The following is a 60,948-nucleotide window of genomic DNA, read 5'->3' on the forward strand; positions in this document are numbered from 1 at the left end:
TTCATCATTAAAGAATTTTATGCAAGTAGTCTTTTTATTGTATTATTAAAGCCATTCTTTAATGCAATAGGTAAGAGCTCTATTGCACTGAGAACCTGCCATGGCATTAGAGGAATGTGCCTTTTTTGGGAATGATGCAAGTAGGGCATGCCAGAGAAACACAATACAGCCCAACTTCACAGTAGGCTTTCCACACAATGGAACACTTCTAATGGAATAACTTAGAATATACCCCAAAGTCAATCTCCTCTTAAAAGAAAGAAGATCATATAATCATTCATTTTGCAGCTAGATTGCAGTTTGGCAGTGCAGTCTGTGGAAGGATTGCTAAAGCAGGACAGAAAACAAAGAGGAAATTCTTAGTGCAGCTTCCCATGCATTGACTCTGTGCCATATTAAGTGCCTAATACAGTTCTTAAATGTGCCTGGACAGCTTGGATGGTAGATTCTGGTACTAAACAAATAGCAAATGATTGTACTTAAAATGCCTGAAACTGCACCAGCTTAGACATAAAGTTCAGCAAGCAATGTATTTAGACAGTAAGGAGGATGTCACAGGCATTTTATTTGTTTAATACCCAGCAGGAAAAAAAAATGTATTTTCAAGTCTAGCCTTTATAGGTAACTTCTCACACTATTACTGCAGTGTTTGAGCACCTCACAGCTTTTATGATCTCTCGTCCTCGAGACAGGGAAAGGCACCTTGGAAGCAGATAAACTGAAACGGAGGGGCTGTATCTGCTCAGCTGTGTGAGCTCTCAACCAACAGACACGGGCACTGAGAGGACTTCCTGAGTTGTTTCTATGAAAGGGCAACAAATTTGCAGAATTGTGAGGCTCTAAATGTTCAATTTGCATTAGGTGTAGAAGTTGTTTGCATGTGAGGATGATCTTACACAGAGGAGACATACATGCAAGTAGAGGTATTTTAGTGCCAGTATACAGAAAACTTCTGATACAAATTTCGGACCTGTGCAGCAACAATAAGACATCAATTCTTTGCTTTCTTTTAAAACTCTTCAAGAATTTTGACAAACTAAAGCTCAGCTCCTCCCTATCCAGCATAAATTAAGCTAAACCATAAAGGCTAAGCTTATTTCATAAGACATCAAAATGCAGAAACATGACTCAGCTGCGCCTGAAGAAAACAAAGGCAAGAGCCTGGGGGTTTTGTCGGCCTCTGCCAAACACTGCTGACTATTCCATAAAGATTAGGTCTTTCGTTACAGAAATATCCCACAGGATCAAATATTTGTCATTTTATAACATGTAGACTTATAGCAATCTTAAAAATCTAAACAATCCACAGTATTCATGTAAACAGCTTTTTATATGAGTAACTGCTTGCAGAATGTCTAGGGAAACATTTTGTATTTTCACTGAAAATATTGAAAAACAGCCACTCATCACATACCCCAGATTTATCACTATTTGATAGTCAAGTTTTACAGCAGTTTCCTAGGTTTCCTTTTTCTTGTTATACAGTTTTCTACTCTTAAAAAAGATAAGCAAGCTCAGACTGGTTCCTGGTGGGGTGAATCCTTCTAGAAGTCACTTTTTCCCACTGCCAGGTCATTCCTGGCCTGGAAAACAACATAGAAGATCCGATTCATCTCTTGCATGTGGGGTCCAGAAGTGGGTCCAGCTGACAGGAAGGACAGATGTAGCCCTCAGCAGCCTCTTCTCCAGCGTGAAGGTCAAAAATTATGGCCCTGCTGGTCAGCTGGACCCTTCCTTCCCCAGTTCTCTTCCCCACCTATGATGCCATTTGGGGTACAGCCCTCGCCCTTGCTAACTCTGAACTGTGTCCGGGTGTTCTCTCGGGAGCACCAGTCAGTGTAGGCTAAGGCCAGGCTGGGGAACATGCCTAACATGCTAGCACTAAAAAGGCAGGGGCAGGCACCAGGCCGTGTCCCCCTGTTCAGCTGACCAGTATGGGTGGGTGGACATGGCTTGAGCCTTGGGAGCTTGACTCCATGTGACTGCAGAGCTCCAGCTGGGCCAGGTTTGGTGAAGTATTAAGCAGAGCTGCCTCCCTTCAAGGAGAAAAGGTCTCAGGCCATTCCCATGGTGTTACTGACCAACCGTGGGTCCACTAGTGAATGGGGTGGGTACCCTGCTTACGAAAAACACGGACAAAGCAGAGCTGCTGAATGCTGCCTTTGCTTCTGTGTTTGTCAGGGGCAGCCCTCTAGAATCCCAGGCCCTAGGGACACACAAAGAGAGCCAGAGAGAGGAAGGTTTGCCCTGGGTAGAGGAAGAGTGGGTCAGAGAGCATCTAGGGAGCCTTGACACCCACAAATCCATGGGCCCTGATGGGATGCACCCCAGAGTGTTGCGGGAACTGGCAGATGTCCTAGCCGAGCCGCTCGCCATCATCTTTCAAAGGTCCTGGAGAACGGGGGAGGTGCCGGAGGACTGGAAGAAAGCCAACATCACTCCAGTCTTCAAAAAAGGCAAGAAGGAGGACCCGAGTAACTACAGACCGGTGAGCCTCACCTCCATCCCCGGGAAAGTGATGGAGCAGCTCATCCTGGCTGCTCTCTCCAGACACATGGAGGAGAAGAAGGTGCTCAGGAGTAGCCAGCATGGATTCACCAAGGGGAAATCCTGCTTGACTAACCTGATCACCTTCTACGAAGGAATATCTAGCTGGATAGATGAGGGCAGAGTGGTGGATGCCATCTATCTGGATTTGAGCAAGGCTTTTGACACTGTCCCTCACAGCATCCTCCTGGGCAAGCTCCGAAGGTGTGGGATAGATGAGTGGACGGGGAGGTGGATTAGGAATTGGCTCGATGGCAGGGTGCAGAGAGTGGTTGTCAATGGTGCGGAGTCCAGCTGGAGGCCTGTACTTAGTGGTGTCCCCCAGGGGTCAGTTCTCGGTCCGGTCCTGTTCAACTTATTCATTAACGACCTGGATGAAGGGCTGGAGTGCTCCCTCAGCAAGTTTGCCGACGATACCAAACTGGAAGGAGTAGCTGATAGCCCTGAGGGCTGTGCTGCCATCCAGAGGGACCTGGACAGACTGGAGGACTGGGCGGTGAGAAACCTCATGAGGTTCAACAGGGGCAAGTGCAGGGTCCTGCACTTGGGGAGGAATAACCCTGGACACCAGTACAGATTAGGCGTGGACCTGCTGGAGAGCAGTCCCGCAGAGAGGGACCTGGGTGTCATGGTGGACAACAAGTTGACCATGAGGCAGCAGTGTGCCCTGGTGGCCAAGAAGGCCAACGGGATCCTGGGGTGCATTAAGAAGAGCGTCTCCAGCAGGTCGAGGGAAGTGATCATCCCCCTCTACTCAGCCCTGGTGAGGCCACATCTGGAGTACTGCATCCAGTTCTGGGCTCTCCAGTACAAGAGGGATGTGGAGCTGCTGGAGAGAGTCCAGCGCAGGGCTACCAGGATGATCAGAGGCCTGGAACATCTGCCCTGTGAGCAAAGGCTGAGAGAGCTGGGTCTGTTCAGCCTGGAGAAGAGGAGGCTGAGGGGGGACCTGATCAGCGTGTATAAATACCTCAAGGGAGGCAGTGAGGAGGAGGGGGGTGGCCTCTTTTCAGTGGTGGACAGTGATAGGACTTGAGGAAATGGCTTCAAACTGAAGCATCGGAAGTTCCACAGGAACTTAAGGAAGCATTTCTTCACTGTGAGGGTGACAAAGCGCTGGAACAGGCTGCCCAGAGAGGTTGTGGAGTCTCCTTCTCTGGAGATCTTTAAAACCCAAAACTTGGACGCAGCCCTGTGCCACGTGCTCTAGGTGACCCTGCGTGTGCAGCAGGGTTGGACTTGACCTCTGAGGTCCCTTCCAACCTTGGGCATTCTATGAAAGGTAGATCTTGTTTCTGTAAGGGTCTTTTGCTATGCTAGCAGGGTAATCTTGGATGATGGCTAACTATACCCCTCTAAAACGGTCATTTCCAGAAGGACTTAAAGCAGAGTATGCTCTACCTTCTCCCTCTGTCCCCTCCTTCTGCCTTGCTCAGATGGCTGCCATGGAGGCTTGCTGTAGGAAACTGGCTCAGTGCCATAAAAACACACAGTTCCAATTCTCTATAAGAATATTTTTGAATACATAATTATGGATACGCAAGGTTTATTCATTTTACAAGCAACAGAATGTAATTTTTACAGGGTACTTCTTTTATACGAAAATTGTACACCACTTTGGAAATGAGCAAGGAGCTCCCCCAAACCAGAGATCCTATAGAACAGTCCACACATTAACGTTCAACAGTAAACCTATTAAGTCTTTTCTTACTTTGCAAAGCTCCCAGTTACTGACTAAAAATTTTACTATGCTATGTTTTTACAGTGAGTGTCCTTCAAAGGGGATGGTGGCTGGAAGCAGTAATATATTACATGAACAGGAGCAAAACATGAAGGAGAGGGGCTCCATAAATCTCAGAAAATTTAAAGCCACTGTGAAAGCAACACACCAGAGGACATCTAAAATATTTCCTTGGTCTGCAGAGAGGAAAAAAATACTTAGTGGGGTTTCTGCTAGCACTTAACAACACTGAAATGCTTGCGTCAGACAGATTGTCATTCAACACACAACAGCATGGGCTACACCCAGGCTGGGTAGGGCTGAACTGTGTGGCAAGCTCTCACTTTTGAGGCTGATGGGGGTTTAATTGCGTTGTCATGTAGAAGGAGAGACAGCCTGACCCTCCTCCAGCTGCTGGGCACATCTGAGACTATCATGCTGCATTTGGAGGACTCTCCACATTAAATAATGTGAGAGATCTGGATGAGAGGAGAGAGGGCAAGGATGACTATATACAACATTGGTTGGCATGCTCAGCAAGAGCCATAGCAGAGGCACAGGGCTAAGCCACATATTACTGCTTTAGCGTCCATCCAAGCGGCTACACGGATAGCTGGACCTGGAAAATCTTGGCACAACACTGTGGTCAGCTTACAATATTTCAGTTAATTGTAATTAAGAGAGTTGACCTAGTCTGCCAAATTGAAGTGTAATACCACAGTTCACCTGTGGTATCGTTCTAATGCCCTTGTTTGCTGCCAGTTATTCTTTTCTCTGAATCCTGCCCAATCGTTAGGTGCACAGTCTCTACACAGCCTGGCTAAGCATGCTGCAGCCAGTGCCCAAGAGCCAGGACCCAATAGGAATGGTCTCCCCCACTACATTTTCATTAGGGTAACAGTTCAGTGTGGAAAACATTCTCCTGAAAAACTATCAGTCTGGATTTGAACCTTCTCCAAGTAGAGAAGGAAACCAAACCTGTGATTTCTCTTTCATAATGAGATCTTCCATGCAGGTGCCTGGGTTCTTAAGAGCTATGACGTCAGGCATTACAACTTAGCTCTCTTCACGGAATTATACTTAAGTGACTTGCTTACAGTAACCTGAGATACTATTTGGCAAAAAACCTGAGCCAGATTCCAGAGTCCAAAGTGTGAATGCCAATCTCCCCATTTGCTCTTCTTGCTAATCTGCTATAATTTGTCATGCAGTATATACCAAAGGAGCATGTAATTTCTGTTCAGTTCTATTTCTCACTCATTAATTTTACAGAAAGTATGAAGAACCTGTCTAATTAAAACTCAGTGCTTTGCAATAGGAATAATAGCTTCAGGATGTTCCCCTAGAAGCTGTCACACTTGAAATTCTCTTTTTTACCAGTGAAAGTCATGTTATTTTCTGGCCTTTGTCTTATCTAGTGTAACTGTAGGTGACATAATCTTGGCTCTTTCCTATTACCACACACACATACACACACGCACACAAAAAGGCTAGTAAAGCAACAAAAATACGTTTTGTAAGATGTAAGGATGTGGACAGAGTATTTACTGCATCCTGAAGCAGCTGAAGTAATTACTATAAAAAAAATCAGAAATAAAAGGTACTAAGTAAGTAACTACTTAGCTAGATAATAAATATTTAGCAAAGTGATTCAAGAGCAAAAGGTCCATTTAAATATTCACAGTTTAAGTGAATTGAGTATTTAATTAAATAGTCTAAGACTGTGCTACTATGTTAAAAAAATACAGATGGTCAATGCTTTCTCTAAAGATAGGGAAGTCCCTGAAGTGCTGTAAATGTCAGCCATAGAGAGGTTATTAAGCAAGACAATGAAATATTTCAGCAGAGAAAATCTAAATAAATCAAATGTCAGAGGGATAACGCGAAAAGAAACAAAGTAATTTTTATCATAAGACTGATTTTTCAGTAAATATCACGAGCAGATGAAGCAGGGAGGCATTTTGGCGTGATCAGGCACTGCCATTTGTCATGATTGCCAGAAGTCATCGTCAACATGGCGCTTCACTCTCCTTGCTCACGAGCGACAGTTGCTTCCAGGCATTCCAAGGGGTTTGAAGCTGGTCAGATAACTAACCAGTGGGCACTCTCTTGCAAAGCCTGGTCACCAGCTAAGGAGCCTCAGCACACCCTTAAGAAAATCGCTATCAACCCCAGCCCAGACAGCATGTTTTTTCCAGGGCAGCAAAGTCACAATAAAATAGATATTTATGCATTTGATAATTATATCTGTGTTATGTAAACATGGTGAAGTGAAAAATGTATGAAATTCAAGTACATAAGTATTGATATATATGATAGCTAAGCAGGGCACAGTGACATGAGATTCACGTAAATGTGCAAATCTTGACAAAAAAGGATGTTGTATAAATCATAAAATATCAGCTAAGATTGTAGCTGATGACTGATTGTAGCTGGTTGTTAGCTGTGACTACTTGTGGAACAATCTTCTGATGTTTCTTTCTTAACCTGCTTTATTCTGCCAAGCAGCCACTAGGCTCTTGCTGAGAAGTTTTGCTCTCGCTGAGCCCAAGGAGCCCTAACTTTGACACGACTGTTTACCCCCTTGCAGACCTCTGCACATCTAAGCATCTGGAGGCATCTGTAGTCTATTGTAGGCTCAGGTGCAAGGTCGCACAAAGACCTGTGAGGCTGAAAGCCCAGAACAAACAAGCCAGCAAACTCCAGCTCGTGCCCTTCCCCAGCTGCCACAGTCCTCTTGTTTGGGCATTGACGTTGTCTTATGTGCTCATGGACTTGGTTTTCAGATATCATCGACAGACGTCATGCAGTTGCTTTCTAGGTCCTTTCATGGTGCTACCAAATATTTATGTGTCTTTGAAGCACTTACAGATTTTCTCTGAAACATTTTATTTAAATGGATTTAAATACTTAATATACGACTTTCATGGAATGAACAGTAATGGTTTCCAAACTTCCTTACTTAGGCATCTGCAGGAGTGCTTTAAGTGTCCCCAGTTGTTGCCGGTTAAGCCTGAACTGCACAGATTGCTAGCAGCAAGAGTGTAAGCTTTTCCTCCTGCCTCTGAAACTTCAGACATAACTCTTAGGTGTATACAGTTCTACTTGACCTCTTCTTTCTTCTAAATGATATTGAAACTATTATCTCTGCCTCTGTCTCTCTTTCCCTATTGTTCCTTTCTGCTCAAGCTCTCTTTTTTCCTGACAGTTCAATTTTCTGAGTTCCTTGGGTATCACTGTAATCTTTCTTCTAGAATTGTCTTCAAAGGTCATAAGGTCCTTTCTTACAGATTCTTCCTGCTCAAGTAGAAATTCCTTAGACTTGTTTGATTAATATGGCTTGCATTAGTTTATAGCAATATTGTCAAAATGAGTGAAAATTTGTGTTAAATGACTCAAGGGCCTGTGCTTCAGACTCTTTATTAGGCTAAGTGACGGAGCCATAAGAGATACCATCAGTCTCCACGTTGCTCACCACATGATGCTATCTTAATCTCATATATACCCACATAATTTACATATATCCACAAAGCTTCTTTTGCATTTTCATTCTGCTTTATCTAGAGGTCCCAAAGCATTTTGCATAATTTCACCAGTTTTGTGCCAGTGTATTTCTGGGAAGCAGACAAACCCATGTGCCCACGGCGAGGCTGATCAACCCAGGCTCCCGCGAGTGCGAGCGGAGTAGCTCTCAATAGATTCACACCAGATGTCATACACGCTCTGCTCGGAGGAACGCACTGCCAGCTGCATCTTGCAATTCCTTTAATGAGGGGGAACATGCATCCTTCTTTGGCTGCATGGAAGGACATGCCAGCAAGCTGGCTCCGCGGCTGGCCAGCATCTCTGACGGGTAAACTCAGCAGTGGGAAGACTGCTGATAGAGGCTGGCAAGGAAAACATTTCCTCTCTGGCACTGTTGAGCTTTCTCATAATATTTTGAGACAAAGTATGAGTCTTATTGTGTTGTTTGTGCAGCTAGAGACAGACTTTCTTTGCTTTATGCTTTCACTCTGACCTGTACAAAATTTGCTGGGACCTTGTGTAACTTCCAGGAATCATATAATGAAAGCAGGTTAGTCAGGAATAACAGTTGCAAGACCCAAGTTCAACTATGTGGATTATCAGAATATGAAAATCTGATATAAAAAAATTGGCCTGGGCTTTTTTTGACCTCTTTATCTAGAATTTATTTAAACCTCTGAGAAATTGTTAACCTTGATACTAGCCATTTCCCCAGATTTATCTTCTTAGTTAAATCTTGTAAAATCTGGACAGTACCTCTAAGGCATCCTAGCAAGAACTTGAAATACTACAGCAGTGAAGAAAACACAAAATACTTTTTTGACTTACTGATGCTGAAATGCAGCAACCAACTCTAACAGATTTTCAAAAAATTAATTTCTGTCTCAGGCAAGGAAGTGTTATGTTACTTCAAGCAGTGGCAGACTAAAAAATCTGCATGTCTGGCTAAGATCTGCTTCCTCCTTTCTTCCTCCAGTCACTATCCTACATTTTGTTTTGATGGAGGAAAAAAAAAGTAAAAATTAATTAAAAGAGACACTAAAGCAGAGAGAATATTTTAGGCATATGATCCTCTGAGTTCACCCCATCAACATCCTCTTAGGTTACAGTTAATCAGGTAATATTTGTTTTATTTTCCCTTTAACAGTAAGTTATTTCCAAACTTGGGAACTCCATCTGTATTCATTTGCACAATGACTGAGCAAATGCAATTAGTCTGCAGTCAGCCACATAATGGTCTCCTTCTACAACCACTGGGTATTTTTAGCCCATGGATTCTCTTATTTGTCTGTTATGCCTTTTTTTCTTTTCTTAGCTTACCTCCAAATGGCTTTTTCCTTCACTTCCATTGAATGTCAGTGAAAAAAAAAATATGCATTTTCACATTTCTGTTGTGGTCATTTATGACTACAGGTGGTTGACGAATGAGAACATTTTTTCAGGATTTTGGGGATTCATTTTTTGGGGAAAAATGCTCTTTATTTCTTCTCAGATTCTTAAATTTGAAAAATGCTCTTATTTCTTCTCAGATTCTTACATTTGAATTTCTTTCTAGATCTGTGCAGTCTGTCTTCTATCTAGACTATATTAAATTGGTTTACCTTATTATTTCAGAGATATAAGACCACTGCAGAAGAAAAAATCTCCATCTTGTCCTATTGAGAAAGGAGCTCTATCTCCTTTTCCCACACAGATTTTCACTGAACCACTGATCTCACAGCAGGAAGCGTGATGATATTTTTCAAGCCCAAATTGCAGATCTTCTACACATTGAACAGAGCAGGGATAAACATGACTTTGTGCGTGCTCCTCTTTGCCTAGGAGATGGAAACCTAGCAGCCTTTTCTGACTTTACTTCAAGCCGTGAAAAACAAAGAGGTGTTGCTGAATCTTTCTTCATCTTTCACAGTGCTAAACATGACATACTTGAAATTCTCCGAATTTGTCAACTGGTTTCTTCCCCAGGTGAAACACTACATACACTTCTCTCCCTCCATTACTGCTCTTGGCTTTCCTTAATACATTCGTTGAATAGACTCCTTTCAGGCTTTGAATTCTTTCCTTATTCTTCTTTTTGGAGTCTGATGTTATGCTGTATATCTATAATGCGTATTTTTTTTTCTTTTTTTTTTTCCCAAAGACACCAGAATTTCTTCCAAATTCCACTAGATTTTCTCTTAATTCTAGTTTCTTTTTCCAAGTACTCCTCTGAATACAAAGATGAATCTTTAAGTTGTGTGCTTCACAATGGAGTACTGCATCAGTTTTCTCTCTGAAATGGACAGTGTAAATACTTCAAGGCTTTTTTAGAAAGAAGTTGCCCTAGTTATGTTTAAACCAGATTTTAAGCCAACATAATTTAAATAAAGTAAATTCCTGTATAGACATTCTTACTTGGTATAAGATACGCAAGATATTCATTGCCCTGAACTAAATATATAATTTTAAGCCGGAATAGCAGAGTCTATATTATTTATTTAAAACCACCCACGTAAATAGGCCAGTGCAATTTTCTCGTGGAGAATAGGCTTTGATCTATACACAGTAGGATAAAAGAAGTATATACAGTCCCCTAAGCCTTTTCTCCCCTCTGTTCTGTCATCTTTTCCATACTTCTTTCACCAATAGCAAGTACAGTTTTCAAGTTGTTCCCAAAACAGAAACTTACATAAACTGCATTGCAGCTTCTGTGGACCCTAATGATCTGCAAAAATTTTCATGTGCTTACATTTCCTATTTACTGATTCCTATTTCCCCTTTTTTCCACACTGTCTCTGTAGATTGCACTGACTCTAGAGCAATTTTGAACATTTATTCTACAGTATCTACCTTCAAAGCTGTAACCAAGCTTCCAGTTGGTACAAATACCAGGAGTATCTTCAGAATATAGGTTTTTTTTCAGACACTTTCCTACCTTTTAGTCAAAAAAAAATCTTTAAAAAGGAATATTCTGACAGTGAATAAGAAATTGAAATGGATTTCTACCTTTAGATTTGCCTAAGTTATATTCAGAGGCAGGATATGCGGAAGAAGTCACTGAAATACAACAAGCCTGAATCTTTCATTACCTTAGAGAATAGAGAAGCTTAGCAGCAGTGATTTCATCTCTAAGTCCAAAATCTTCAGCTGGAAATACTTTTCTTGCTTCATTTTTAACAAGCTCAAAAAATCTTTTCTCCCTTCATCTCACTTCTTTCCCCAGCAAAACAAATTATTCTGGTTTCTCAGCCTCTTTTCCCCGGTTCCCTCAATTGGCACCCTCTGCTCAGGCTCATGTGTATGAAAAACCTCTCCACACCTGACTGCTGTTATGGTTTCCCATTATGCATAGGCAGATTTGCTGTAGTTGCTGCTGCTCCTCCATCCCTTTGATATCAGATTAGGGAGGCTACGTTAATTATTCATTCCGCTGGGCTATGAGCACCCTGTGTTCAATAGCTGGTTGGCTCTTAGACTCAGTAGAGACATTCGTTTTAGCTATCCTGGAGAGGCCAAAAGAGAAAGAAAATCTTAGCAAATGCCTAAAACAGATTAGTTTCCCACTGCTTCTCACTCTGCTATGCACCTTTTGTTCTATGCAAGTTGCCACTTAAAAAATCCTTTTATTAAGTGTGAGGAGCACAGTGAGGCCCAAACAAATACAGTTCTTAGGCTAAATACTCTTGCTCTGCTTTTCTGCTGCGTCCATGCTTAACAGTGAGCACCGGAAAATATTTCTTCCACTTAGACTCCTATCATACCAGCTTCATAATAGAAAAATGCATTGGGCTGCTGAGCATTGCAAGAATATTGGAGTATACTGGTTCAAAGGATAGCTGCACTTGTGAAAATAAGTCATTAGCCATTCACCACAGAATCAATCCAGTTTAAAGTAAAACTTTTCATTCAATCCAGTTTGAAGCAAAAAGGAAGAAAAGCATTTGTATGCAGAATTCAAAATACAGGGTTGCAATTTTTTCTAAAGTCAGCTCACAAAATGGAAAAGAGAAAACACATGCAGGTCTCTAGTCATTATTCATGTTAGCTGTAAGTTTTCTCTTACTCATTACGATACAGCTAAAGAGATTGTTATCATATCCTCTTGACTGAGAATCCAGGTTTTAAATAACCCTGGGCTGGGTTTCTTAGGTTGCATTTATGGAAGAGAATCTTGGCTCAGGGACAAATGTTACCCTTTCTACAACATACTGTGAAAAGATTCTTTAAGGATGCCCTCAAAATCAAACTTCTCCTCCGACAAAGCTTTGAACCTGCACTTCTTAAGCAGATACTTTGCATCTTCTTGTGGAATATTGTCACAGAACGAGTGGTGGAAGGGGTGAGTGACAAATGCACTTCACTCGTATGAAAGAAATAATAACAGGATTTATTAATATGGACAATGATTTCATGAGATTCTATGGCAAGGTCACTTATTATTCACTGCATGGAGGCTCAAGATAATACACAATTATCTTGGGATACCCTCCCGTTGGGTCACGAGGTTCAGATTGGACCCCCTTGCTTTCCAGGCTCCTTCTGAGAGGAGTCTGGGTGCGGCTGGATCCAATCCTAGTCCCGGACCTGGTCAACGGTTTATGACTAAGGGTTCTTGTGCACAGTTACAAAGTAAAGTTAAAGAGAGCGCGCTATGTTCACTTACCACAAATCTGTTGTGGGAAGGGGGATCTGTCAACCTCGAGGAGTATCCTTGAGAGGTGTCCCTGCTCAAGGGGAGATCCTGCTGTGCAGGCCGCAGCCGTGTCAGGAGAGCTCAAGGGGCTCTCGGGCTGTCCGCATATTTATAGGATAAGATGATTGACTTATAGTCATTCTTTCATTTCAGAGGCCCATTGGCTAGTGCACTAGCCTTACCGCCCCTTTGGGATGCAGCCTTCAGGAACGTTATGTTGAGTCTAAGTGGCAGAAGAAATCAGGATGGTGGTGCCTACCAGGATTAGATAAATCGCTGGTGGTTAGCAACTGAACAGGGCTGCATGTAAGGTACAGGCCAGGCTGAGCTGGGAAAGGAGTGTATCCGTCACAAATATTAACCAACCCCATCTCTGAAAATACAGGTTTCTCTCTGACAACCAGACATAGTCCTCTCCATGGCTGCACTAGAGCTTGGTCCCCCTTGAGTGGGGGAGACAGCAGAGGTGCCCAGGTGAGACAAGGGTGTGTGGGGACAGGCTACAGAGAACTCTCCAACATATGGAAAGGAAACACTTGTGGCCTCTGAGAGGTTTTCTGTTGCGGATTTTTGTGTGTTTCTTTCTTTCTCTAAAGGCTAGGAAGCAGTGAGATGTGAGAAGTGCCCATGGGACTAAACAAAAGCTGGATTGCTTTAATATATATTTCATGCATTGAGGGTGAGCTAGATGCTGCAGAACTGTCTTCTGGGATTGTCTCCAGCGGGCAAACGGGATTCTGTGAACAGAGACACACAAAACAACAGGTATTTAACCATTATATCGGAAAGAACTGTGCCGGGTAAAGAAACAGGGCATTTCCTCCCTAATAATCTGGTGATAGAAGGGTTTTCATCAGATGTTCAGAGTTTGTAGCAGTATGGAGGGGAAGCTAATCTTCTGGAAAGATAATATTTGGAACAGGAATAAATGGAGCAATTTTCATTGCCACATTGGGAAAAGATCACAAGAGAATAGAGAAATCAGAGCTAACACCAGAGGGAAGAAAAGGCAGCTCATTTAGGGTTATTTTAACTTATGCCTGAATTTAGACAAGGATTAACTGGTGGCCTGGCGATAGCAGGTAATTATAGAAAAGCTGACAGATCAGTTTCAAACAACGGGTCTGCATTAGCAAGTAGTCTATAGCAAGTAGGAAAGAATAGTGAAATGTTAAGGATTTTTTTTTCCCAGATTCATTACATTGTTCATCTTCAATGCAGGGCAGTGTGGCTTGTTTCGTTGGTTGGTTGGTTTGGTTTTGGGGGGTTTGTTTGTTTTTGGCAATTTATAAAAGTTGCACACTACTGTGCCAAATGCAACTTTGGAAATTAAGGCAAAGTCTGTGCCTGGGAAAAGGTGAGTAGGACAGCAAGCAGATGAAAAGGGCAAGGAAGGCAGAGGTCTAAGGTATTTTGCATAGCAGAACTTTCCCCAGTTCATCTTTATCAAATTAAGCATCGCTCTGTTTAAGCATCACCATCACAGACAGTATTTCTAGCAGATTTTTCCTTACAGGGGAATCAGAAGTCCAGCCAAGAATTCAAAATCAGTTAGGGGCTAGGAAGAACTGGTCTATTAAAAGATAATAAATGAGGCACCTACAGGGCAGATGATGGGCCCCTTTACTCCTCTAGGACAGATATCGACAAAAGGATGTGATGAATTCAGAATGATCCATTCAACTTCCCCCACCTTATCCTTGAAGACTGTCAATAAATGATGGTTGGTGACCCTCAATTAGTTCTTTGAGACACTTTTGCCTTGACCAAGCACTATCAATCATTCTTTCCTGTGGCCTTGGAGCATGGCTTGCAAATTGTGACATCAAATTGGTATTTCAGCTATAGCCAGCTCACCATCATGATTTCAATTTGCAGGGATTCAAGATCCTGGGACAATATTTCTCCAAGAAAGCTATGTCAATAAGTTGCTCAGTGGCCAGTACAGCCCTCTGTAATTCAAAAAAAAAAAAAAAAATGCAATGTAGGCAGGGAAATGGTAAGTGGAATGTCTGTGGTAAACTATTATTCTGAGGACTTTGCTGGAAAGAGGGATAAGGAAGAAGAGTCGTCATAGCAGACTGTAGTAGCTTGGAGCTGGGAAGTTTCTCTGGTCACATAAGAGAACAGAGGGTTTCTCTGTAGGAACTGCTGCCGTGGGAAGGTAAATAAGCCAGGTTCCCCTATAGAAGCAATCCAGGCTGCCACAGGAGGAGGGGTTGGAAATCAGAAAGGCAAAGGAGGGCAAGAGGAATCATTCAAACAACTGCAAGCATTGCTGGGGGACAGATTTTCCATGCAGAATGTACTTGCACAAAGGCACTGTGCAGAAATTGCTGCCAAATTAGGAAGTCATATGCAAGAGACTCCTCTGCTAGTGAGCAGCATGATTTGCCATAACTCATTAAGCTGGCAAGGAGCTTGTGCTGCGTGCTGATAGTACAACACCTTATTCCAAACTGTAGACATAGCAGGCTCGAGTAAAGGTTTATGAGACAATTTATCTCAGTTTCAGGATGACAAGCTTGGGAAGTGAGCTCCCTCTGCCAGTGCAGAGCTTAGGGCAATGCCTTCACAACGGTGGATCCTGAATATGGATTAAGTCAAGGGATGATGACTTATTTTGCACCAGAGACTTTTGCAGGGAGGGGGCTATAAAAGGGTATTCTAAGGAGCTTTAAGCTCTGAGGAAAGATAAATCTAGAGAAAAGATAACCTCTGAAATGCTTATAGGCAGATGTCCTCAGCAGGCAAGGCCTGGCAACACGCACCAGACAGGACCATTTAGCCACCACTGCTTTGACTATCGTCTTGATGGATTGTACAGACCTGCTGTCAGAGTCCCAGTACACGCGAGTGGATTAAAGACCTAGATTTCACAGATTTCTAGATTTCTTTGAAACATGGGGATACAGTATAGGACCAGACTTAGAGGTGATCATTGAACATTACTCTTTATTCTAGATGGACCTTTGCTTTCACACAGGACTATTAGTTATGCAGTTTGCCATCCATACTGAAGTGTAGGTCAGTGTTCTTGGAGTGTTATGGAAGTGGTTCCAAATATGAAGCTTCAAACTGGTCTATCCATACCTGCTGTAAATGCCACGCATACATGTCTATGTGTCTTAAAATTTTTAATATATAAAAGCCTGTATATATATATAGTAACATGCAAAAAATTCTGCAAGGCTGAATGGAGACTCCATGCAGTATTTCATCTTGGAGGAAGATTGGCATCATCTTCTTCACCCTATCACTGCGCTAATCCAAGAAGAGCCTGGCTCCATCTGCTCTGCATTCTCCCCACTACATAAATGAAGACAACAGTAAGATTTTCATTAGCCTTCTCTTTTTAAGGTTGAACAAATCCATCTCTCTTGGTATCCCATTGTACATCATGTCACATGTTGGTGGCCCTCCACTGAACTCAGTCCAGCATGCCAATGTCTTTCTTGAACTGGGAAGTTCAAAACTGGGCAGTGTTATCAGCTGAGGTCTCACAAGGATGGAAGGCATTGAAAAAATCACATCCCTCAACCTGCTGGCTACATTTTTACTAACAAAGGTGAGCCTGTATTTGGCTTTCTGCATTTAAAGGGCATGCTGTGACTCATGTCTACTGGAACCCATGTGTCCTTTTCTGACAACCTGTTTTATAGCCAGTCATCCTCCAGCCTGTACAGTTGTATGGAGTTGTTCCACCCCAAGTACAAGACTTTACATATACTTTGCTGAACTGCGTAAGGTTTTTGTCAGCCCATTTCCCAGCTTGTCAAGGTCCCTCTGGATAGCAGCCCTGCCTTCTGGCACATTGAGCATTCTCCACAATTTGGTATGTGGCAGTCCAGCCAATTTTCACTCACCTTATTGCCAGCTTATCCAGTCTGCATTTTACCAGTCTGCCTACAAAGAGACAATGTCAAAGACAGATGTTATGGTCCAGGTAAACAACATCCACTGATCTTCCTTTGTCCCTGTCATAGAAGATATCCAAGTGGTTCAGGCAGGATTAGACCTTGGCAAATCCTTGCTTCATGTGCTTGTCCTTCATGTGCTTGGAAAGAACTTCCAGGAGAAATTTCTCCCTAGCTGCTACAGGTACTACAGAGCTGCTGGTCCTGGCCCAGACCTTCCTTCTTGCCCCTTTTGAAGACTAGGGAATCATTTATATTTGCCAGTCTTCAGAAAGCTACCCCTGAAGGGGGTCTGAGGATGCTACCCCATGAAGGATGATAGACTGAGACCTTGCAATGACAGCAGCAAGCTCCCTCAGCACTGTTGGATGCACCCCATCCAGTCTCAGAAGTCCATCTGGCTTAAGTGATTGCCTCACTCTATTTTCTTTTACCATGGGTAATGCTTTGGTATCCCAGCCTTGGGTCATAGTACATCTAAGGGAAGAACTTACCAGTAAAAACAGAGGTAAAAAGTACATTGGCTTTGTCCACATCCCTTGTTACAAGGTCCCATTCCAAGGGTCTTCTTGTGCCCTTCCTATTCCAAGCTGGATTTCTATCCTTAGCTAAAGCTAAGCTTTAGCTTTACTAACGCCATTCCTGTACATGCTAGAATGTATTATAGTGTATAAGGCTTTAACTAGATCCATAAGCAGCCATGCATAATAAAACACAACAAAAATACTACAACACTGCAGGTTGAGGTAGAAAATTTGTTCTATTTATAGAGTGATAAATGCTCAAAACAAGAAAATTATTGAACATAAAACTAGACTTCCATGAAAAAATATATGGGAGTTGTAATATAATCAATTAAAATAAATTAATTTAAATTATGTAGTTCAGACAAATGGGAAAAAAAAAAAGCTAAACAAATGAAATCCATGTGCAAAGAAAAATCAAATGAAGATGCATATTTTAAAAATGTCTTGTAACCTTTAGTTCTAAGCAAACATGGATTTTGAAAATAAACTCATTACTGACATAATTCTGAAACACATCTGAAGAACAAAATAATCTTTCTACCATTGTTCAAATGCAGCAGTTTCCTACAGAGAGGTCATAAGACTACCCAACAGTAAAGCATTCTGATAGTTTTCTTTCTTTTTATGTAAGAAGAAACAGGATTAGAGAGATAACAGGAGAAAGAATGTGTTAGCCTTATACCCTTGAGCTGTGATGAAATGCTAGTCTACTTGCATTTAATTATGTTCAGTTTATAACAAAGCATTCGGCAGAAAACATCAATGAGAATGTTGACATATTCAGATTTCTTCTAATAAGAAATGAGGAATAATTACCATTGCAAAGCTGGAATCTAGAATTGGACTGGAAAAGGCTTTTTTGCTATGTACTAATTAGTATCAGCTACAAGAAAAAAACAGTGCTTTTAATAGGGAATTGTTAGCAAGATTTACAACTGAGCTATGCATTAAGATCAGCTGAACACACAACATATACTTCCCTGCTGTCTATTACCCAATGTTCTCTGGAAGAAAAAAAAAAAAATAAAGCTTATAGGAAAGACCTGCGACAGATTTGGCTCAATCTTAACAGAAATCTTAGCTCAACTACTACACATCTAAAACGAAGGGTCTTCTATGAGCCAAAGTGTTTTTCAGGGCAGTAGTACTGATTATTTCTTGGATGAATTTAAAGAAGAGTGAGATAAACCATTGAGAGGTGTCGGCACTGTGAGAAACTGAATACCAGCTTGCCTTGGGTCTTACCAGTGGCCATTTGTGTCCAAGCTGTGGGACAGTCACCTTGATAAATACAAAGAGGTGCTGACCTATGACAAGCATGTATCAATGACAGCATTTCAGCATCTGCTGCAGTCAGACTCTACACTCTTAAGTGGTCATAGAGGTTGTAGCGAGGTGGAGGTTCTCTTTTCCAAAATAACTATAGGACAAGAGAAAATAGCCTCAAGTTGCATCAGAGGAAGTTCAGGTTGGATATTAGGAAAAAAAATCTGCATGCAAAGAGTGGTGAAGGATGGGAAGAAGCTGCCCAGGGAAGTGGCAGAGTCACCAATCCTGGCAATGCTCAAGAAACATACAGATGAGGTGCATAGGGACAAATACCTCAGGGGAGAATGTAAAGAGGATGAGGCCAAGTTTTTCTCAGTAGTAGCCAGTAACAGGACAAGACGTAACTGGTACAAATTAAAACACAGAAGTTCCATCTCCATGTGAGGAGGAACTTCTCCACTGTGAGGGTGACAGAGCCCTGGCACAGGCTGCCCAGGGAGGTTGTGGAGTCTCCTTTGGAGATCTTCCAAACCCGCCTGGATGCCGCCCTGTGCCCCGTGCTCTGGATGACCCTGCAGCAGGGTTGGACTAGATGATCTCTAGAGGTCCCTTCCAACCTCAACCACTCTGTGATTCTGTGACGGTTTAGCGGGCAGGGTGGGGACGGGTTTGCAGTTGGACTTGATGATCTTGAAGGCCTTTTCCATTCATGATGATTCTGTGATTCTATGATTCCTAGGAGCCAGGTGCAACAGCCTGCAGTCAGGTGTGTATCCAACTCACTTTGAAGCAGAGAAATATATCTATAAACAGAAAGAACATGAAGATACTGAAGTCAATGAAATTCAACACAAATTCAGCATTTGACCCTAAAAATGGAGGATGGACTCTAAGCAACTATCATTTCTGTTAACGAGGGCTTCAAGGCTTGTAGCCAGCACAATTCTCAGCTCCCATCACAACCACAAAAAGCATTCTGTTCTTAACTGTATAAGGCAATAAAAACCACAACGCCCTCCCTCCAAATCCAGTGCAAATGGAAACAACAGCAATTTACCCCTTGGAAACCAAAATTCATGCAGCAATGAGCTGGGGACAACAAAGAAAGGAAAAAGTGAGGAACCTGAAGGTTCCAGCGATACAATGAGGTAAGAGACAACAGATAGCCATGGGTCAGCTGAAATTGCGGAGAACATGGGATAGCAATATGGCTACGTATACAGATGATGCAGCTGTAGTGGAGCCCAGGGGGTTGGCAGGATACCCATGCAAAGCTACGGAGAAAGGATTTTCACGTGTGCTGACCATGGGCACTGTAATGCATGTGTTGTAGGTCTGGCACATCCTCCCCAAAGTAACCACGTGTCTGGCAGAGGCTGTGTAGATTTTTATCTGACATTTTCTGATGCAATGCAATGACTTCTGATTATTTATTCTGGAGCTCACCTTGCTTCTATCAACACTTTCCTGGACTATTGGGATATATGGAAAATGTTTGACAGCTTTTGATTTTTCTTTCTCCAAAAAAAAAAAAAAACAAAAAACCAAACCAAACAAACAAAAAAGAAAAACCCCTGCTTGTTGCATTCTGTCCTTTTTAGAGGATGGTGCAATCGTGCAATCCCCAGTTGCATCTAGGGCTATCTCAGACTATGTGAGGTTTTTAAAATCTGTCAGCATGAACTTCTGTGCCTTTCCTTCAAACCTCAACTCCAAAAAGAATTCATATAACAAAGGAATGAGATGTGACCCCAGACTGTGTTATCATCATTAAAAGGAAAAAAAAAAGAGAGTGAGAGAAAGGGGAGATATATATCTGCACTCATAACTCCTTTCTAAAATGTACCACTATACACTGCTGTATTATAGTTTACCAAAAGAGAGAACAGGATGGAAAATAGAGAAAAATAAAACTTACAAGACCCAAAGGTGAATGTAAAACTGAATTCTCTTGGGCATCTTGCCCGCATCTCACAGTGGCAATCAAGACTCCTATTTCCATGGGAACTGACGCTGACATCTGATTCAAAAAGAGAAAAACAAGAGGCTGTGCACACTTGTGCTTGTGTGAGAAGAAGCCTTGCCATCCACAGAGCTAGAGAAACAACTCCCGCTAACTTGGCAGCAGTAATACACCCATTATCCACAATGATAACATGTCCATTTTCCATAAAAACTCTGAGACTGGTGAGATTTAATGGAGAGAGAACAGGGCCTCAGGAGGCCTGCATTCTGTTTTCAGCTCTGCTGCTAGTCTGAAGTTGGGCTTTGGCAACTCTCTTCTGGGAACTTCTCTCTCTGAACTTCTGTTTACCCACTGTAAGGCAGGCATAAGGAAAATGACTGTCTTTATGCAGGATTTTGAGATCTCTGGGTGAAACAACTCCAAAGGATGGCTTTCACTTCCCGGGAACTCTAGGCATCTCTTTCTTCTCATCCAACATCCTTTTCCTTCTTTTCTTTTTTTCCTCTTTCATCTCTTTCATTTTTCTTTTCTTTTTTTCTCCCTTCCTTCCTTTCTCTTTCCTTTTTCTTCCGTGTCTTCTTCTCTATCTCCCTCCTTCCTTCCTTCCAACCTGTAAATTATCGTATCAATCTTGCACATCAGAATACTTGTGTATTATTATTATAATGATTGTGAGCAGTGTTCTAAGATAGAGCTGCTGTTAAACTACAGTGATTTGATGAAAGAACACCTAGCGATATATTGCAACTGTCTCTGGAAATTTAAAAAAGGTTCACTTGCTTTGTTTTGCTTTTAATATATAGCAATAGAAACATTTATAAACATTTTAATGAAAACCACTATAGTTTAACTGGTCATGAGGCCATACTGTAGAGTGGTTTATAGTGGTTTCTCCCATGAAGTCAATATCAAGTTCTTCTTGAGCCTTTTGGCACATAACCTGTAACTATTACTGAAATAAAAGTAACCTAGTACAAATTATGCCACTCTAGCATTTATTGCATCAAAAGCTTAATAATAAAGTAATTTAAAAAGCTAAAATAATATTGTAAACCGAAGCGAAAAGTAAAAAGCAAACAATTATGTTATTGCAAGATAAATGTTTACTAAAATATTCTGTGATTCTGTGATTCTGTAAAACATTAAATGCTATGTAAAATGTACATACAGAATAATTTTTCAATTGCTAGAATCCTCCTGAATTTGATTCACAGCCCAGCATTAATCCATCATCCTTAGAAATAATTATTGTGTTGATTTTATGTTTGGTAATAGTCCATATATATGGACTTTATGAAGATCGAACATAAGAGTGATAAAATTGCAACATTTCCACACGAACACAGCATTCCACCTTCCTGATTGGATAGACCTGTTGTACTCCTGACTTTTTAGTAGAAATATTTCCAAGGAAATTTAACAGGGCACAGATAAAAAAGAGTTTGAGTTTTATAGTTAGATTATGACTCAGTTCAACAACTTCTAACAAACAATTTTGTATGTTTGCTTCTGTGGGAATCTGTTCTGGCTCTAAAAGAAAATGAATGCATGCTTTTTTTTTTAACATAAACTGCTTTTCTAGATCTGTATGCAACGTAAGAATCACCTTTTTGGCTGGCAGTCCACAAAAACTCTAAAAACTTCCTAGCAAATCATAGTATTAAAAATTGAAATTTTTATTTAAATTTGGAATTAATATTAAAAAAAATCTTAACCATGCTTATGAGTAGATGGAACTGAAATTACTCTTATCTGGCATTTGATAAGTGTTGTATATTTTGATGGCAATAGAAAAGCAAGAACTTCACCATCTCATGTATGTACTAGACTGCAAAGCCCTTGTTTCAATTAGTGGGTAATGACACATGCAGGTTAATACTCCTTTATTAATGAGTGTGATAATCTCGTGTATGTAACAGAGGATAACTGTTTCCTAGGTCCAAGCATGGTTTGTAATAAAAGATCTACAGTTGTGGAATTCATTTAAAAAAAAGGCTACAAACCATCATAGAATGAAGTATCAGATCAAATTCAAAAAAGAGCCCTTTGATTTGGCTCTTTTTCTAGTTCAGAACCTATCATGTTAAAATCTGTCCTAAAAATATTAAAAAGGATTAGGAGTACATGGAGAACAGATATTTTGCCTCAATGGCTGAACAAAAGAGAAAACTCGTTAAGTTTCTCATTTAGTGTCTAAAAACAGCTAAATCTTAAACTATCTTGCTGAAACAAAACAGTTCAACGTTCCAAACAACTATTTTCAGGTGAAACTGTGGCCGATGAACACCAAAATCAACCAGTAGTTTGCTTGACTATACACACACAAAATCTTGGCAAAAATGTCTGTTCACTGAAAGAGTCTAGACACCCCTATAGCTAAAGATGAAGCGATTTATCATGCTGTTCAGGATTTACAACATACGTATGTTTGTGTGCGCTTCAGATTATGACTGAAATTGTGAGGTTTACATCCAAGTGTTCAGCTGCCTTTCAAGTTGAGTGACCCTAGACTATATTATCTAAATGTCCTCCTGACTTGAATCCCAAAAAGGCTCTTCTATGTGCTTGAATATTTTCGGAAAGAACGCGGAGCTTTGCTCAGGCCTCAGGAGAAAGCATCAAAAAATTGTAGCCATCTGTTAAGTATTGTGGAGTGTTTTCAAAAGAGACAGAAATGGTCCAAATCATAGTTCAACAGACTTGCAAATTTTTAAAATAGATTGCTTACTGAACTGACTTTAAACTAAAGGCACAAAAATACGAAGTGCAAAAATAGGAACCTAGTATTATTGTCACAAGTGTAGTCAAAAGGGCCAACTGACACTGAAAATACTTATGTATACTTATGCAAAAATACTTTCCTATGTAGTCTCTTAACCTTTTTTTTAACCTATCCTTTAAGATCTGTGCAGAGCTATTCCTTTTTATTTATTTATTTATTTTGAAGTGGGATGGAACAGGGAAAGCTGGGTTTTAGTGGTTTTTCTTTTGTTCCTCACTCTCCCTCACTATTCCCACAGAAGGAGGTTATTTCTGCTTGCTATTCTAGCTAAAACTACTAGTAGTTGGACAGTCTTCTTTCTGGGTCAGGCTGGATAATGTCCTAGACGCTCTGGATGTCTATTCTGAGCTCTTAACCTGTTAACTAACTGAAGAGGGATCATTCACAAAGATACTCTCATTCTAAAATATCCACTGGTCTTCAGAACAAGATAAAATACGAAACAGAAAACTTCTAGAGAGTCTAATTAAAATACTATTCCCCCGCAGTGCTTCTCCATTTCAGCACCCTGTTTTGTCCCACAGTCATTTGGTAGCTTTCCAGCTACTTGTCTTTTGTAGAAAAATTGCACACCTCTGAGAAATCCGTGTCAGCACCAGGTGCGCCTGACTTGGCAAAGCAAGTTACTTATCTGCCAATTGGTGCAAAAGTTCTGTTTTTTTTCTCTAAAACGTCCTATAGTTTCTATCACTCCAGCATCGCTGCCAGAAAGAGCAGCAATGCTGGAAATGACGGAGTGACTGACAACTCTTTTTAATGTCTGTCATCTACCTCTGCATTCCTTGCACACACACGCAGTCGAGAAGGGCACTTGTGCTAATATTATGGCTAAGCTTCTAGTACAAGGAATGCCTCAGATCGGCAAAGGAAAGTTTTAATAAAACTTTGTTTTATTTATAAAAAAAAAGTAGAATTTCAAAGAACTATGACACAGGCAACCTTTATAGTATTTACTCATTGAACTTTTATTTTGCAAATTTACATTTTTAACAAATGTTTATTTTACCTTTATTTTAAAAATATTTTTGAGATTTGTTTTTGTCTCTTTTTTTATTTTTAGCCTCTTGCAGCATTTTAAAACCAGTAACTGAATGAATAACTGAAAAAGGGAATTCTATCCTATAGTACCATACTGACACTCACATAACTCTTTTGCAAGGACAGAAACAACATTTGCACAGGCCCCTGTCGCTCGAGGAGATGTGCAATTATCCATCCTGACAAGCAGGGTGAGATTTACGAATCTTCCAGCTCTGGAAGGCAGCAAAGCACCTTCCCTCTGCCTTTCACAGGCCACGTCCCTTACGCATGTCCTCCTGCCTGATCCACCTTCATCCCAGTCTCGTTCCTATCCAACAAGAGCTGCTCGCCGCTTTGTGGCTTGGTGTGCACTTCCACAATTTTTCATTCAGTCTCTCAGGTGCCTCGTAACCAACTCTTTGTCCTTTCTCCCTGTCCACCAAGTCCTCCAGCACCTTGGTGACTCCTGTTTTCATCACTCATCTCCTGACCAGTTTCTGCTCTTCCCGCATTTGAATTATTTGCCGAGGGATCCCCACTTCCAATTCTGACATAGAGTGGCATTTGCAGGAAATATCCTCTTTAATCCATGTATTTCTGAAACATAGTAGGGCAGATGCCATGTTCAGCAGCAAAGCCACAACAAACCCATACAGCATTTTCACTAAGGGTGGCATTAAATTCACATAGCATTTGGCCAGCTCTCATAAGAACAAAAGCACAACTTTAATGCAACTTGTCCTCACATGGGCCTCTAAATATCAAATCTCTGAGCCTAAGTATGAAGATATTAGTGATTCTTGGAGAAAAAAAAAAAAAAAAGCTGTTTTTAATACCATATTTTCTCTAATTTCTAGAATAATAGAGTAGCTATTTTAGATTTTAAAAAGATGTAATAACAGCAAAAATTTATACTGATCGAGACACCACTGAGAATTCCAGATGAAACGTATTTCAGAAGACCACGGATGACTGAAAACAGAAGCCTCCGATTCAAATCAAAGGGAAAACAGAGGAGGAAGATCTAAAATCTCGATTTAGGAGATAATCCTGTCCCAGAAAAGTTTATAATCTGAAGGCAGCTAGGCAGAGCCTGGGCAGGGAGCTGGAGCAAGTTGGTTTAGGTTACGCAGAAGGTGACAGAGCTGAGTATCCACGCTGGGCCTCTGGAACGTCTCCCGCACATGCAGGAAACCGGGACAGCCCAGTGGCAAATCCCAAGAACCTGGTCACGGCATTTTCCTACCACGTGCCCATGAAATCTGTTAAGGATGCTGTGCAGTGATTACATTGTGATCTGCCACCAGTGATATGTATTTATCTGCCATATATGTTTTTACAATGGAATTTTCATGACCGTGACCAAGGCTCGGCACAAGTGCCCGGCGCAGGAGGCACCGCACGTCTCCGCTCTGGGAATTTCTTTATGACCCCCCTACACGTAAGTGTTTGGTGGGTTCAATTCGCAAGCCACTGGGCAACCACTTTGGGGCAGGTGGGTCAAACAAAAGGTGGGGCAGCACGTGAGGACGGCGCTTTGTCCTGACGTTGCAGACATTTGGCTCGATCCGTTCCCATGTGTTTTTCCACACCTAAGGAAGCATGGGGAGGTTTCCTTCCCCGTGGCCGGTATGGGCTCGTTGTGAAGGCCACGCCAGGCCAGGCAAGGCGAGGCGCACGGAGCGCCCACTGACACCCGCGGGCTGCCGCTGGAGCCAAAAACGCCCAAGAAGCGGCGCGCGCCGCCCCCAGCGCGATTCGTAACAGCCGCCTGCCGCAGGCAGGAAGCAAAACAAAACATAAAATAGTTATAAAAAAAAAGCATTAAGTAACAGGAATTGGCGCTGCTCGGGGGAAGCGGGTGCTCCCGTTGCGCCGCGCAGCAATGGCGGCAGCAGCGCTGCCCGCCCCGCCGCGCGTCACGGGCGGGCGCGTCGTGGCGGGCGGGCGGCCACGTTGGCAGGGCGGGCCGGGGCCGGGGCCGGGGCGGCACCGGCGACGAGAACAGCGAGGCGGGCGGGCGGGCGGCAGCGGGCTGGGCTGGGCCGGGACAGGACAGGACAGGACAGGACAGGGGAGCGCGGCTCCGTGTGTCCCGCAGAGCAGCGCTGGGCGCGCGGACATGTCCTCGCCGCCCAAAGAGAAAGCGGAGACGCGCGCCGGGCACCCGCCTGCCGGTACTGCCGCCGCGCCGGAGGGAGGGAGGGAAGGAGGCAGGGAGGGAAAGGAGGAAGGAAGGAGGGATGGGGCGGCGGAGCCGAGCGCGGGCCCGGCGCGGCCTGTGCCTCCCTCCGCGGCCCCGGGCAGCGGCCCCGGCGCGGGGCGGGCGCCTCGTCCCGTCCCGGTCCCGTCCCGCTGCGCTCCCGCAGGGAGCCCCCGCCCGCCCGTCGCCTCCCTCCGGGAGCGGCTCCCCAAGGAGCCCGCCGGGAAGCGGCGAGGCTCGTGGTTCACAGCGGAGGTTATTTTGAAATGGGTGGCGCTTGGTGAATAGTTCTGTGCAGCAGACTCGGAAAGCGGCTTTTGGACCCTCTTCCAGGTGTGCTTTTCACTCCCTCAGTGGTGCCGAGGCTGCCCTGTCCCTGGGGTGTGGGGATGGCCCCAGGACCCCTTCCCCTGCTGGCCCCTGGCTGACGTGAGCTGGCTCCTGGATCTGACTCCAGGTGCTTTTCCAAGCACCAGGTGTTCTCGCAGCCTGAGGCCTTGAGAGCGGCTCCTCCGAAGGCCCCAGTGGGTGCCAGTTTTCCTGCAAAGAAGTTGCTGACGTATTGGATCAGTTGAGCAAATACCCTAGAAACAAGTAATGCACAGCACAAAATCATAACGTGAGTGCCAATTTCCCTGTCGTCAGGGTATTTCAGGGTGTTTTTCCCTACTCTTTTTAAGACGTGAAGCCCCAGCTGGGTGGAAGAGCTTGTTGAGCTGCGTGTGCTCTTCATGAGGATCCCCCAGTAAATCCGATGCAGGAGGAGTCAGTTTGGGAAGAGGATGGCGATGGGAGCGGCCGGGGAGAGCGGCACTGGCACGTTGCGTCACCGTGAGGAAGCGGTGACTGACGGCCGTTCAGATTCGGAGGCCGCAGCTTGGGTTTAGTCCGCCCTTCCAAGCCGCTCTTGATCCTTGGAGAGTAATAAAGTAAAGCCCGTTTGGCTTCTTGGCAAGTGAGCAAGTTTGCAAGCAAGTTTTAATAAAAGGAAAATCGGGCATTGTTTAAAAAAAGAAAAAAAAATCATAGTTACGTGTGCCTGTAATGAGGACGTGAATCAGCCCACTGAGTACGAACTGCATACATAAAAGTATAGGGAAAACTTAGATTATCTAAAATCGAATTAAATCAGAACTGGAAAAATCCATTGTTTTTCATATGCACTGTTGGCCCTAACCTTACTAACCACGTGCCGTCCATTTGCTTCACCTGTGCATTGATCTTTCACAGAGAAAAAGACCAGAAAAACACTTGAAAAGAGAAAGGATAGAGAAAGGATAATGAAATGGAAAGAAACCTCAAGACCTCAGACTGCTAACAGGGTACCTGAAGTGTGTTTGAACTCCTTTCTGAAACTTAATAGGGCTTAAGTTGTAGCCCTTTTAAATATCCATCTGTTGGTAGGATCAGTGCCTCTGTAACACGTTGCTGAGTAGGCTTGTGCAGCTGGCAGTCACTCTGGAGGCCTGCACCTTAGTTAGAGGTGTAACTAAGTTTTCAGGTACTGGTTTCTTCTAATATTCTTCTAATACATACAGTGAATGCATAAAGAAAGGCTGTTGTGTCAACAGTATATTTATGAAGATAGAATCTATATAGATAGACAACATCTATCTAGATAGCATCTGTCTATTTAAAAGCAGAAGAATCATGGAAATAATTATGCACCTTTTTATTATTTAAAAACAAAACAAAATAAAGTATACAGCCGTGAGCCAAGATTGTGCTGGGGGTTAATATTCAGTACTATGCTCAAAAGGAAACGTGCAAAGTGCTTAAAATCTGGCGTTTGCCGTTGCTTTGTGAGTCACTGTGAACAGCAAATTATTTAATTTGCACTTTAAGGTTGCCCAGAAAGCACCGCCTCGGGCCACGAGGTTGCCTGGACTGAGCTGAGCTTGTGGAGGGGGGATATTTCTGCAGGTACCTGGTGCTTCGGATTCCTGTGCCTTCAGATGATGGGTTTGCAAGGGTGCACATTGCTCTCCTTAAGTTGGTGTAACTTTGCAAGGGTGGCAGAGATGCCCCTCAGCCGTGCTCGCTGGATGCAGAATTTCTGTTTTGCCCAGAGATATAAACTGTCATTTGCTGGATGCCTCTCTTGATCTCCCAGGTATGCACAGTACCTGTAGTAACCCTTATGTTACTACGTAAGTATGTAGTAACTCAGTTATGTGCCAGTATTCTTTTGTATAGTATTCCGCAATGGTATTAGTGGAAAAATCAAGACATTGGTGATCATAACGTTTACTGCCTTGGTCACTGGCTGCTATGTCATTTTGTTGTCTGTTTTTTATCATTAATTTTACATATAGATCCTTAAATTTTAGCAGGATGATTTTGTTGGTGATAAATTATGTATCATCAGGCAGCTGCTTTGTAAAGGGGGAGGGATTTTTAGACCCATAGGGTTGATGTTAAATTGGTAGCCACATTCTGTGGTTTTCTATCAGGTGGTGAAGAGCTTTAGCATGGAAGTACAGGAATATTGTCCAGAAGTGCTGCTTCCACGAAACGTAATCTGAATGGGAAGTAACATGAGCTGGTTGTGCAATGACACTGAATGAATTTCTAAATTAATGTAAATAGAACTGATGAAGATGAAGGAGGTAAAAACAGCTCCTGTGAGTAAGGGTTTTAGGATTTGGTTTTCCAGGTTCATGCTGTCTCATCAGGTGGATTTAATAGAAATTACTACTGTAAATCTGCAGTTTTTGAGTTTTGTTGGCAAGGCTCAGGGACATATTAATCACTTTGATTAACTAAGTTAAACTAAGTTTTTAGAGCAGCAGTTTTCCGAAAGGAAAGATTTGGGGAAAACATAAATGAAGACTTTATTTCTTTGTGATTTAAGCTCTCTGACCTTCCCTTTCCCACGTGCGGCACCGCTCACTTCTTAAGTACTGTAGTTTTCATCCTGGGCAGATTATCCCAGACGGATGGATGGGAGCGCGTGGAGCGGTGTGAAACCCAAGCGCGGGTGGCTGTCGGCACTGTCGGCACTGCTCCCCGCCACGCTCGTGGCTCACGGGGGAGATGCTCCCGTCTGGTGCCCCTGCTCTGCCCTGTGCTCACCTGTGGCAGGGCTAAAAGCAACCAGGAGCCAAGAACACGACGAGGGAAAGCAGGTCAAGAACAACCTGCCTGCAGATCTCTGCTCTGTTGCTGCAGGTGTAGAGTCCTGGTGTGGTTCCCGCTTTGCCCCATGTAGTGGGGGATAAGCAAGGAATTTCCATGGATTTGCTGTCGCTTCTCGCTCCGTGTTTCAAAGGGATGCCTTTCTGATTGCATCGTGTCCAAAACTAAATCCTGGCAAGGATTTGAAATGTGGTACATGCTTGTGTTTGGCAAAATAAAAAGTAATGTGATGCGAATAAGTTTTCCTGAAGTTTGGTTTTTATTAGCTATTTATGAAGTACTTTTCTTCATCAGTAGTATTGTTTTTATTGCTCTACATTTTAACTTGAAATTAAGAAAGTGAAGTTTTTTAACCCTTCCTGTATTATAGGAGTATTTAACATAGCAGTTTGTGGCCTTTTGCATGATTTTAGGCATCTTTTTTTCCTTCTCTTGATTGCAGCAAGTTAATAGGGGTGAGAGTTTATTAGAGTTCCAGTAGTATTGGAAGCAAACAGTAAAATGAGCCACTAGTGCTCAGAGGACATGAAGTGTCAGAGAAGGGGAGGCATGGTCAGATTTGCCACTTTCAAATGGTTTTGACCAGTTTTCAGAAATATGATTATTAAACTGTTCTGCAAAGCCTGGGGGAAGATGGGGAAGGTCATCCTTCAAACTTTCCTAAGATTTTCCCTGCTACTACTCCTACTGTTAAACTGATTTGGATTTCACTTAAGTGTTGTTGGGGGTTTTGAGTTATTTTTTGGTTTTCTCATTTGCTGCAGTGAAAGCTGGCGGGATGCGGATTGTGCAGAAACACCCCCACAATTCTGAGGCCAAAGAAGAAAAAGATAAGGATGACCAAGACTGGGAAACCAGCAGGTGAGCGTTCTGGTTTGGTGGGTATGTTACAGCTAATTTCCATCACCTTGAATATTATTGCTAAGTTGTTTTCCTTGCAGGAATCAAGCCAACAGTACAGTTGGTTTTGTGTGATAAACTTCATTTATGCAAGTTATGTGTCCCTTTCAGAGAACTGGGGGATTCAGGAATTTTTATATGTCATTTTGGGTTGTGGAGAGTTACAAAGACCATGGATATTCGGGCACAAACATGAAGCTGTTCATCTGTGTGTCAGTTCGTCTTGTTGCGGGCGGGTTGATTTCTTTTGTGTGGCACATACCCCTTTCCTGTTGACCTATTTGGCAATGTGGCATGAAAAGACAAGTCAAAATATGTGCTATTAGTACAAGCCCCTTCATTTTAGGTGGGAAATTACCACTTTCAGTGGAGAAGGGTGCCAAGACAGCCCCTTGTGCCTTACCTTGCGGTTCATCTGCTTAAAGCTGCTGAGTACCAAGTGGGGGGAAATGAAAGCAGGGAAATTCAGTGGACTGCAGCATGTTTCTGTTCATACAGGGGCACGGGTTTTGTGCTGCTTTCCTTGACTAGTTGTTTTCTTTGTAGCCGAGACTAAATTTACCTAAAATCTTTCTGCCCTGGCATACTGCATTGTTTTGCCATTGCTATTAGCTCAAGGCAAAAACAAAACAATCCCCACAAAACTGAAGAGCTGTTTTTGTGCTTTACTGTGTACGCTGACTTGGGTGATGCTTGTTTTGGATTTGAAACAATAGTAAGAAGTTGGCATTGTGAAATGGCTGTGGGAATAGAAACAAACTAAGAACTTTTAATAAGTAAATGACAACCAAACAGAAGTAACACATTTATGAGAATGAAAACATGGCTATAGTTCATATATCCACATGAAAGGCTGGAAAACTGAACTTAATGCCTTTTTTTCTGCAAGCCATTTGGTCATCTTCTATTTCCATTCAGTGGAGCCTAATTTGGAGCAGAGTTTGTAGTGGAGTCAAGTTTTGACCAAAGTAAGGAATCACATCCTGTAGCTAATTTAAGCTTTATATATAATATATATATGTATATCTGTGTGTGTGCTTGTATGTCTATATACTGTACTTTTGCAGATGGTACTTGAGGAGCTGTAGATTTGAGCAAGAGGCCATTTGCCCATAGGCAGAGTTGAGTCAACTCCAGAGGACATGGTATATGAAGTTTTCATTGCTTATCACCATTAAATTACATGTTTGCAGAGTGTCAGCCAGCTCCATGGTGAAAGATGGAGTCTCTCTGCTCCACGTCATCTATGGTAAACAGTATTTCTGATGCCCATGGGGAGAGGTTTCCATGTGTTTATCAGGAGACAGAGAAGAGCTCTTGCCTTGAGCTCTGGTTCCTGCTGTATCCATGTGCTTTCCGGTCACTGCCTGCTGTTGGTTTATGTCCCTTTACTAAGCAGATAAGGGGACATCTGTTTTTTAACTTTCTACTTTTACATTTTTAGCCGTGGCTATTTAAAGATAGGCTTTTAAGGTAATGTTCTTGATATGATGCAATCTCTATTCCATGTTACGTTCAAAGTCAAAGAAATCAAACAGACTGTTCAGGGAATTCTTGTCAGGTGATATTGGCAGCTGATAGTGTCTTAAGAGAAAATAATGAAGCAGGGAAGAGTAGTTTCTGTATAATGAGAGGGTGGGATGACCTGGAGGTTAATTTAATCTTATTATAGGCTTAGCTGAGAATAAATTAGTGATGGCAAAATTTGGCATTGGCAGGGAATTGTGGCACAAGATTCCGTGCTCTCCTGGAGTTCTCTGGGAAGGTTTCAGGTCTTTCTAAGACCTTGCTTCAGTGTGGCAACTAAATAGCAGCCCAACAGGAAGGATTTTCTGCTTTTCTCAATACAATGCATGGGGCTTTGGAAGCAGTTGGCATTGCTTTTGCAGTATGCCTGGAGAACAGATCATTGGGCCCTTATTTCTAGTATTAAGGCAAATGAAGCTGATAACGATATAGACCTTTGAAGGAGATAGGTGTGTGTGTGTATGTGTGTGCCTAAAGAGAGGATATTTTAAGGTAACATTCACCAGTAGGATCTTATTTGCCATTTGTTTTTCATAGTTGTTCAGAAACTTGGAATCCAGTCTCCATGACTTACTCTGCAAAGTATTTTAATTAACAATTTTAGTAAAATTGTTATGACAACCGACCCTGAAATGGTAGGGTTAACTTGTCATAATAATGATTTGCCATCGCTTAAAACAGTAAGTGGGAAGATGATTTTATACTAATTCTATACTAATTTTAAATCTTTCCTACAAGGCAATTTTCAACCTTGAGTACTAATGGGAATAATTGTAGATCTCTGATATATAATATTGCCTAATGATATCCAAACATTCTTCTTTATGTGGAGAAGAGCTCAATAAGAGAAGAGTTGGCACCAGTTGCTGTAGATGAACTAAAAAAAAATGTGTGGTATCCAAAGACAGTGGAGTGTTGTGTTTCTTTCCATGAAGAAGGCCCTGGAGCAGGCTTTGGGAAGCTGTGACAAGCATCCAGTATTGAGAAGTTTGCTTGCTTAACCATAGCGTTCTGTATTCTTAGTTTTCCCAGAGTAAAATTTGGAATTTGGAAAGTCACCTGCACAGGCACATCCCCCGGGCTGCCTCGTTGACCAGCTTGTGCTCCTGCTCCTCCCCATCTCTGGCATGGTGCTGCTGCAGCCAACAGGTACCCAGTCTGGATCGATGGGTCTGGACTAGGAAAGAGCCTTTTGCTCTCTGCTGCCAAAAGGCAGCAGTGAAACCCAAAACGCTGGCACTGCAGAAGTGGCCATTTGGTCCCAAATTAGGCAAGCCCCTGTGCCCCCCGTAGTTCAGGTGACAGAGCTGCCCTTTTTTTAATCCTCACTCAAACTCTTTGAGAAAACTTGACTGTTTGGAGATCAATGGGGCAAATAAACGAACAACCTGTAATGAAAGTACAGCTTTGGTTGTGCACGGCAGGAGCCAAACCAGCACCTCTGAGTGACAGCAGGGGCAGGCTCAGGCTCGTGGTACACACACTCTTAGGCTCAGGGAAACCCAAACTCCTCAGAATTAGGCCTTGCCTGAATGCTGCCTAAGCAGTTTTTGGTTACAGTTTGCTGTTTATTTAACAGGGTGCCGCTCACCAAGCTGCAAGCATTTAAATGTTGCAATCAAATCAAAGGGCAGCGAGCCTGCTACAGTGAATGCCTTCACGTTAAATAGGTTTGCTGCAATGGAACAGCTCTATCGACAGCTACAGCAGACTAAATAATTAAAGTCTGGCAATAATTTAACAAATGTTTTCAGAGTTGTTTCTAGTTATCTCTATCACATGCTTCCAGTACCCAAGTCTTGGGAGTAGGAAAGGAGGAAAATTCCTCCCTGTTTGGCCCAGTGACAGGCAACAAAACCTGATAACACACGAGTTTATCAGTTTGTTTAATGCTAAATTCCTTAGGAGTATAGTGCTTGATTCAGTCAAGGAAGACTAAATTAAGCAAGGAAGAGGAAGGCGCTGTTAAAACAGGTTCCCCAGGGACCATGTAGTCTTTTCTCACATCTCCTGGGCCCCTGTAGCTCATGGTGCTTTGACTATTTTTTGCTTTGACAGTTTGGTTCTCCTCTACATGAGCTAGTAGGACATGGTTCTGTGGCAGCTTTTTCTAGTACAAAATTCATACCCTCAGCTTTAGGAGGAGCTCCGAGAGTCGCTGAGTAATCGGATAAGGGAGATTTGGGCTTAGCAGTGTAAGGAACACCGTTTGATTATGCGTTGGGGTTTGGAGATTATTGAGCTTTATAATGCCCTTGGAAAACCTCTGCTTCAACGCTGCTTTAAGCTGGCACAGATATCTTCATCCCATATATTCCTGTATTCAGGAATGATACTGAGAGAAAAGTATAATGTAAATATGACTCCCCAAGCATATTAACTTAGATATCTTCTATATCTTCTTTTTTTTTAATACCAACACAGAACATCTTGTTAAATATGTTCTCACAAGATGCTACCTCCCCTTGCATCCATTTTCCTCTCACGTACAACAAAACTTTTCTTGCTTTCTTCAACATACAGAATACAAGTGGTTAGAAACACAGCACTTCAGAGGTGGTAGTGGAAGCACTAGGCTGTTCTGCTGGAATAGCTTAAGTCGTAGTGTCTCTGTTAAGATTTATGTGTAGAACAGCTTAAGCTGAGGTATCTCTCTTAACATTTAGGTACGTTTGGAACAAGTAAAGTCTTCGAAAATAACTCAGGCAAAATGTTCATCCTCATAATTCTTAGATATTGATAACGAATGTTCTCCAGCACTGCCAGTCACTGTTCTGAGACTGTAACTTCATACTAATATTTAGAACACACGTTGATAAATTGTTGTTCATTATTCGGTTGTTGAGGGGACCATTGAGAGTACCCTGCATACGTGCCTCTTACTAAACAAATAGGTGCAATTTCTGCTCAAAGGAAAAGTGTATCCTGCTATTGCTAAGGCCACTATTGATGGTGCACTGAGGATTAAACAATTCTGTTTCTGCTGGTGTGTTAGGGGGTTATGTTATTGTTTCACTTTATAGTGGGGGAAAAAAAATGTCAGAATCTTAAGAACTTGTAAGTAGCTGGGTTTGTGTTCTGCTCTTTCGCCCAAACATACTTGTTCTGGCTGATAACTCTGGCTGTTCTGGTTCCTTCCCTGTATCAGAGGGGTTTGGATGTCCTCAGGATGGCCTTGAAATTAATACCACGTTTTTCCTCTATATCTTGTAAGCAAGTAAAGTTACAGAAAACTCGTTAAGTCCTGCTGGTAATGTATTATTTATTTCTGTTGTGGCCCTTTGAAGCATTTCCCTCCCTTCAGGCCACATTGTTTCCCAGTCTTTATGCTCTTATATCATAACATGTGTTACCTTTGAAATTATTTCTGTATTAATGACTGGCAGTTGTCATCTCCCTTTTATATATTTCTGAAAAATCTCTTTTTCTTTTCTCCAGAAGAAGTTCTAGTTTTGAGAGACTTTCATGTATACATTCCCCCTTTTGTGAGGGGCTTATTAACAACTTAGCTGTCTAATAGTTAGGAATTAGCACTCTCATATTTTGTGTCTTGGGAAAAAATGAATTAAGGTGGTGTTTAGGAGCTGCACGCTTGTAATAGGAAAGACACGCTTTACAGAACTGATGCATCATCTTTGTGATTGGCTTTGTAATTCTTCCTGAGCGGAGGAGGTCAGCCAAATTAGTGCAGACTGTTTCTTTCCCCAAAAAAGGGGAAGAAAAACAAAGAATTTAAATTACCAAACTGCTTGTTTCTGCAAACCAGATAGGATGTGGGGGCTAGATTCGCTGTTGGTAGCTGCAGGTAGTTGCCTCAGTAGCCAGCTAGGTGGGGATCTGAGCTTTGCATCTTACACCTCTTTACCCTGTGGCTTCTCTGTAGGCTCTGCAACCCGTGTGGGAGCGATTCAAACACAGTCTTGTTCTCTGGGTTACAACTGTTGCACATGATGGTTTTGTTAGCTTTAATGATACAAGATTCCATGGGCAGACAAGACTGGAGGAAATGAAAAGCTAATTGCTCAAACATGCCCCAGACACTGTTTGCAGTTGCTCATAAAATCCCTCCTGGCTTTGGAGAATCTCTTGAAGAAAAAAATTACAAGACTTTCTCTCTGAATGGGGTGCAGTGGAGTTTTCGTTTGTGGGGAACAATAAAGAAGTTCTATTTTTCCATCTTTGACCTTCCTTAGCATGGATTGCCCAGCAGTCCTTCCTGGCGTTTTGTCATAGCAGTGCGTGTGCTAACACCCTAACTCTCCTAGGTGCTGTTTTGTTTTATATCTATTTTCTTTTAGCTGTAGCATAAATTGGATATGATTAGTTCTTTCCTCCTTCCTTCAGATTATAATCACGAACATAAATTTGAACTGAGCTTTACTAGTAGATAACAGAAACAAATGGAAACATTTGCTAAAGCAAATGGAGAAGTGCCTTGATTTATGCCTTTTCAATTTGATTTCATCTTTCTTAAGATGGAGATGTGAATTGTGTTAGATGCTTTATCATCTGCCAAATTCAATTTGGCTAAAAGGGGAAAAAGAAGAGTTTTAGCTTTTGGAATATGGAAAGGAAATGTAGGAGTATTCTGGGAAAAAAAGATTTTACTACAAATCTCACTTTTTTTTAAGATTTGGAAAGGAACCTGATAAATAAAGATGAAACACTGTAGGCAAGACATGTTCATCTAACTAACGGTTAACCACTAGAAATAAATACTACTGTGAGACTAGCCAATCTTTGGATAGCTGTCAAGGCACAGATGTTTTGGAGCTCCAAATTTAATTTGTTTCTGTGCATCTTTCACTTATTCTTTCACTTCCCCTAAAGTAAACTGTTAGAAGGAAGAGGTGAAATGTTGTATGGGAAGAAGCCTTGCAGAATCTTCATGCAGAATGCAGTTGCTCTAATTCAGTGTTTGGTACCTGACTTTTCCTGTCAGTCATTAGCTCCTCTTCACCTCCGTGCTCCTGCAGTAGTGATTTTCACTTCGGAAATAAGTCCATGGTCCATCTGCTCCTAGGCATCTTGAAGAGATTTGGCAATGATGCCATTCTGGAGGCTGTCCTGGAAGAATTCACATTAAAGCAGTATTGACAAAATAAATATTGGCTTCCTTGGAAGTGCTCATGATCGTGAGCTGAATCCACTGTAACTATCAGAACTTATATCCATCACTTACCAGTACATTATTGGATCAGAAATACCTTTTCCACCGTCTTCCAAAGTAAATCTTGGTCTAATAGAGTAATAGAAGCACCTTCTGAGGCAAGAAAATTCTTCTCAAGTTTTTTAACCTTCTGTCTCTTGTGACAGTAAGGTTGATAAGTGCTGGAAATCACTGTAATGTGGATGGTCCTGTTTTGTGGAACCAAGAGTGAGACCACCAGCTTCAAAGTATGAACCCGAGTTGCCTGGTAGGCCTGACCTGAGGAAGAATCTCTTCTCCTCGGGTCTCCCCAAGTCCCGTCTCTCCTGCAAGGGTGGAATATTAGCAGCATTAAGGTCCTCAGTTGCTTTGGCTTTTGTTTGATCCGCTGCTGTCTTCATCATGCCCAGAACTTACAGTTGGGGAGGTAAGACATTTTTATTGCTGTTATTGGCAACTGCTGCAAACACTGTTGTAAATGTAAGCCGAGCAGAGCAGGAGCATGAAGCAAGCATGTTAGCCTGGGTGGGAATCTCAGGTTTTACACGGGTTTGGGGGGAAAACAGCTCTGTGGTTATGTTCCTAAATAGACATGTTTTAGGGGAGTTGTATATTGTTAAATTCAACTGCTTCATTAAGATCCAGCAAATGTACCCTTATAAAAAAAAACAAAAAAAAAAATGCTAGCAAGAACTTCACGTTCAAACTAATCAGGATGGAAACTATGAGCTGACTTTAAATTGCAACAGCTAATTAAGCGAAGCAGAAATGCTGCACCCTCTCCAGATGAGTGGCGAGATGGCCAGAAAGAGATGTTTTGGTGAGTGCAAATCAAGCTAGTCTCACCTGCTGGAATATCTGAGCGTGTCAGCAAAGGAAGCTGGTGGAATTAATTGGTGCCGTGTGTTGGTGTTTCCAGATGGCATTTGCAGCAGCCCTTGGGGGCAGGGAGAGGTAAGCGCTGTGAGGGAACCTAGCCACTGAGTTATGTGATAAATCAACTACTTAATGAAGAGGGGATGGAGTCGGGCTCAGCTTCTGCTACAAGCTTCACCTTAGAGCCCTGGTCATGGGCTAACGCTGTCTGCTGTTGGTTAACAAATAAAATTGCTCAAACTTAGGCTGCAGCCAGGAATACAGATCAGCCTCCTTGCCTCATTTCCAACAGCAAGGAGGAATTTATCTGAAATTACTGACATTGAGTTTGAACCCTGTGTGCAATCTGAAAGCCCTGTGTGTAATCTAAAAGCCTGTTAGGAACCTGCTCCCGGTGTTTTAGGAGTTACAGATGATACTGCTGCCCCTCCAGCCCTGACCTGTGGCATCACCCTGGGAAAAGCAGCCAGAATTTGTATGCATGTGTGTGGGGCATGGACAAGGGATGTGTGTGTGTGTGTTAAGGATGACTTCTTTTTCTGCACGTTTTTGAAGCTAAGTAAGTTTGTTTAGATAAGCCAGAGCTAGAAATGGCAACTACTATGTTAATTCGTGGTCTCCTTGCAGGAAGCAAAAGCAGCACACGTGCTCAGTTCTGAGAAAACTGGCCAGTAGAGTCAGTGTCTTCTGCCTCTGTGCTGATGGAAAAGAAATTGCAGACAATTATTCTCTTGCCCCAAGGGCCGATGTAGATGTTACCCACAGCCATGATCTGCAGTGTCTCCTTCCATGAGTCATATGCAAACAAATTCCTTGGGACTAGGGCGCATCCTGGGTGCAACAAAGTGCCTTTGACTCAGCTTGGCTGAGATGAGGCGCTAGGAGGAACCCGGCAAGGCAGTCTGTGAAAGAACCTATAGCAGATTACTGTTACAGAATCACAGCATGGTTGAGATTGGCAGGGCCCTCTAGGGATCATCTAGTCCAACCCCCCCGCTCCAGCAGGGACACCCAGAGCACAGGGCACAGGGCGGCATCCAGGCAGGTTTGGAAGATCTCCAGAGAAGGAGACTCCCCAGCCTCCCTGGGCAGCCTGTGCCAGGGCTCTGGCACCCTCGCAGTGAAGAAGTTCTTCCTCATGTGGAGATGGAACTTCTTGTCTTTCAATGTGTAAAGTACAGTTCTGCATCAAAAGTTAAGCTGTGTCAGTGGGCAGATCTGTGCCAACTCTTAAGTTCATGAACTGAATGAAGAATTACGGTTTTCATCTGTGCTGCCTGGTTTTGTTCTTCATTAACTTGACATATAGTGACCATAGGTGCTCAACTCGAACTTACATCCAGTAAGAGAGCTTTGAGGGATGTGTGAACATGAGTCTGATGGACTTCAGGTTTGCTGAAAAGGAAAAGATCAGCTCGGCGAGCTCTGTTTGAACTTCTGTGTAAGAGAGCAGAAGGAATGAGCTGAGGTTGGTAGTACAGGGAGTGCTTTAGCCGTGTTATTTTATAGTTTGGGCTGGGAATTTCAGACTGCTGGTTTGTCTATAAGAGTATTTCTGAAAGCCTTATCCAAAAATTAGAATATTTGGTTGAAGCAGAGTTGACCTAAGATTTGGATAATGCTACAACCAAGAGCTGTGGAATGTAGTAGCTAGCTAGTAATGTGTGTGTGTCCATACACACACACACACACACACAGATGTGTACCTATATGTGCATATATACCTATACACATATACAAGCCCACACAGAGTCTTCCTTGATAAATGCCAAACTCCATGTGATATGGTAGGGAGAATTTTCCCTATAATAACGTGTTTCTTTAATTTGCTTATTGATGAGTTTCTAGCACTTTTTCCAGAGATAAGGTGAGCTACTGAGCTGAATGGAATCTTTTCTCCATACTGAATTAAAATGATGAAGTGTTCAAGCCTAATTTTGCCTGTATTTCTTTGGGAATTTCATTTGGATACAGTAAAAATAACTGTCCTTCAGTGCCCTTCACTTCTGATAGAAATAGCTAGACACACTGCAGACACATTTTTATATTTATATATATATATATATGCCTACAGATATACCAATATCAGGTATGCTGAACATCAACTGTCCAAACTGTGCTTTGGTTATTGTTATTCTCTCCAAAGCCACCCAGACCTCACTGCCCAAGCAGATGAAGCAGCTCTCTGAGGGCAGGCAGTGGGGTGGAGAAGGCACCGTATTTACTAAGTGTCAGATCCCTGGAGCACGTTTTCATCCTGATTGAACACGCTGCTATAGGAGTAGATCTCTCTTCCGCCAGGCTCCTATACATTCTGCTATTTTGCTGTCCCAGTAAATAAGTGGAATATCTCACTGCAATTTCATGCTAGCGTCTTTAGGGAGGGGAAATTTTTCCATATTGTGTCCTACCTGCAGGTAAGTTAGAGGTTTGCTCTGTTCATGGTAAGAACTTGTGGGACAGTCCGAGCAATACCGCGTAGCAGAAGGAGCTGGTTTTGTTTGATGAAGGAGGTATTTAGAAAGAAGAAAGATATGTGCTTTCATTGAGTTAATACACATTCTTTCACCAAGCGACTGACTCTCAGTTTTAATTTGAAAGCAAACTACTTGTTATGTCTGACAGACCGATGTGCTGGGAAACATGATAAATACCTTGGAACCAAAATCATTTTCAGCTCTTTTATCTAAATATTGTTTGACTTAGAGCTGGAACTCGTATGTTTTTAATAACAACCACCTCTAAGTAATCCTTTGTAGAAATAATGCAAGTTTTTGTACTCTTTACATCAAGTGTTTTGAACGCTGTTGTACTCCTGTTTCATCATCTTTGCTTGTTAACACAGAATATAAATATTGCAAGTTTTGGTGTCAGGATAGAATATTTACCCCAATGTTTTTGGTGATGTTAATATATTCTTCTACACTCTGAGTGTATCTGGGACAGAGAACAACCTGAATTCCCCGAATGATCAAGATGTAAAACTACAGCATTAATTTGCATTTTTCGATCATAAGAGGTTTCATTAGAATCACTTGAACTTTAAAGAACTAATTGCAAGCTTGTTTTCCAGTTGGCATTCAAAGGACAAAAAGGTCACTTTCTCTGATCAAAGCAAAGACTCAGAAGAGCTGCTTGGCAACTGACATTAGACTTGGAACCCATTTTATGAATCGTGGAAGTTTTATTCTTCTCACTTCACTAGTGTAATCAGACGTTACCTCTTAGTCACAGAATGTACTTGGTTGTCTCCAAAAGGAAACGCAGCTTTCCAGAGCGCTGCGGAGAGCCTGGCCTTGAGATGGGAAGTGTGAGGGTTTCTCAGGAAGGGGAGACTTCAGAAAACACTCAGGGTTGAGCACTGACTTTGCCAGCAGCTGTCTGACTGCTGGACGAGTTTCTTATATGGAGCTTTGTTTCACCTGTAATTAAAATGCTCCTGAAGAAGTGACGTAAATTTGTCACCTCTTGCCTTGTGACTGTAGCCAAAAAATGCCCAGCAGTGCCAGCAAAATTTATAGAAAGCTTTTCATGTTATGTTTACTTCTAAGTAAATATATATCTCATCATGAGGTGCTGCTTCAGCATCCACGGAGTGTATTCTGTCCCTCAGTGCTCCTTGTTACATTTCTCTCCAGCTCAGCTGCTGCTGTCCTCTCATTTTCACAAGTCCCATTCTTTTGCCTCTTTTTATTTTATCTTCATCTATTCCCAACCAGTCAAGTTCATACATATATATATATGTGTGTGTGTGTGTGTGTGTGTGTGTGTGTGTGTGTGTGTGTGTGTGTGAACTTTCTGAGGTTCGAAATATTCGCACTTGTGTTTCAAAACTGAAGGTATTACTGGTACCTGCACATCTTGCCCTGTCTGCATCCTAATGCTATCCTAAGTGCACTGCTTTCACCTCAAGGACTATTGTACTGTGTGCTTTTTTCTCACAAATGCCAGAGGGTATCTCCTTGACAAGGAAACCACTGCCAGCCCTCTCCTTTAAGCTGTTAAGTTGCTTCTTAAAGTTCTTGGCAATTCCAGTGTGGCACAACAGTTCATCTTCCCCTGAAGGCGGCTGCTCCAACAGCTGGAGACAGCCCTGCCTCCCAGGAAGGAGGGCAGAGGGACGGTCCTTTCTGTGTGAAGAAAATGTTCTCCCTGTAGAGGGGCAGCCTGTTTGCTGTGTCCCAAGTCAGGCCCTGTTGAGAGCCGCCTCAGCTTTGCTGTCACTCGTGCATGAATCTTTCAAGGAGCATCAAGATGAATTTTTCCAAAATTAGGCACTAATGCGGTCTGGCTTCTGTTTAGCTAGAGGTGCTGCAATGAATCATGTCATGTGAATCCTACCCAGTAACTTCTGTTGTACATCTCTTCAAGGTCTTTTTTTCTCTGCTTGTTTTTCCTTCCTTAGCTGATGAATTCTAAGAACCAGATGTTTCCAGAAAACATCTCCTAGCTAATCAGTGCCCTGATCTTGCAGTATCTTGCGAACAGAGACAGCTGTTTTTTGCAGGTTTTTTTTTGCAGTAATTGCAATAGGTGATGCAGAGAGACTGAGATTATCGTCCATCCCCTGTAACTGAACAGTCCAGTGTCTCAGTGAGCATTTCCTGCCATGGACAAGGGATTCAGTTTCATTGAGACAGGCATCATCTTGGATGAAGCTCTCATAACCAGAGGAAATCTCTACTGGATGAAGGGATGTTGCTGAAGCGTAGTGCAGAACAGCTGTCTGACAAAGTCCAGAACTCTCAGATCAGGTACTTTTAGGTATTCTGTGCATGGAGGGTTTATGCAGTGTTTAGTATCAAATTTAATTATAGCTGTTATTAAATGGGATTGTGATTTAGCAGAGTAACACAGCAATATGCTGTCACAATGCAGGAGTAAGCAACACTTAGCAAAACATAGCCATTGCTGTGCTTTTCACAACATCAGTGCTGTTCCCATTCCTGTCCTGTACTATTTCCCCTGTCAGGATGCTGGGCATCTCCAGTGGCTAGAAGAGAATACCAGGGTTGAAGCCAGCTCAAGCCAGGTCAAGCCTGTTGCAGTCTTCAAAGCTCTTCTTGTTAGTTGCTCAGTTTTGATATTGAGTGTTTGGCAGAGCCACCTGTATATGCCCATGCTGGTCTGGCAACGCCAGAGAGACATTTGCTCCTTTTTTGTTGAATTGAGGAGGAAACAAACGCCCATCACATCCACTCAACTGTGATAAAATCTACTGATCCATTTAACTGATCTATATAGTGACCTGATCCAAAGCAAAGGCTGCCGTTTGGTCCCCTTTGTGTTGAGGTAAGTTCATTTGTCTGCGCAGCAGCTGGTGCCAGTCACTCCCTGCATTCATCCTCATGGCCCCGTGGCCCTTGCCCAGCTGCCCTGAGCCTTCCCCATTGCAGGGGGTAACTTTGCAGTGCTCACACTGTCCGGAGAAGGCTGATTTAGCAGGTGCAAGTTGGCCTGAACAGAACGAATCTGACCCCTAGAAAGTATTTTGGTCATTTGTTAGGGTAGGTGATAGACTTTTTAGCATTTATAAGCAGTCTACTCAGATGTCACAGGATCATGGAATGGTTGAGGTTGGCAGGGACCTGCAGAGATCATCTAGTCCAACCCCCTGCTCCAGCAGGGACACCCAGAGCACGGGGCACAGGGCGGCATCCAGGCGAGTTGGGAAGACCTCCAGAGAAGGAGACTCCACAGCCTCCCTGGGCAGCCTGTTCCACTGCTCTGTGACCCCTTCCTTTCCCCTCCTCTGTTCCTCCCACCCCACTGATACCTTAAGCTCATACTAGTGATACGCTAAGCTCATACAGGGTTTAAAGTTAAATTTAAGCTACTGGCTTGTGTCAGTATGAGTGCAGCAAGGAAAGAAGCGACCTTTCCAGGCTCACCTTTCTGTGCAATGTACTTCCTATCTGCTTCTCAGGAGGGATTAACTTACGCTGCTACAACATAGCTGGGCAGAGAGGGTATGGTTTGCAGCTTCGATTAATGTCACTTAGCGCTGCCTGGTGCCTCGGGCTGCCCGCAGGGCTGCTCGCCTGCACGGGTGGGAGTTCCACGCAGCTGGTGACGGCCTCAAAGTGATGCTCGAGTGAAGCCCTTAGTATTTCTAGACTCTGAAAAAACCTTAGAGCTAATATTTTCTGTGGCTTGATGATCGTTTTAGGGTGTTGCAAACAATATCTCAAGGTTCCTCATGAGTTCTAGAGCTTCTAGTGTCCAGAAAATAGTAGAGCAGCACCGCTTGTTTCCTCGGGTGAGCAGCGTGTGTTTTGTTCCTGGGCTGTCAGAGAGCCCAAGCGCAGAGCTTCTGCCTGTTCTCAAGAGAAACCCTGCAGAAATGTTACTACATACTGTGCACTCGTTGAAATAGTCTTCTAGTAATTGCTGCAGCTTACTTAGCCTTTTCATACCTTGGAGTAGCCTTGTTGTCTTTCCTGAAGGTGGTGGGTTTTTTTTTTTTTTTTTTTTTTTTTTTTTCTTAATATCTCTCTCCAGATAGTGACTTCTAAAGATCTGGACTGTTGTGGAAACAGAGAGGTCATTTGGTGTGGACAGAAATTTTTGTATGAAGCTGTACTTTTTTTTTCATCGAGAGAAGTTGTCCCTTTGTCTTACAGTGAGAGAGGCTTTTTGTTTAAAGTATGAGTGTCAAGCTAATGTCAGGGGAAAAAAAAAACAATTTCCTGACTAAGAAGATCATCTCAACTGGAGGAGACTCCAGTGTGAAGGGGATTGTGTATTCATTTTGAAGGGTATGTTGCTTACTCTGGTGTCTGAGCTTCAAACAGGATGAAGTGCCTCAAACTCACTCCAATATCTAAAGGCCAGTTGCTAAGCAATGTCAGTGGTTTGCTTATGTGTATTTATTCCATGGGTTATTTTTATGGCACCGCTTTTATCAGAGGTTCTCTATCAAAACTAAGGCTCTTAAGGCTTTATATTTGTAAATTACTGTTTACCCTGACGGTGTGAGCCTTGACTTCCTCCTCTGCGATGCTCTCCTCCCGTGGAGATGGGTTAAGCAGCAACCAGCCAACCTCTGGACAGCTCTGTGCTGCTTTCTTTGGAGTGCAAGCATTGCAGAAGAATAAAACAATCCATTTGAAAGCGAGTTTCCCAGGATTTGCCTAAGATATTGCTGTGTCACAAAGTCACTAGCCTTCTATCAAGTCTTGGATGGTTTTTAATCCAGACAGCTTCTGTGGATCTGAGCTGTATTGACTGTGGTGATCCCTACTTCTCTACTCATTTACCTGCGTTTAGCATGAATCTTCCCCCTGCAGTTGCAGTAGCTCAGCCTTTTTTCTCACCCTTATATCAGTGATAGTTTCTCATTAATAAAGCATTTTATTGCTGGAAGGGGCCAGAAAAACAGCCTACACTGACCAGATCGGTCGTTATCATGTCGGAGGCAGTTTCTGTATAAATAGGCACTATAAACTCCAATCATATGTGATTGAATTACGTATTTCAGACGTTTGTCTCTTACAGCTTTACTCCAAGTGTGGAGCCTTTAGAGGTGGGTTGCACTTGAGACGAGCCGTAAAAGGAAGGTCAGCAACACTATGTACCTCTAGACATATAGAGAGACATATATACCTCGCTGTGTGGTCTTTCCCACCGTGACAGAATGTCCTCTGCAGTGTTTATTGTCAGGGCCAGAGCCCTGGGCTTAACCTGGCAGCTCGTCAGACAAGATTTGGCCATTCCATGAGACTGAACCAGAAGGTGCCTTGTGAGACAGGGGTTCTCCTGGCCGTGATCCATGAAACGAGGTCCGGGTTTGCTGCTCCCGGCCTTCGGTGAGGCGCCGTGCGCCCGCTGCGCGAGGCCTGGCAGAGCAGGGCGGCCTCGGCCTTGCGCAGGGGCCACGTCCATAAACGCGACGCGGGAGGCGACTGAACTCTCGTGTGCACGCAGCGTTGTGCAAGAGCTGTGCAAATGCTCATTTTGTGGCTTTGAATAGCAAGCTTGTCTCGGGGGACAGCCGTGCTGCCGCTGCTGCTGAGACCCGCTTCTTGGCTGCTTGTTAGAGAGGAATCAACATGTACGTAGTTAATCTTAAAGCGTAAAAAAGTAAATGTTCTGGATGTCATAATCTCTTCAAGAGCTTGTAGTTCAGTAATTACCTTTGATATTTATTGTGGTATAATACCACATAATGTGATGTACATGTCTAAACTTTAAAAGGCTGTAATTGCTTTATATGAGACTGTGTGTTTGGCACTGAAAATCAGATTCAGTTCTGCTCAGCTGATTGTAGCCTGCAGGGTATTTGTGGTCCCTGCTTTTGACATTTGGCTTTTCAGGGGCCTTCCTGGTTACCTTTTGGTGGGAATGCACCTAGCTCCTGTAATAACACCCACTCTTCCTATCCCATCATCTAGGCCTGTCCCAGGAGCTTTCTCTTTGTTCTAGGAAGATCTTCCCAATATTTCCTCGTCAGTGCTATTAAAGGCAGGGATCCCAAGACAGTCCCTTTTATTTCTTTCCTTTCCCCCTTTTGGCCCTGCAGGTTCCTCTGCCCCGTGCTACCTGCCCAGTAATCACAGAATTGCGGAGCTACCTGATCCTGGGGAAAAATGGGCCCTTCCTCCTCCTATTTCCACCCGCAAATCAAGGAGCGCGGTTGCGCTGTGGGTTTCCTGACCGTGGATGATGCTCTTATCTTCTCCACGCTGGATCAGGAAATTACTGTTCTGCACAGGAGAGCTTCGTAACAAAGCTCTCCTTTCTTGCTTCAAGTCCCTGCACGGTTTTATTTTTAACTTTCTACTTCCCTTGATTTTTACAGTAATGAAAGAAGATGACTGTGGTAAAATTTCTGGAAAGTTTTCCCTTTGCAACTGGAAGTAGCTGAGAGAGATCCCTCTGATAGACAAAAGTGAAATTAAATCTCCGTTTGCAGCTGGCTGTTGTGTTTCAGCAGTGGTATTGCTGTCATCTGCTTGCCTAGGAGACATCTCCACGGACAGCTTCTCTATAAAGATTTTAAATAAATATGACAGGAGCCCAATACCCTTCTGTCAATTTTAATGTCATAGCAGCAAGTATTCAGAGCAAGTATACACAAGAGGCCTGTCTTCCCTTTCAAATGGGCAGGCTAATAATGGGTATGCCACATTGGTTAATACAGATTTTTTTTTCGTAAGTGGGAATGAAAGAGAATGGAAATTAGAAAATTGTTTGGTTACTTCATAAATTATGGATATTCTGTTTACAGGTCATCTCTTTTGCTTCTTTGGTGACAGTGAACTCAAAATAAATGGGTATTTGGCATGAAAAGAATGTGCAAAGATTTCTGCTGGTGGGAAATTATATATATACCGGTTTATAAAATACCATCTTGGAAAAGAATGCAAAAGGAGGATTATAGGTAAATTTAAAGGCAATCAATAAAGGTAATCTAACATGATTTGCATTCTTGCGGTCTTACTTTGTGTTCATAAGCATAACTACCATGTTTTGAGCCAAACCCCTAGCAATTCAGCTGAATGGTTTCTCAGCCCCCTCAAGGAACTAGATTTTTGTAGGATGCAGCAATGTGCTGGTTGAGGAGCAGACTGAATTGTGGTCCTGCACCAGCTCTGCACTTGCACCTACCATATGGATCAGGCCCTAGGCACCAGTATGAGACTGGGGAGAAGTGACCACCCAGGAACACCATTTCCCAAGACATAATATGGTTGCATCTAGCCTTTTTGCTTTTTAATTTTTATTATTATTATAATATATTTTTTCTGAATTTTTGCCTCATCTGAGCAATAAATTCAAATATCCCTAATTTCCAGTTGTCGAAAACTTGGATTTTTTTTTGAATGCCCCAATTTTAAGATTTACCTGCATTGAAAGATATCAGATCCAAAGCAATAATCCTGATGGAGTGCCAGACCTCTCTCAGATGCAGGGGTTTTATTAGTGCAGTTCTGTCCCTCTTGCTGTTTACCTTCTTTCATGGTGCACTTTGCTGACACAATCAGGTTGGCCATCTGAATCCTTCCTCAGTGTTTGGAGGCATAAGCTTTTCTGACCAAGGGATCTCTAAATAATTTTCTCACTACATTTTTGACATAGAGATAGAAGATAAAAATCCTGATCAGGATTTTCTCTGAAGTGTTTTTGAGACTTTTTGTTGCAGAATTTTTCAACTTTTTCTAAAATCCTAAGAATTCAGAGGAGTCTGGCTGAACCAGGGAGTGCGTCGTCTCCCAGTTAGGTTTGTTCCTACAAGCTTCAAATTTCTGGTGCTTTCTATTTTCATAGGAAGTGAATATATTACAGAGTGAGTAAGTTACAGAGATTTTTTTTTCTTTTTGTTTTGTTTTGCTTTGTTTTTGAGGAAAGCAGCAGGTTTGGGACCTTGTTACCCAAAGGCTCCCTAGAGTGCAAGCAGCCCCATGACTGATGAACTTGTCGTAGGGCGGTAGCGTGAAGTAACCTGGAGAGAAGTCTCCGTTTGAGCCCTGTCCCTCCTGGCTCTGAGTGTGTCGGGACAAGGGGCTGGCCCAGAACTGCCTGGTCGTGGCAGGAGGAAAGGGCAGCATCAGTAGCTCCCTTCTATCCTCTACCAGAAATAATACCATTGAATTTTTGCCTTTGCTCCCTGCTCCTGCGGGTGCTGAGCTCCCTCCAGCTGCTTGCTTTCTGTGCTAAATGGGGAAGGGTTTTGTACTGGTTCYTTAAAATGGAGATAACACAGTTGTTTAGCTGTTAGCCCCAGCTGTCCAGAAACTGGGATGGGGTAGGAGGAATGGAGGGGGAGGTTAGARTGGAAAGAATGGGAAATACCAAAAATAATGGCAGCGAGAGATTGAAAATGGAGAACAGGTGGTTGTAGTGGGAATGTCTGCTCTGTTGACAAGATATTTTTTTGAAATGAGAAACTTGGAAAGGAATAAGCTGTCATTAGTCCCATCACGTTACAAAAATACGGCCCCCATGCTCTTTAAGAACGTGCACACCTGGTTGTGCATATTATAAAAGGAGTCCTTAGTGTGGCAATTAGTATTTCCACTTTTTAACTGCTTGCAAATCCAGGATTGCAGTGTCATATGTTTCTGTTAATTTCTACACTGCTGTAACTGGGATTCCATTACTCTGTTGAACTATGCGGAGTAAAACTGACCTCCTGCATCAGGAGAGATCTCTGCATTTGCATGTTAATGGAGTCCTATAAAAGCTGTATCCTGCTTCATTAGGAAATAAAAAACCTATTAATTAAAATGTTGAAGTTTGTGTCCAAGTACACATAAGATGACAGAAATGGCCTTTTGATACAAACGCATGGAGGGGTCTTCAGAAAAGAGTTTGTTGCTAATTTAACCTAAATTAGTGCTTAGGTGGATGCAATTTATTTTTCTAATAAGTACATTTAGTTCTGCACGTCGCTGCTGATTGCAGAGGTGAATATAATGATTCCTTAAAGCAATTCTCGTTATTGTGTTGTCGCTCCCTGTGATATGTAGACAGTGGCCAGAGACACCACAGCTTTGGCCCCACGGAGTGAGGGAGGCAAAACAAGGTGGCATTTCCCAGGAAAGGGCCTCTCCAAGGGAACCTCCCTCACCTTTCCCTTTCAGTCATTTGATCTGTGCAGTCCTTTTAATTCCTGTTGTCTTCTGCACAGGAGACAAGTGTAAGGTACCAAGAGCAGTACTGCTGCTTCGTGGGGGAAGATCCGGGACCGTGCAGCTACTGAGCTTTGGTTGTTTCACTTCAATTCTTCAAAGAAATTGGTCTGTATAAGCAAGGGGCTGTTTGAATCTGTGTGGTGAAAGTTATGTTGCCAGGTGGTTAGCTGGTGTTTTTCAGGCTCTGCAATATCTCTGTAAGGAAATGAGCTGCTTCGGGTATTATTAAAGCAATTAAAAGGCATTTAAACAAATGAAACACCGGGATGTGACAGATCTAACAGCAGATCGATCTAGAAAATTAGCGATTGTTTTTGTTAGATTAAGAGAAGAATCACTAGTGGTATTGACTTTTCAGGAGTTTCAGGACTGGCTTTATCCCGTCGAAAGGGCCTGTTACGTAACCATATTCAGATTTAGCAGCGCATCGATCTGTTAGCATTTACACTGTCACAGCTTTTGTTGCCGCTTACAAAGCTAGACTTCCATTTCATACGGAGTGAAAGTTCACCATCTAAAAATTCCCCTTGAAATCCTCTGAACGGAATGCTTTTAAACCCCGTTCCTATTGATTCCTTCAGAGCTGTTTTCTGTGTCTTTTCTTAATGCCCAATTCCGGCGCCTTGGACGTTAGTGGAAGTTCTGCAGTTTGCTCTAGTTATATCGGATGCTCACCCTCTTGAGCCCTTAAGCTTGAAAGGAAGAAGCAATCGTGTCTGATTCTCTTCAAGAGGCTGGACATTCCTGGATGGAAAAAGCTGCTCCTGACGTTGCTCCCCACAGTTGAGCAGCATCTTGGCAGTGGCAGCAGAGGAGCAGAGTGGTCCTTGCTTCCCGTCATTGACCTGAGCCCTCCGCTCCCTGGAGAGATGGAATTTCTCCAGGTTTGCCTAAACAAAGGCCTGTTCATGTCAGAATTCCTTTTAGAGGGCTCTTTTGGTCCTTGCATTTTGCCACCTTAAAAAATGTACTTAACTTTATTAGTGACTGGTTAGATCTCTAGTACTAAAAGCAAGATGCTTTAGATTTGCACCTCTAGGAATGCCACTTACCACTGGAGAATGAAGAAAATAATGTCAATAATTCAGCAGGCTTTAAACTAAGGCCAGTTCCTGGCCAATGCAGTTTGCCCCCGCAGTCTTCTGGATGAGGTCTAACACTGCAAGCCTGTTTGCCTGAGCTCCCCGAATGTCCTGCTGCCTCCTTGTGCTCCCTGGTGGCCGCTACCTGCTCTGCTGCAGGGTGCTGTGAACCTGCATGGGGGTAGCACAAGTCCCAATGGTTTTAGTCTGATTTTGCTCTGGAGAGCTGCCTGGCCCAGCAGGGGTGTTCCCACAAGGACAGAAACCATCTACCATGGGAAGTGTGGAACTGGGTTCAGGAGGCTCCTCATTAAGCATGTGGAGGCATGTGGAAGACAAGGTGGGATTTATACACATGTAAACATGTCTGTGCGTGCCTGCCTTTCTGTGCCTGAAGTTCACGGGTTTGGAGTAGGAAGAAACTTGTGCATCCCCCGTGTAAAACATTGGGAGAGATAGGAAGGCAAGATTTGGGTGTGAAGTGCGTGCTCCAGACAGCTGGGGTATTCTGGACTACGGGATGTCTCTGAGATGACCGTGAATTTACCAGGGCACAAGATCACAAATGAGAAGATTTTTGCCTTCTTACTCACCTCTACCTTCTGCCCGTCCTTCGTTGCTATCCTGTACTCCGAGGAAAGCATCACTGCTTTTTTCCAGTTCCACCCTGTCTTCCAGCTCCGGGGGTGCAGAGGAGCTGCAGCAGCACTGCAGCTGGGTGACACATCCCGAGAGACGAGACGCTGCAGAAGGAGCCCGTTGTGCTCCCGTCCCCAGGGGGGACACGCGCTGCTGGAGTGGGAACACGCACGGAGCTGCTCCTCAGCAAGGGACTCGGAGGACTTGGTCCTCTCTCCCCGCTGTGCACCATGGTCTGTGCTGGCCATCGTGCAGACATTTAAAGCCTGCCCTACTTCATTCCTTATTTTAGAGCTTCCTTTTGAGCTCAGTCGCCATTTCAATAGAACTTGCTTAAAGTCAATTTTCACGGCTGTCGTTTTTCCACAGCTAAGTGGCTGTAGCAGCGTGCAGAGTTTGTCACTGGTGTCCCTGGGAGCTGTGGAGATGCTGGTGTGACAGAGTTGAACCTTATTGATGAACCAGCAGCGGGAGAATTAGGGATCACTTAGAAATCTGCCAAGTCCGTGGAAAAGGTGAAATACCTAAATCTTAATTTTGTGATGAGAAGAAGAAATGAAGAAGAGGAAGGAAGAAGAAAATATATTTACCATCTGGTACCAATGTCACATACAACAATGTAAGGACAAGATAGTGAATATCTTTCTTAAAGAAATCTCTTTTATGGCTAATACACGCACGAGAAACAAAGATGAATGAGAGGCTAGTGAGGCTGATAAGGCCATAAGCTGCAGTAAGTTGACAGCGAGTGTAGGAACAATGAGTATCAGTTGTGATTAAATGTAATGGGCAGTGATTTACCATCTCATTAAAAGATTAAAACACTCAATTTGCTTGTATGCGAATAAGAAAACAAATAGTCATTAAAATGCCCTGATAGGGCATTAAGTTCTTCCTTAAGACTCGTGAAATGTCATTAATTTTGCCTGCCGAGGAGGAGGAGCAGCGTGGAAGCCACCTCGTGGGATTTATTGGAATGCAGGCGGAGACACGGGGACGAGAAAATGGTTTTCCCAAAATAGCGACCGTCGACAGGCGTATGAATTTATCTGTGATGTATAGAGCGTTTCATCGGGATTTTGCATCAGAGGGAAGTACAGACACCTGAGCCTTGCCCCAGCAGCCCTAGTGACCATCCGCGACTCCGAGGTTCAACAGTGCCATCCTGTGGGTGGCTGCGGCGGCTGGAAAGCCTGGCCGTGGCAGGTGGATAAATGCCTGCAAAAGGATAAATTATCACAGACTATCAGATATTGTATGGCCCTGCGCAATCAACTGGAATATTTCCCTCTGGTAGTCAGCCGGGCTCATTATTACTTTTCTGCTCAGAAAATTAATAACCGAAATGCATTATAACCAACTGGAAAGCATTGCAGGGCAGCTGATGAGCAGCGTGCCTGTTATTCTTACCCGATTGCTGAGAAATGGGTTTTTAATCATCCCAGTGTGTTTTTAATCATCTTGCAATTTATTTTCACAGACAATGCCAAAGTCAAAGGCAAGCAAGAAAATGCAAATAAGGACCCCCATAAAGTTGTATGTGGACATCTTTAAAGAGGCACTGCACTGGAACTAAGAATAGTTAACTCGCGTGTTTTATACCAGAAAATATGAATTCCCAGGCAACCTTGGAGATTAAGCTAGATGGCTTGAACAACTCACCAGAATACTTTTTAATTCCAGAAAGATAAGGGTAGGATTAAAGTCTTTTTTTTTTTTTTTTTTTTTTTTTTTTTTGGTTGAAGATGAACTTGTACTTAGAGCATCTGGAGAACTTTCTATTCATCTACCAAATATTATTGCAGGGCATATTCTAATCAAAAGTCAAATGGCCCAACTTCAGCCTGCTTTGACTGGGGAGGAGTTGGGGCATCACGGGGTAACTGCAGGCTTTTAAACCTGTGATTTTCGCTTTGTTTTGCTAGGCAGGTTGTTAGTGCCAGAGTAAATGGTACCTTTTCCTTGGAAGAGGATCAGGGCAGGGAGAGGCAGGCTGCTGGGGAAGGTCCTGCACACTTTTGCTGTGTTGGGGTGCTGGGGGGCAGCGTGCAGGTCAGCCCGTGTTTAGGTGCCTCTTCAGTTCACAGCCCCTTGGCGGGGATTTGTCCAGCTGCAGGTCTCTGTTCATGAGATACAGGTCACAGAGTCCCAGAATGGTTGAGGTTGGAAGCGACCTCTATGGATCATCTAGTCCAACCCCCTGCTCCAGCAGGGACACCCAGAGCACGGGGCACAGGGCGGCATCCAGGCGGGTTTGGAAGATCTCCAGAGGAGGAGACTCCACAGCCTCCCTGGACAGCCTATGACAGTGGAAGACTGTCCCCCTAACAAGGCACACAGGTAACTCTCATCTGTATGAAAACACAAACATTTAATTACTCACATGCAGAAAACTAGTGTAGTTTTAAAGTTTTTGCCATTTTTGTATGTCTCTTGACTAAGAATCTTGCAGCCTAGCAAGAGACTTGCCTCTGTGGGGGTTCTGGCCTGTGTTAACCAGGCTAACCAGTTTAAATGCTGGCCTATTGGGCATCTCAGGGCTGCTGCCCTGACTTACACTGCTTATATGAATTCTGGATCAATCAGATGTAATAGGAAAATAATCTCTTGTGATGTTTAATTGAAGGCAGAAAGGATAATGACATATCAAAGTTGAGCATTTGCCCAGAGGAAATTTCTTTGTAGTCCATATCAGTTTAAAATTAACTGGAGCCCCGGAGCATCAGGGTTTGTGTAACTTTTACTCATTTTTATCCTAACCAATGCGAACGTGTTTAACTCATATAAATGTCTAATTCTGTTCTTGAATCTTGCAAAGCTCTTGATCTTAGCACTGTGTTATTTTCAGGGAGTTCTGCATTTAATTTTATGTTTTTTTTAAAGGTAGCTGCCATTACTTGTGTTACATGTTCGTTCTGATGGTACTGAAACACACCCAAAACAGGCTCGGCAAATATGCCCATATATTCCTAACACAAAACCAGCTGTGGCTGTTATTTAACTTTAAATAAATGTGCCCATTAGACGGCTGTGAAGGTCCATATATGTATACAAGAGTTCCCTTTTAGTCAGACAGGACCTTTTTTTTTTGCTTTGTTCCCTGATTCTTAGACAAAGGAGTGCTGAATCTTCAAAACAACATCTGTCAAACTGATTTTCATCAGATTAAGTATATCCTCAAAGCCACCGTCGCAGCTTGCAAAATACTGGAAATGTAGGTTGTGCATTGCATAAACCACCAATCGAGTTTAAAGCACTCGAAATTGTTTTGCAAATGGTAGCAGCTTGCACATATTTTCCCATTTTGTTTCTGGTTTTGGTGGCTTTTTCAGACAGCGAGTGAGTGGTGCTGGAATAGTCCGATCACATGGGATGTCTTGGAGTCTGGTTACGAAACCCTGTTCCTGGGAGCTGCTCCGGCTCCACAGGAGCCCGGGCTTTGAGAACCTAGCGGGGGCATTGAATTAATTGCACAGTAGGGTGGTAAGCAAGCAGCCTATACCACATCCACCAAATATAGGTTCTTTTCAGGAAATATTGTTAGGAATTCCATGCATCATCCGAGCATAGTGAACACCAAAAGGTCATGTTAAGAGGAGAGGAAAAAAAAAATGTTAATAATGTAATGTCAATAGCTGTTGACATTACAAAAAATAGCTGTTTCTCTGAGTGTGATTGAAGCCAGGTTCCATGCGTAATTGAAGAATAATTGCCACACATTTTATTTCTCCATTTATTGCTCATTCTCTTTATAATGTTCTACTAATAACTTTACAATCAGGACCTTCAACCTGCGGTGCTTGTGTGTTCTGTTAGACTTTAGACTCTTAGACTTTCTTTAGACTGTAACATGCTGATAGCCTCACTATGATTAGGGTGAAATGAAAGTATTTGAGTACTGATCTTTGCTTACGATTAGTTTATACTAGCAGAAAATGGGATTGAAGAATTGCTAATGTAGCTGTCAAAAATCTCTTTGACATGACACATAGCAAATATTGCTGCTACTTTTAAATGGAAGCCTCTTAAAGCAGAACGTCTTTCTCTCTCTCTCTGTAAGCACTCTTAATCCTGCCTCCCTGGTCTTTTAAGAATTCCTGGAAGGGATGCTGATGATTCTTGTTGAAGCAGGGCTCAGGTAATGTTTGTGCAGAATAGGCTCACCATCTGATGGTGTGCTGTCACCTTCACGTCACCTACCATCGTGCTAATACACCTTTACGGGCTGTGCAGCTGGGAAGTGTGTCACGGTAATGAGTAGCATTCCCCTAATAAACAGCATTCCCTAATAATTTGGTTTCTGTTGCTCCCGCCTTGTCAGATGGGACACGCTCAGGTTTGGGCACCTCCTCAGGGGCCTTGTTAATGAAGCCCTTGCTGCGAGTCCCTGGTTGTGGGGGGCTCAGAGGGAGTAGGACTTAACCTCCACCCTCTCCCTCCCCATTTCAGTGTCTCGGGCTGCCTGTTTTTAGGGAGATGTGCATCTTTTGCCAAGGTTTGGGGGAACTGCTAGTCTTGACCTTGCTGCAGACGTTGTAGGTGGTGATACGTGTCCAGAGAGCCAGTTGCTGAGTGTTTAGAGGAGCCGACCTCCATGCAGGGGTTGCCAGCTTAGTGGCCAAGTGGCCCTGGGAATTTGATCCCTTCTATTGACCAGGTTCCAGAGTTTCTGTCCTTGGGACTGTTCCTATTAGTGTAAATGGAAGCTGACCCATGAAAAACAAGGGCAAAGTTTGCTCTGTGGTTTTTACTGTTTGTTTTATTGCAGACAGGATTCTCCTGTGTGCTGCAGTAGGTAAATATCTGCTTGAAAATCCATGATTAAGGTATTGGTTGTGTGTTTTTCTGAGACTCAGAGTCTTAATCCACTTGACTGGCAGAAATAAACTTGGCTTTTACGTTATTCTCCATCACCGCCATAAGTTTAGTCCATCTACTGTTTCCATCATCTCTCAGAATAATAAGCCTAAAATACTGCTGGCAACTTCCATATGTAATTTGAGGATTAGGAAGACAATGCAAACAAAGTGACTTTCAGCTCTATGTAAAGAACACAGTATGGTTGGCCTGGCCTTCCTGTCAGTTAACCTGGAGCAGCCAAAACCCACAGGTCTGTATGAGTGTACGTGGCTGATGTATAAGTAGAGAAATTTGAAGAGAAATTGTCTTGTCTACTTGAAACACTCATTGATTGGGAAGGATGACACCTCTTTCATTGCATATGTGTTCTGTTGCGGATTTTTACCTTCTGAGCAACTCATAAAACTAAAATAATCCTTCGTTTTTCAGCCCACCTAAACCAGCAGTGTTCATCTCTGGAGTCATTGCCAGGGTAAGTTTATTATTAAATTTCTTTCAGACACAGAAAAGTGATTGTAGGCCTTTCAAAATTATCACTGATGAGAGCGAGATTAATCTTCTTCATTCTGCTTCCTCTTTTATGAGAAAGTGCTTTATGTTTTGTATATTTATCTAAATCTCTGAACATTCTTTTTGGTTTGGTGTGAAATTGAAATTATTTATTGAAATGGCTTTTATTGTTTTACTTTGAATTTAAGCACTTAAGGATTATTGGATCTTCTTTCCCTATCTAAGCTTGATATTACTACATTCATTTTCTTTGAAAGCAATTACATGCAAGTCTGCTGCTCTAGCTTGGTCTGTGAAGAGGAGCATGGCTTGCAGTGATGCATGTTTGAAGACAGTGAGGTACCATATGTGCCATTAGATAGTTGGATTTTTAGGAGTCATTCCCTGAATTTTAACAGCTAGCAAGGCCTGGAAATCCATAAGCTAGGAAATCAGTATTAGCTAGTCATTAATTGTGTGAGCACGAATACATGCCCTATGCATTGTGGCACACGGTGATGTCTCTGTGTCACCCTTCTGTGGTGGTTATCACCACCGTGTCATGTGGTGACCATGTCCCATCACATAGGTGGTAAAGACAGCGTACAGGCATGCACTGGTGTCACTGTGAAGCTAGGGTGAATCCTTGACCTTTGTCTGTACCAAGGTGGAGGCCTATCAGGCATCTAACACCCAGGCTGCATCAACAGGAAACCCACTGGTAGATCAAGGGAAGTGGTTGGGCTCTGCTGAGTGCTCATCAGGCCACACGAGCCCACCTTTGGCCTCCCTCGCTCTGGTTATGTGAAGGCTGTTGAGAAGCTGGGGTGAGTTCCCTGGACGGGCCCAGGGTGGTGGGGCTGCAGCACCTGCCCTGTGAGGAGAGGCCGAGGGGGCCAGGATGTGTTGAGCGCAGGGAAGGGATGGCTTCAGGAGGACCTGAGAGCCTCCTGTCCCACCTACGGGTGCTGACTGACAGGGGGATGTCCGACTGGATGTAGGAGGACTTCCCACGGTGAGGACAGCCAGGGAATGAAGCAGGTTGGCTCAAGAGGCCGTTCTGTCCCTGTGCACGGAGGTTTGCAGGACCAGAGTGGATAAAACCCCGAGTAACGTGCTCTGACCTCATAGCTGACCTTGCTTGGAGCAGGGGGTGGGACTAGAGACATCCTGAGGTCCCTCCCAACCTGAATTATTCTGTGATTTTGGGATTCTAAGATGGACGTTTCTGGCTAATGTAGACTGACCCTGTCAATTGCTAAAGCCTCAGCAAGTCATAAAAGAGCTGCATTCACATCCCCCTTCTGAGAAAGCAGGATGCCACAGGTCAGAGAAGTCGGAAAGGGCAAACAACCACAAAGAGGGGAAAGGAGATAGTAAATGTCAAATTTAAGCAAAAAAACAAAGAAAGAGGAAGCAACCTGGAGCAGAGACCAAGATGGAAGAAAAAATGTACAAGATTAACCTAGTGATCAAGGGAAAAAAAGTCACATTAGAAAGGAAGTAGAATTAGGAGTAGGTGCAAATGGGACAGAGGTAAGACAAGGCATCTGCTTTGCACAGCACATCTTTGTGCAATGCTGTCCGCCTGTGAACTCGAGAAATAGAGCATGGTCCTGGTTTTTGATGTTTTTGTCCCTAGTTTTAAGCAGGGGAGTCATGATGCTGAGCACTGCTAATATTTTTTCCCCATTACATGCAAGTGTGCTGCTGTCACTTGCTCTAGGATTATGCATTCCCGCTGAAAACCCCGTGGGACTCACCTGGGAAAGGGTAGTTCTCAGTAGGTGACATAAATGTTACACACCGGCTGGTACTGTAGAACAGTAACAAGAGAGAAATAACGCTGGCAGATCCTGTTAAAAGCAGGTGTTAAACTTATAAGCCATCTAGCTGTAAAATTTAAATTGAAAGTGGAGCTAGATCATGACTTTCTTCTTGCAGAACTAGTATTCCCGCAGCTGGCTTTCTTGTGCAGGTATTTTTTCACATTGCCTTTCCTTATTTTTCTCCCATTTCTTACTGCTTTGTGAAAAGCAAACGTGTCCCATAGTTGTAAAAGTGAGTTAGCACGGGAAGCTATGAGACCTAAAGGCAGGATCATAATTTTTGTCCCTGGTCACTTTAAGATACTGTGTTCTAAGATGTGATGGATAATAGGAAGAAGTGAGGTTTATTTCAGTGTTATTTTGAAGTTGGTTAAAACATTGGCAAGACAGAAGGCATGCAGGGTGATTTTGGAGGAACATGCAACACACTCTTTTCATCTGCTTTTTACATTTGTGTAAAAATATGTTCACTTGACCTATAAAATGTGCTTATAAATTTTCTTTGCTTTTTCCTCGTTTGTTCTTCAAACAGGGAGATAAGGACTTCCCTCCAGCTGCAGCTCAGGTAGCTCACCAGAAACCCCATCCTTCTGTGGAGAAGCTCCCTCATCCGCAGCATGTCAAGCAGCACATCCACCAGCCTCGCAAGTGAGCTCTCCATCAAAAGTCCCAGCCCAAATGCCATCAACGAATCCGCTTCCAAGAGAGGAATGCTAATCCCATTAGCATTCATGCTACCAAATCAGCAAAATTGGTCTCTAAAATAATGTGTTGCTTCTTTTCTCTATGTATGTTTCATTCTCAAAGGTTAATAAGAATGGAGACATTGATCGGTTGTTATCCCAGGTGGAAATTTTCCCCCTTCTCTGTTACGTATTTGCTGATCAGGGGTGTTATTCAGCTTCTCCAGTTTGCTTTTCTGTGAGACTCTCTTACTACAAAGGCAAAAATTCAAAATGAGTAATATGATTAATGATTTAAAGAAATTGTACTTTTAGCTCTGGCATCACAGTAGCACATACATAGTTAATGCAGGTTTTTTATGCTAAAACAGTAAGAATGAGGAACCCATTGGTGCTGGTGCTTTTACGTTCTGGAGAAAGCTTGTATATTTGATACAGAAATTGGTGGTTGCCTTGAGGCCCCTTGAGGTCTTTAGTATCCTAAGAAATGATACCTCAGCAGCAGTTGCATCCAGTTTCAACTAATAAGATGAGAACAGGGTCCAGATATATTCTCAAGGGGGCACAAATTCAGCTGAATTTTCCTTGTACTCCACTGCACTCACCCAATCTTGTTGAAGTACTTCCATGCAGGCTTTGCACATATGGAGCTCTCTGGGTACGAACGGGGTGAGAAATCAGAATTTCAGAAACACTTCTGCTGTCTGCAACACATTTGTGATCTCATTTGTCTCACTAGGGGCTCTATTTTTATGAGGTGATCATTTCTCAATTGCAATAGCAAGCTGAAAGAGTTTGGGACCTTGCAGAATTAAACTTAAAAATAACCTGGAGAAAAATCTGTTTTCTTTTTTTTTTTTTTTTTTTTTTTTGTTAAGCTTCCCGTTTGAGGTTATTGTTGAAAAATAAGAGCTATCACTAGTAAATGTGTTTGACTTTATGAAACAAACTCTGTTGTGCGCCATATGTTTTTCCTAGACTTTTTATTCTGAATAAGGAAAGTAACAATAGAAGTGAAATATAAAAAGTTACCTTAAAAACAGAGCCATCTCATTAGGTTTTACCATGTAATTAGATCTGTTTGATTGCAATGTTCAAAATTGCTTAGCTGCATCATCTTCCTTCCACAACTCATCTCTATAAAGCTCGTGCAAATAATTTTTTGCACCTTTAACCTACATTTGTAAGTGTACTTCTCTTTTTAACTGAGTAAAAATACACTACAGGCTTTTGTACCCCCTAGGTTTATAAAAATTTAGTAGCTTCTCAAAAGGTGGGTACATGGGTAGTGCTGCAGCCAGTCATCTGGCAAATTAGTGGAAGTTCGGGGGTCACTTGGGGCTCATTTATGTTTAAAATCAAATAGCATGGAAGAACAGTGAGGCGAGTTCAAAAAATACGAATTTCTGAAACAATTGCAGATTAATTCATTTTCCCATGCTGCTTAAGGAAAAAAAGTGGTAGGAAATATGTCCTGTTTCATGAGGGGAGCAACCAACAACGTCCTGTAGGTGCAGTGGGACGGGCCTGTGCGTCTCTGAATAGGCTCGAAACGGGAAGGCCGCTCCACAGAGGAGGGAATTCCTCCTCCTACACACACATCCATGTATCCTGCAGCCCTTCTTTCGGCTGTGCTTGCCTTAATGAGGGAGCGTTGTCCCCCACGCGGCGGAGCTGCTGCCCGCGCCGAAGCCTGTGAGGATGCGGCCTGCGTAGGCCCTGCGTGTAGCCACCATGACCAGAGCAACGCGTCCCCCGCAGGACAAGCTCCCTCCATCTCTCTGGGTGTAACCACCATGACCAAAACATCCCCTGCAGGATGAGCTCCATCCATCCCTCTGGGTGTAACCAACGTGACCGAAGTGTCCCAAAGTGACCAAAGCGGGACACGACGCACCTGCCTCTGTGCAGATGCACAGAGCAACATGGGCTGGATCCATCTCAACTGTCTCGAGAAGCAGCACCGTATTTCAATTTGAGTATTAAAAGTTA

At 43.0% G+C, this 60,948-nt stretch overlaps 1 protein-coding gene across 1 annotated transcript; it reads left to right on the forward strand.

Annotated features, from left to right (window-relative positions):
- The first annotated feature begins 25,987 nt into the window (after window positions 1-25,987).
- Window positions 25,988-59,786, forward strand: DAP (death associated protein). The gene is made up of 4 exons (XM_026048538.1): window positions 25,988-26,122; window positions 30,051-30,147; window positions 56,385-56,427; window positions 58,806-59,786. The coding sequence occupies exons 1-4, from the start codon at window positions 26,068-26,070 to the stop codon at window positions 58,923-58,925; spliced, it is 315 nt and encodes a 104-aa protein (XP_025904323.1). The 5' UTR covers window positions 25,988-26,067; the 3' UTR covers window positions 58,926-59,786.
- The last annotated feature ends 1,162 nt before the right edge of the window (window positions 59,787-60,948 follow it).

Source organism: Nothoprocta perdicaria, unplaced genomic scaffold, assembly GCF_003342845.1.
Source record: "Nothoprocta perdicaria isolate Ctin4 unplaced genomic scaffold, notPer1 scaffold_55, whole genome shotgun sequence".
In the NCBI taxonomy this organism is placed as follows: Eukaryota; Metazoa; Chordata; class Aves; order Tinamiformes; family Tinamidae; genus Nothoprocta; species Nothoprocta perdicaria.

Coding starts and splice junctions, on each gene's coding strand:
- DAP (XM_026048538.1), top strand. CDS start 26,068: ATGTCCTCGCCGCCCAAAGAGAAAGCGGAGACGCGCGCCGGGCACCCG. Junction 30,148..56,384: donor CAAGACTGGGAAACCAGCAG/GTGAGCGTTCTG, acceptor TTCGTTTTTCAG/CCCACCTAAACCAGCAGTGT. Junction 56,428..58,805: donor TCTCTGGAGTCATTGCCAGG/GTAAGTTTATTA, acceptor TTCTTCAAACAG/GGAGATAAGGACTTCCCTCC.